Source organism: Accipiter gentilis, chromosome 17 (genome assembly GCF_929443795.1).
Source record: "Accipiter gentilis chromosome 17, bAccGen1.1, whole genome shotgun sequence".
NCBI lineage: Eukaryota > Metazoa > Chordata > Aves > Accipitriformes > Accipitridae > Astur > Astur gentilis.
The window spans coordinates 607139-676843 of NC_064896.1; the positions used below are offsets into that span (position 1 = coordinate 607139).

General features: G+C 53.7%; 1 protein-coding gene across 1 annotated transcript; it reads left to right on the forward strand.

Moving 5' to 3' along the window:
- The first annotated feature begins 2274 nt into the window (after positions 1-2274).
- EPHA10 (EPH receptor A10) lies at positions 2275-44795 on the forward strand. Its single transcript, XM_049821219.1, has 16 exons — positions 2275-2331; positions 3595-4264; positions 21490-21645; positions 22459-22800; positions 29658-29782; positions 32033-32195; positions 33603-33711; positions 33977-34032; positions 35449-35574; positions 37121-37306; positions 38070-38131; positions 38253-38456; positions 40312-40461; positions 40672-40865; positions 40972-41136; positions 41674-44795. Exons 2-16 carry the CDS (start codon positions 3661-3663, stop codon positions 41786-41788), a joined length of 2757 nt encoding a protein of 918 aa, XP_049677176.1. The 5' UTR covers positions 2275-2331; positions 3595-3660; the 3' UTR covers positions 41789-44795.
- Positions 44796-69705: the final 24910 nt, after the last annotated feature.

The following is a 69705-nucleotide window of genomic DNA, read 5'->3' on the forward strand; positions in this document are numbered from 1 at the left end:
GAGACCTGCAACACCTACAATTAGCGATAATCAAACCTCGTTGAGTTCCTCCCCCGGTGCAGGAGGCTGTGGGCCTGGCAGCACGCACCTCGCCTGCAGCAAGCTGGGAATTGCCTCCCCCAGCCCAGCCAACCTCACCGCAGCCTTCCCGTGGTGTGCTTGCCACAGCAGCGCTGCCCTTCATGCAGGTCTGGCAGGACCCACCCTGCCTGGGGCCACCTTTTCCTGGGGTTTCTTTCCGGCCACTCTGACTCTTACTGCAGCCGGTGGGCTTGGAGGACCTTGAGATGAAGCTGGGAATCAAATTTCAACCCCGAAAGGCAGGACAGAGGGCTTGACATAAAACCGGCATTCCTGGCCATCACTTGCAGGCAAGGGCAGTAATGAGACCTGCCCCGCTGCTCTCTTGGGCCCCGTGGTGCAGAAATAAGGCTCTGACTCACCACTGACTGCCTGTTAAAGGCAGCAGGGTGCAAATGTCATCGGGGGACACACACACAGCACTCTTAATTATGGCTGTGACCACTAGGCCACCGCATGTCAGCATCAGCAATAGCTGTCCGTGCCCCAGCAGTCCTTTGGCTTCCATGGGGAGGGCAGATCCTGCCCTCGGCAGCGGTACCGGGCAGCCCAAAGCTCAGCCCCGCTGTGCTCGGCCTGTTACGGCAGGAGCCGGCCCCACAGATCATGCAGCGAGACATAGCTGGTCGAAGACCGTCCCGCAGCTGCCATCAGTAGACTTCAGAGTGAACGGCGCCCCCGTGCCCCGCCCTCGCCCCGCCCCTTCCCGCCGAGCGCCCCGCCGGCCGCCGCCGATTGGCCCTGCCGGCCCGCGGCCACGCCCCCGGCGGCGGCTGGCGGCGGCGGTTGGCGGCGCGGGGCGGGGGCGGGGCGCGGCGGCCGGAGCGCGGCGGCGGCGCGGGGCGCGCGGAGTCGGCGGCGCCATGGCGACAGCGCGCGGCGGCGGCGGCTTCCCCCGGGCGCTGCTGCTGCTGCTGCTGCTGCTGCCCCGCGCCGCCGCCGAGCAGGGTGAGCCGGGGCGGGGACCGGGCGGGCGGAGCGGCGTGGCCGCGGCACACGGCACCCGGCACTCCTGGCCGCGCCGTGTCCCCGGTGCTCCGGCGGCCGCGCCGTGCCCCCACCCCGCCCCGTGCCCGCCGGTCCTCGGCGCTCGGTGCCGCCGCATCGGCCCCGGCGTCGGTCGCCCGCGGTCGAGCGTTGCGGTGCCCGCTGCCGCCCGGGAGAGGCCGGCGCGGCTGGGCGGCAAGGCGGCGGGTCCGCTCCGGTGCCGGAGGGTCGGGTCCGGGCGCGCTTCCCCTTCCTCCCGTCCCCGGTGCCGCCGCCGCCGCCTGCCCCCGCGGGCGCGGCGTCGCTCTCCGGGGCGCGGGAGGAGCGGGACGGGACGGGGTGTCCCGGTCGCCGGAGGTGCCGGGAGGAACGGGCTCCCGCGGCGCCCGCTGCCCGCGCAGCGCTGCCGGTCCCGGGCCGGGCCGCCCGTCCTGACGCGCGGGACCCCGGTCCGGCTGCGGCGGGGGCAGCGCTGACCCCCCGCTGCAGCCTGCGCCCCGCACCCCGCGCGGGCTCGTCGGGCCCGTGGCGTGGGCAGACGGCTCGAGCCCCGAAGGTGCGGGTGCGCTACCGTGGGCAGAGCCGCCGAGCCTCGCGTGGGACGCGCCCTCGGGGCACGGCGTGGTCCGGTGTCTCGAACCTGGGCGGGGGGGGGGGGGGGGGCAGCTCGCCGGCCGGGGGTTGCTTCTGTTCGCGGGCTGCGGACGGTGGTGGGCCTGTGCGCTGGGGGAAGCGCCTCTCGCTGCCAAACGCAGGGTTGGGGGCTCTGTGGAGCAAGGATGCAGCCTCCCAAGGAAATTCGTGTTTCAGAGCAGTACCTTTCGGTTCCAGGAGATAACGCACGCTGCGGGCATGGTACGGCTGCAGCGTTGGCCGGGGGGGGATTGTCCTGCAGAGTCCCTTGGGGAGGAGCGCAGCCTTCCCTGGGACATCACCCTCGTTAGTTTAGGGTGCTGATGGCGTAACCGCGAGGTCTGCTCTGGATGAGCAGCCTAGAGCTCTTGCAGCCCGAGTCCTGCCGGGTGCTCCGTGCTCGGTGCTCACACCGTGGCTGGGGAGCTGCGGCCCCGGGAGCTGCTCCCACCGCTCAGGCGGGCGCACCGCGGCACTGAGCTTCCCAACGGGTGGGCCGGGTGGGCATTTGCTGGTTTTTCCTGGGTCGGTGAGTTTGCTTTCTAACGTGTTGTCTTCCCTGCAGTTGTCCTGTTGGACTCGAAGGAATCGCAAGCGGAGCTGGGCTGGACCTCGCACCCATCAAACGGGGTAAGTGCGGAGGTGGGACTGTCCCTCTGTGCTGCTAGAGAGGGTCTGCCGCTCGGCGCTCAGCACGCCGGTGGAAGGGGCTGGCGGCCACGGGGTCTCCTCGGGCCGGGGGCGGGTGGGCAGCTCGGCACGAGCTGTCCTGTTGGTCAGCACCAGGCACCCCGAGGAGTGAGAAGCGAAGTACTGGTTATGGGAGGGGTACAACCAACGTGGAACAGCTCCTCAAAACGAATTTTACACTCCTGTAATCAGCAAATAGCAGCCAGTTAAGGCTTTGTGTTGTAGTTTGCACACCAGCGCGAGCTCCTGGGGGATCAGCTCAGCGCTTGGAGGAGCGCTGTGGCTGGGGTGGGATCGCCAGGAGCTCTGCCTCACGTAGGGTTTGTTTGATCAGGTCCTTGCTTTGCTGCCGGGGTCAGTCTACAGCTGCTTTCAGGAGAGTGTGTCGGGAAACTCAGAGTTGTGTTCCTTGCTGCTTTGGGTTAATTTTCCAGAGTGGAAACAAACCATTCAGAGGGAGTAGTGATAGATCCTGGAGTCATCTGTGTTGCCCAGCTGTATTTGGCAATCTTGCATAAATTTACCCCCAGAAAGAATTACTTTGGGAAGTTGCCAGGTCATCCTTAAGGCCGTGAGGGTTGAATCATCACTTCACTAATCAGAATCTCTGCTGGTAACTTTGGGGAAATACCGTTTCACTTGAAGTCTGAGGGTTTGTCCCGTTCTGGCTAAAACTTCTCCTGACAGAGAAGCTGCTGCTTGCTGTTCACAAAGATAGTTGCCCTTGTGTGATGGTGTGTCTGGCGTCGCACCTCCTTGGCCATCTTTGACTTCTCTGGGTAGCCCAGCCCCATCTGGCATTACACCCTATGGTAATGCTCTGCAGACGCACCTTCCCAGGGACAGAAAATCCAAGGCGTGTGTGGGAGATAAAAGGCTCTGGCTTCTCAGCAGATGATGTGTCCCGTTTCATATTAGACTTTGTTTTAGAAGGTCTGATGCCAGTGCCCTCTTTCTGGTTGTGTGTCTGCGTTTGCACCTCTGCAAAGGGCTCGGGTGTTAGGTGGTCCAGCAGCACCGCTGTGTTAGTACAGCTTGTGGGTTTGGCGGGCTGAGGACTTTCAGTGCCTATGATATGATGGCCTGTAGGTGGAGAGGCTTGTGGTGGTGATTTCATGCTGATCGGTGTGTTTCTGCCAGGGTGGCTGGTTCTTGCGCACGACAGCGCTCGAGCTGTTACAGTCCTTTGTATTCTTTCCCCAGTGGGAAGAAATCAGTGGCGTGGATGAGAATTACAAGCCGATACGCACGTACCAGGTCTGCAATGTCATGGAGCCAAACCAGAACAACTGGCTGCAGACAGGCTGGATTGCCAGGCGTGATGGCCAGAGGATCTTCATCGAGCTGAAGTTCACCCTGCGGGACTGCAACAGCATCCCTGGCGTGACGGGCACCTGCAAGGAGACTTTCAACCTGTACTATGTCGAGTCTGACTCCGACCTGGGCCGTAGCGTCCATGAGAGCAAGCACACCAAGATTGACACCATTGCTGCTGATGAGAGCTTCACGCAGGGGGACCTGGGTGAACGCAAGATGAAACTGAACACTGAGCTGAGGGAGATTGGGCACCTGAGCAAGAGAGGCTTCCACCTGGGCTTCCAGGACGTGGGAGCCTGCGTGGCGCTGGTCTCTGTGCGCGTCTATTACAAGAAGTGCCTCGCCACTGTGCAGAACCTGGCTGTGTTTCCGGACACGGTGGCGGAGGCGGCCTTTGCAACTTTGGTGGAAGTTAAGGGCACTTGCGTCGCTCACGCTGAAGTGGATGTGGATAATCCCCCCAGGATGCACTGCAGCGCGGAGGGCGAGTGGCTGGTCCCCATAGGGAAATGCACGTGTGGTCCCGGCTTCGAGGAGAAGGACGGGGGATGCAGAGGTAAAAGCGGCCGTCGGCGTCCTTCAGCAGTTTTTGTCTGTGTCAATCTATGTTGCTGCCAGACTGCTCGAATCTGCTTGGTGCCTGAGCGCACCTCAGACAAATGGTATTGCCTTTTGTCAGCAGTATGATTCTTTTAGTTGATTACAGCTCCCCAGCTAACAGCCAGACCTTAATTTGAAGGGTGGCAATTGGGCAAATGGGGCATGTTGCTGGTAGCTGCTCTGCAGCACGGTGTTGGCTGGGCAGATGTGCCAAAGCTCTTGAATACCATCGGGCATTTCCCACAGCTTTATCTGTAACTATAAAATTACTCTAGAACATTAATATCCCCGTTGTCATGCTTTAGACACAACTTAATAATTTGGTGACTTTACAGCTCGCAAGGTTATGTTTAATGACAGCTGTAAAAATGGATATAACCTCTACTTTAATGGGCATCTCTCTCACGAACCTGGTGCTGTGACCACTTCGATCTCGCTCTCAAAGGCAGGTGAGAGCTGGGCGTGGGATCAGCCCTGAGCGTGGGATACCAGCTGCCGTGGTCCTCCTCGGAGTGTGTGAGCCCCTGAAAGGAGAGAGGTGCTGGGCTAATGCCTCCTCCCAGGCACCTTCCCGCTTCGGGCCGTGGTCAGGACCTAGTCCCGGCTCAGCGTGGTCTCGGCGGCTCCTGTGCCGAGTCAGGTGTCAGCAGGAGCCGGCAGCGGTCCCGGCGGAGCGGAGGCTGCTCTGCGTGCGGTGCGGGGCAGCGGGTGTGCATCTCCTACCCCAGGAATGGCTGTTGTCCATCAGCACCTGGGGCTTTTCTTCTTTGAAAGGCGTAATTGGCTATCAGTTATTAACTGGCAGTGTGCGTGGCTGCCCGCTTAGCAAAGCTCCTCTGGGGCAGAGGAGAGGTCAGACCGTCAGCTGGGACGTGTGAGAGGAGGCGTTTTCTTCAGACAGCCTGAAAGACGTGCCTGAAAAGACACTTTGCTGCCTGTGCCTGGTGTCCAGGTAATACCTTGGACCTCTACCTTTTCACCTGGTAGGAAACAGATTGAGAGGAAAGTAGCTAAATAAGTCCCAAGCAGGTACAGTTCCCCCGTGTTTGAGGCGGCGTATGGTAGGAGAGTGAGCTTTTCTTGAGGAATCAGGTTTGCCCTTCAGGAGCTACTTGAGGCTTTTCAGATTTAAATTGTGCCAACGGTGCCGCCTTCCTCCAGGAGGTGGGAAGCCTTTCCAGGTGCTCCAGGTAGTGGCTATTCACTTGGTGCCCTCCATAAGAAGACCTTATTAAAACTATCGAATTGAAATCTCAGGACTGTTCATTGCTTCAGTGGCTGCATGGCAGCTTGCCATGCTTTCCCCATCTGTTTGGAGTGGGAATTTACATAGCGAGTCCCAGAAGGCTTTTACTAATGTCTCAGGTTTCTCTGTGTTGAGTTTAAATAATTCATATTCTCTAAGGAAAAATATTTGAAGTAATTTAATGGACGTAATTAAGTTTTTCCCCCCTCTCACAGAAAGCAGGTCATTAGCCACTCTCCATGGAGCAGCGTCTGATGTCTGGTCAAATATCAGAAAATAGTTTTTAAGGGTTGAAAGTTTTTGGTTCGTTTTAGAGCCCTGCATTAGCATAGTGCTAAGTGCATAACTTTAAAAGATTTCTGATGAAAGCATCCAGGGCTAAGGAAGTTCTTTGACAAGGACAAAAGCCTTCGAGCTGGAAGGCAGGTAAATTTGGTGGGAGTTTGGGGATGTTAAAACAGCCAGGTGATGGCACAGCAAATCTGGCTCTGCTATCATGGTCCCACAGCGGTGGCTTTGGAGGGCTCAGCGAGTGCGAGCTCGCTGGATCCTCCTTGCCCGTGAAACGTACTGGGCACAGTCTCTGTCACGGCTCTTGTGCCCCTGAGAGGTTGGACCCTAAGGGCCGGCCGCTTTGGGGAGTGGGGGCAGCCTGGGGGCTGATGCCTCACCCTGTGCCAGGGGTGGCTGGTGGTTCTCCAGGCTGTCTCGGGTGTTGCTTCGCAGCTCCTGGTCCTCTCCCTCATCCTTCGATCTTCTCCGAGGACTTTCTGGCTGCGCCTGCAATGTGGGACGTGCTGGTGCCTGAAGTCAGTCGCCTGTTGACCCCGCCGACCGCCGGGGTGGCTGCGTGTCCGGTGATCCCGCGGGGCCTGGCCGCCAGCTGGATCCGGGACGGATCTGGGGCGACGCTTAGGGCCAAGTGCGTGGCGCAGCTTCTTGGGTCTAAATCAAAAGGAAATCGGGCGGCAGAAACACAGAAGTTTCCGCAGGCCATCTCGCGCTGGGCGCTGCCCTCCGTCGTTGTGCTCCGAAGCCAGGGCACGTGACGGTGTCCGCCGGGGACCGGCCGGTGCCCCGGGGCTGCGCTCGCCGGGCAGAGGGGCCCGTCGAGGTCTTCGGGTGGTCTGACCCCAGCCCAGCCGGCCGGGGGTGGTGGGGGGCTTCGCGGCTGCTGGCGCCCTTGGCGCGGGGCCGGGGTCGGCGCTCGTGGGCGGCAGCGGGCAGGGCTGCGCCGTGCCTGGTGGGCAGCGCTGGTGGCGGCCGCGGCGCAGGCGCAAGGTGTGGGAGGTGCGGGCTTCTCTGCAGCAAGAACAAGCTTTGTTTCCCGCTGAACTGGCGAAGCTGTTTGAACTAAATCACAAAGCGAGTATCCCTGTAACCATGATTTAAGTGCTGAAATCATCCTGCCGCTGAGAGAACATTTGTATCCTCACACCGAAATTGGGAGAGATGAAAAAAGGCTAATAGGATTTACGGCACTGCTAATTACTGCTGCGAGAAAGCCGAGCCTTTTTGCTGTCCATCTTTCTGTATTGCACCACCTCTCTGAAGAAGCCCCAGTGTACCTGACAGTCTTCCATGGGCTTGCATGTTTCTGATGAATCATTTCAGTGATCGTTGAAATGCAGCCATCTCTAGGGTGGAACTGAGCAGCTTTAGCATCTGTTTAACATCTACTCTCAAATAAGAGGAGAGGTTCTGTCACTGTAAATACATTTAAACTGCTTTTCTTGTCTAATATATATCTCTAGCCAGATGCTGGTCTGTGCTTACTCTGATCTTAAAACCTATTTCCAGCAGATGGACGGCAGGCAAGTGGGAAGTCCTGCTGCACTGGGGATGATCACCTGTACATCCCTATTTTGTTTTTGGTAGGCTTCTCGGCACTGATGTCTCTTTACCCTTAATTTTACCAGGCATGGGCTGTGGCCCCTTCATGCCATTTACTTTGTGGTGCATTGCAATAGCTCTTGTGTAAATGAAACCATGATGTGGAGGATCTGCCTGACATTTGCTGTAAAGTTGTCTCTTTCTGCTTCATCTTTTCCATCCAATCCCTTGTAATATCTGCAAGGAGAATTTCAACAAAGCCCAAGGTTAATATTTACCAGCCAGATTTGCTGCAAATGAGACAACTTCAACCAGACGTTGAATTAATATGATGGAGACCGGTTTCCAGAAATAGCTGTCAGCCACTCTCCTTTGACAGAAACGTAAATTTGTGCTGTAGCAAAGTTTCCTTCTCAATTTGTTTCCCTCCGCTTCTGACAGCATCGGCAGGAGCCGGCTCTGCGCTGCCGTTGCACTGGGGAAGTGCCCTGTGCTCCGCTCTCCTTCGCTGGTATTGCCTGCGCGGGGCAGCCTGGCACCCTGCTCGTTCCGGTGGATGATGGCCTAATTAGCGGGCTGTATCCCTTGCAGTCATTCCCTATGCAGGAATGATGCTACTGAAACCAATTGTAGGGATGAAATAGTTTCTAGTGCTTTGTCAGGATTTTTAAATGACATTTTAAAGTGAATTTGGCGTAGGCAGCTGGACCAGGTGGCCGCAGGGACCGGGTGGCGAGGGAGGGTGATCGGGCCGGTCCCTGGCCAGTGCTGATTCTGTTTCATGGTCCAGCTGAACATGGGCGTGCATTTTTCTTCCCTTGCAGTAAGCAGCGAGTGTTGCTGCTTTCCAGGGAAGGAAAACCTTGCACAAGAAGTCACATCAGCGACTTGCTGTTTGTGGCAGCCCGTGGGCATGAGGAGCAGCCACCGATGTCCACAGTGACAGTTTGAAAAGGGGACTGACTAAAAGAAGTTTCCCCCCTTTTCTGCATTACTGAATGGATTTTTGAGCCGCATGTTGTATTCAACATGCCATGGACAGGACACAAGGAAGATTTACTGTATCTCACTTAGGGAGAAAGCTAGAGAAAATAATAGCCCTTAGATTCATTCTTTTGCACCTTTGCTTATAAAGCATGTTGGTCTTCTGGGCTCTCCTGAAAAGAAACTTCAAGGACAGAGAGGTGAAAGGTGTTGCTGCTGTGGGATTTTCCCTTTTTCCCACCCCTTTCCTGTACGTTTGTGGTAAACCAGCGCGAGTTACCAGGCTCGGCTGGGCAGATTTGCGCGCTTTGTCCCACTGTGCCAGGTATTCCTGTACGTTGCTCTTGCACAGCTAACCTGTCAGCTACTCTGCCTGTTTGCTTCTGTGGAAATGGTACTTTCTGAGGGCTGGAGGCAAGTCTTCCCACGGAGCCTTTCCCGGGAGGGCGCAGGCACGCTCTGGAGAAGGCTCCAGCGTCTCGCGAGGCTCTTGGTGCAAGACCGCATGTCTGTGTCTGGGGTGTTTTCCTCTGGCTGAAGCGGACTGTCTTCAGTCTGTACTGGGTTCACCCCTGGCAATGTCTATGGGAAGCACTTAGGGGGCTTTACAAGGCAAGCTGGCACGCCTGCTGGTCTTCAAACATAGTGATGAGATGAAAGGCACAAGTCAATGCTAATTAAAGGAAAGCAGTCTTTGCTAATGGTAACTGCTAGTGATACAAAATGTAACGCGTGCTTGACACTGTGCAGTAAGCAAGAAACGGCTTCTCTGATCTACTGTGGGATTCATCAGTGGTCTGCTGAAAAATGAAGGACACTGGACTGCAAGTCTGCTCTGCTCATCAGGCTGGGTTGCGTTATTAATGGCTGTAATTGCCTGATGAATCTAACACTGTGTGTAGTATAATTATGCTTTATGGCAGCTTATAATAGTTGCTCTTAATGAGGAGACAAGATTTGTGACAGCACAGTCTGGATTCTGTTGTGGCCCTTCGTTGTCACTGTTTTCCTAATCCGTTTTCAGCCCCCATAGTAATTCCTTACAGAACTGTGCCGGTGCAGAGGCAGCCGGCTGGGCTGCTCCCTTCTCTTCTGCCTGCCGTGGCTGGGGCTCTTGGGTCCTGCAGTTCTCCCTGGGATCGGCTCTGGCGGGTGTTTATCCTCCTCTCAAAGCCTTCCAGAGATGCCTTTGCCGCCTGCCCGGGCAGCCTGTCCTACCACCTTGCTCTCCTCGTGTCTAACGCAAATCACCCTTGCAGTCACTTAAGCTTATAGCTCCTTGTCCTAGCTCCAGTGAGCAGTGAGAACACTTCTCTCGTAGCAGACTGTGCCTCGCTACAGATATCTCAGGAAAGTCAATATTATCTTTCCTGTGCTTGGTTTCTTGAATAGTAAGGGAACAAACGGCTAAGCAAAGCCTTTGAGAAGATCATCCTGCCTGTTGAGAATAGTAGGTTTGTGGACAAAATCACAGCTGTAAATACTGTGAAATAGAGTAGTTTCTTCATTGCTTCCAGCCATTACTTGGACATAAACTTGGTCAACGTTTTGAGAAAATTTAATAGGCAGTTTTTCTGTAAAAAAGAGATTTTTGGATACAGTCCTTGGTTTTTATTTTCCAAGGGGAAGTGCTACAATAAAGAAAGTGCTTGCTTTTTAAAAAAACAGTCTTTCAGTTTGTGTCCTGTTGTACCTCCCCTTTTTAGTGCTTGCCTTTTTGCTGCTGAGCATCACAAGCTGAATGTGGGGAGAGGGATCGCTCTGGTGTCGGACCCGTTCATTTTACGCTCGTCCATTGAGACTGCTACGACAAGTGCCTTTGCCTGGCTACCGGTATCAGACAGCAGCGTCCCTCAGGAGAGGGAAATGCAGTCACTCGGTTCCAGTGTCCGCGGTGGGGAGGCAGGCAGAGACGCAGGTAGAGAGGGGGCTGCGCCAAGGGCAGGAGCCGCAGGCTGTTTTGGCAAAGGAGCGTGTGCCTGTGCCTCCTGGGCTGAGTTTCTGCTCGGGAGCCGGCGATGCGCGGGCTGGGGGTTCTGTGGGGTCATGGGCAGCGGGCAGCTCCTGCCTGGGGAGCAGCAGTGCATGGCAGCACCCTTCTGCCTGCACCACGCTGCCAGGCTGGGCTGGTGCCTCCCGGGGGTGATGGTGCCTTTCCTTCTGCCAGTGAATTGCAGACATCAACTTTAAAAAAATGAAAAAGAAAAAAGAAGTGCCAAAGCAGTGGCCTAGCCCCGGGAGCTCCTGACACCATCTTTCTCCTGATGACAGCAAATGGTGAGCGAGGCTTGCGTCCTTGCGAGTCTCAAGGGCTGCATGGCTGCCTTGCGCATCAGCAGCTCTCTGCTGCGAGGGGCCGGTGGGCAGCGATGCTCCTGCTGCGGCTGGCGGCTCGGCGGGACGTGTAAGAGCAGTCTCTGGGTGCAGGCAAAGGCTGTGCTCCCGGCGGTCTGGGGAGAGCCTCTGGGGTGGAAATGCAAGGCTTTAGACCAACCTGTGTCCCTCCTGTTGTTCTGGGAATTGGCCCCTTCATTTACCTGGTAGCAAAGATGGACGAAGGAAAGCGCCTGGAGACTTCCTGAGCAGGCTACCTCCTTCTGGAAGATGTTTTTGGAAATCGAGCGCACGTGTGCTCTGCTGAGCGAAAATTTGGGGCAGGAGTGGGAAGTGGTATTGGCAAGATGCTTTCCTGTGCGTCGCATGTGTCCCATCAAGGCATCATGTCACTACAGTGTCCTTAGAGGCAAAATAAATAGTTCAGTTGAAAGTTAGAGGAATTTAGAATAATAAATTACACCATTTTGTCATTTAGTGCAAAGACACCTCCTGAAGCCTAAGGTCTGCTTGTCCATTTAAATACAAAAAAGAAGGATCCAAATGTACAGCGCTTGGGGCTTTTGATTTGTTTCATCTTTTATACATCAGCTTGCAAACCTGTATGTGCTTCTGGAGTTTATTTTATCTTCTGACTGATGCTTGAGTATTATGCATAATAAGTTTATTTTCTCTCCTGGGATTCTGTAAGTTGCACAAAGCACCAGGTTTTACTTTCATCACTGATGCAGCCACCGGCATCCTGCAGACAGATACTGCACTCGCAGGGCTGGTGCTGATGTGCAGGTTTAGCAGCCCTTGTCAGGGCTGGAGCCAGGCACACCGTGGCTGCCCTGGGTGGTAGTGGGATGGGAAACAGGGGCTACATATCAAGTGGGGGCTGTGGGAGTAAATCTGTGCCTGTTGCTGAAGGAATAATCACTGAGGATATTTACACTTCAGTTTCCTTTCTGAATTATGGTTTGGCTTTCTCCTCTTGGGTCTTGTGGCTGGAGCACCTTTGTGACCTGGGCAAAGTGACAGTTTGAAGGCATGGAGAACTTTGTACTAAATGAATTTGGAGTATCTACCTCCCTCTGCCCAGTAGCGGTAGCCTCTGCGGTAGCTGTAATGCCTTATGGTAGATACTGCTTTCCATCAGTGATGCATATGAAACGCCCATGTAAAATATGCTTTCTCTTCAGTCTCTTTTTGGAGTAATGATCAAGCTTGGAGATATTTATTATTCGGGATTGCATATTATATTGCTGCTTTACGGTGTGTCTGAAATAATTATGGCTATGGAAATTGTGGCAGAGCCAGACACAAATTACTCTATGACACTCAATTTAAAGCGAACTACTCAGAAAATTACAAGCATCACAATTCGTTTGCAGAATTCTTGTCAGGCTTAAGCTTATAGATACCTGGCTGGTAGATGGACATGCTGGTTATTCTCTTGAAATACAGGGGGAAACATATCTTGCCCATGGCTAAGGGAGGTTGTGTGCGATAAAGCACTTGGCAGGAGTAGGGTGCGTTGGAGGCGCAGGTCAGTCAGTCCTTTGCAGGGAATCATTTGGTAGATACATTAGGGAACCGAAAGAGACAACAGTAAATTGCAGTTGGCTCAGTGGATGTGCCTACTTTAGTGTGTCCTTGAGTAACATTCCTGCATAAATAGCAATGAGGTTCTGTTCGGTACTGCTGTAGCACTGACTTCAAGCAAATGCGTTCTTTTAGCTATTTCAAGACTGTCTTACTAAATATTCTTGGGTATTTAATTTTCTTCTGGACTAAATCACTAAATGTAATTTCAGCTGTTAAGAGCTCATTGTTGGAGATGCACAAAGATCTCCAGCCTCTGGACGTAGGTTTTCATTTCAGTGCTCTTTAATTTTTGCCCTTCTTAAATATTTTGTAGAGTAGCATTGTCCTAAAGGTTTCAGACATGCTGGGAATGTGTTGGACTGTAGGCTGCTGAAAAGTATTACTGAAAACCAGTTATTAAAAAACAAAAAAAAGTTTGCGGAAGACGAGCTGCCTTTGGATTTTCTTGAGTGGTACAGCCTGAAATATTCGTCCTGGCAGGCAGAGCACCTCCAAGAGGAGCTGGAGACCCGATCCAGTGCTCGTATCGATCGCTCTCTCGCACTGACTTTGTCCTTGCGCAGGTATGGAGATTGGACATGATTTCTTCCCCTTCCTCACAGTGGGGCTCTGCAGCGGCATTGCTCTCTGCCTGCAAATATTGATTACAGTTTTTGCAATAAGGCAAGGCAAGATTGCAAACCCAGCATGTAAGGGGAAGACAGGAGCCTCTCTATTACCCGAGGACATTTGTTGACAAGGCTCTTTGACCAGCTCGATACACCACCGAAACTCTGTTCTGTCAGTGTGTTTTGCACAAGGTGCCCTGTCTGGTTTTGGGCAACCTGTCCTTGTCTGCGGGCGCTCGCTGGCAGCCATCCTTCTGGGGTGCCTGCTCCGATGCTGATCTTTCTGTTCCTCCTTGGGGCCTGCTGCCCTGTCCCTCCTGCTGTGCTGGTCTGAAGCACCTCTCAAGTGTTGACGAAGTGTTTGAAACGTAATGAACAGTGACTTCCTTGGCCTGATCATGAAATTAAGGTGGATGGAGGCTGGATGTGCCAGCCTGGTCCGGCGAGGGGTCCGCGGTTAGGAATAGCTCCTGTGAGAGACGCGTTGAGAACGACTTCATGTGTTACGCGATGCGGTGCGTGGCGTGCGCCATTCACTGGCGGCCCGTGTCGTGCATGGGGAGCGGAGGATTTCTTCCCCTCGGTGCTCGAAGGGGCTGGCACGGACCTTTAGTGGGCCTCAAGGTACGTCGGTCCCAGGAGCAGACCCCTCTGTGCTCCTGGGGTAAGCCCTGCGTGCACCAGGCACAGGCCTGCCCTGTCCCGCTGGGGGTGGGGGGCTCTGCGGGGGACTGGCGTGCAATTAACATTTCTCAAGTAAAACTGGACTGCTGCGTCGGAAGGGAGGACCCCGGGAAGAGTGACCCTGGGGCCTGGAGGGAGACTCCAGCGGCAGCCCGGGGAGGTGTGAGTGAGGAGGGGACGGGGAGGGGGATCCCGCCTGCCTGCTCCGGATCCTGCCTGCATTGGGCAGACCTGCCCGCGGGAAGGTCTCAGAGGAGCCGCCCTGACCGGGGAGGGGTGGTTTCCAGTCTGGACACCGACGAATCTGAGACCTTAGTAAGTATGGTGTAGAGTTTTGTCTTGTATTTTTTTTTTTTCCTCATCCTATTTTGATGGTTGCAATTGCAAGTTTGACCATGGCGAGGTGAGGGTTGGATGCAAGTCTAATTGCTCGGGGGGCCCAGTGCTCCGAGTCTGCCCTTCGCCAGGAGGGACTGTCGGTCTGCCGGGGTGCCTCGACCCCTGGGTGCTGTAATGGTTCTCGCTGCGGCACCCCCTCAGTGCCGGCTGCTTGTTTCCCCTAGCTGCTCTCTTTCCTAAATAGCATTTTTATGAATGCCTACTTCAGCAGAGAAAATTAACACACGTTAAAAGCAGATGAACTTTGTCAAATACAATTTCATGACAAAAAATGGAAAGGAATTGATTTTGGAAGACAACCAAGTTGTAGTGTTAATTATAAATGACTGTATAGGCGTTTTGAGTGAAACTGCAGGCGTTATTGATTCATGCGGGCACGCACGCGGCTCTTCCGCTATCTGCAGGAGTTCAGCAACATGAAGAAGTTCAATAGTGCTAACGCAGGCAGTGTCCTTCGTGGTTTTTTTCCTTTCTTCGAAGATATCTGCAAGGTTTGTGGGTCAACAAGCTGACCTGCAACAGTTTGGGGAGGAAAAAAAGAAAGGCAGAACCCATCAAAAGTATTAAGACTAAATGCTGAGGAGGGTGTAAACAAACCAACAAACTCTGATATGAAGAAAATGATACCAGACAGCAAGGAGGGGTAAGCGTGCCTATGACGTGCGTTGCTGGAGCTCGTTGCTGAGACAGCAGATGCCTTCCACAGCCAGCAAGGGGTTTATCCTGCTCATGGCCAGAGGAGCGGACCCAAGGCCGTGGTCTTTGCCAGGCGCTGACGCTAGCGCGGCTGTGCTTGCGCAGAGTTGCGGCTGCGCTGCGTGCCCCTTCCCGTCCCCTTTGCCTGGCAGCGGGGTTGTTGCCGGACCCTTTGACTGCCCCGGGCTGGGTATCGTGCCTCAGCATGGTCGCTCTTAACAGAATCGTTAATAACATTTTCACAAGGAAGCGGCATCTCCGTTGTGTGGTGCGGGTCTGGGGCCTGGGTGCGAGAGCCGTGGTGGTCCGTACCCACATCCAGGTCCAGGAGGGGAAGGGGGTCATGGCCAAAGGCGAGAGAGGAGGCTGTGCTGGTGTCTGTCACTGGTTTTATGCGGGTGGGCTGAGAAGCGCAGACCCAGAGCGGCATCCTGAAATGGTCTTTAAAAGGGTCCTCCTGAACTGCACCCGGGGTGGGATCTTCAGGCGAGTCCTTCTCTGTCTGTGGCATAGCGCGGTGTGACTGGAGAAGCGGAGAAGAGAACATGTGCAAGCACATGGGTTTTTTTTCCGGCTATGGAGACGGGCAGGAAGTACGTTTGATGGGTTTTGTCTCATTTTTGTATTAGCATTAACATGAAGTTGTCTGGGTCAAGTAGCTTTATCCTAAATCCATGATATGAAGCAATTTCAGCCTAGTATTTAATCTTCCATTTGTGCTCATTCTCCTAATATTTTATGCTCAGCTTCAGTATTTACTTAGGTCTCGGCCCCTTCCTCTCTGCAAAATGATGAACACTCTTTAATTAGAAGAGACTTGTAAGCCGCAGGAAATGGATTTTTGGTTTTACTGCACCCTGCGATGCGTCTGGGGTAGTGTTGGTGAATGCTCCTGTACTGATGCTCGCATTTGTCTATTGAAACCCACTGCGCAATTTATGAAACGTTTTGCAGCTGATGCAGCTACGCTGTGCAGAGCAGTCGGGCGCTCGCACAAGCTTGGGGAAGGACAGACGGCTTTAATGCCTCAGCTGGCAGCGGGATCAACACCAGGTACAGGTGCAGGAAAAGTCACATCAGACTCGGCTGAAGGGCCAAGAGTCACGTAGCCAGGACGGAGCTGGAGAGCCTCTGCTCCGGATTCCTTTGTGGAAGTAGAATTTGCTTCTGCAGCGTGTCCATCACAGGCACCGGAGGGATCCTTCCCTTCTTCCCGCTGCTGCTGACACCTGCAGCTTCTCCCCCAAGGGCACAGCCACGGCAACGTGGTCCCCAGCCGCGCAGTCCCCAGGGCGGGTGGCAGAGGGTGAATTTTCTTTAAACTTGCCGAGTTACAGGATTGCACCTTGGCTCACTCACCCAGGCTGTCTGCTCTTTTAAAGAAGATTGTCTTTTCCCTAGGAGGCAAGTTGCTGCCAATGCAATTAGTCAGAGACGTGCTGCTCGGCTCTGCTCTCAATAAGATTGCATGTGGAAGCCGTGGGTCTGTGGGGAGGGGGAGTGCTCTCTGGACAGTAGCTTTGGATTGAGCTTATCTGCTCCGTGGGAGAACGCTAGCAGGAGCAGTGCCTGTCCAAGAGGCTGCTGGAATAGGATTCAGTCTTTGCTCTCATTTGGTTAAAAGCCAGTTTTTTTCTTTGTCTGTGTAAACCAACATGCAGAGCATTTGCGGAGGAAAGCTGTGAATCCTTAAGGGTCAACTTCTGTCTTTAGTTGTGCAGTCAGTGCACTGGTGGGACCTCCAGAGACCCGAGTCCTGTTCTTGGTTCTATTTGTCTTGTATGACTTTGTGCAAATCGTACAGTTGTTCTGTTCCAGTTTCCTGCTTGTCAGTATGGTTAATGTTTCCATACTTAAAAAAGAAAACAGAGGCTAACTTAATTGTTTGAGATACCCATCACTGCAACAGTTGACTATCGTAAGTGCACAACGTAAAAGGCTGCTGACCAGCTAGTAAATACTGCCAGGGTGATTAATACCTTCATTTTACTGCTGCATGCAAAATCTTGGCCATGCTTCACTTTAACAGTGACTACGATCAACCCTGAAGCTTACACAGCCTGTGTCCTGCAGTTGGGTTGTCCTACTTGATGCACTTAGTGAGTCACTTTTAATCACTGTTCATCGATTAACAAGATAAAGCTGCTGAAACTCCGATGCCCTTTTGCAGATTAATCGGGATCTCTTCTGCCATTTTTTAAGCCAAAACTTGAACACGCAGCTAACTGGCTTAGAAAATGTTGAGATTCTTGCTGGTGAAGGAAAAGCTTTGGCATCCTAGAAGCTGTGACTCCGAGTCCCTGGCTGGAGAGGAAGGTTATGCCTAGGAGCCGCTGGCGGAAAAATGTGGTTGGCAGGCTTCATGGTGCTGTGAGATGGAGATGTCTGAACTGCTTGGGAGGGAAAATTAAAGCTGTCCCATGCCAGTTGAGTAGGAAACCATGCATTTTTCAATTCTGCATCCTCAATTGCCCCTGCTCTCCCTATGGCACAGACTGGGCATGAGAGAGGACGTTGCCTTCTCTCGATAGAGCCATCCGCTCTTGTCCGAGGAGCTGTGGCAGATGAGTCGGTAAGAAAAACCCTTCCCGTGGGTGCATCATGCCGGGTAATCTGCCAAGCTGCAGCACAAATCAATGTTGCTTGTTCTGCTACTAGTTTGATCGTGTGTGCGTACAGTGTTATATCAAGGAGGGAACATGTGCTCTCTCTGTCAGTGAAATGAATAAGGCACGCCTCGTGAACAGGGAGTAGCTTGTGTGGGCAGCAATGATGGAGCTGGAGAGAGGCAATTAATCTGTCTGACCCATCCAGCTGCTTCTCTTTGGCTCTAGGAGAATGCATTATTGAATTTTATTGTTTAATAATTAAGTTGAGGTAGTACCAGAGGACAAGGAATAGGATAGAAAATAGGATACAAAAAAGAGAATTTCATCCTATAAATTAATGGCCTGATCTCTTGAGAGCTGTCACATACCCACTGCAAAAATGAGCACTGTGAAATAACAGGGACACCTAAACCAGCTGGGGACCAAGAAAAACACTTGTAGGATGAGGTGGAAGAGGGTGGGAGTTTATCTGAGAAAAGAAACGGAGAGGCACACATGATGCATCACATGTGCTGGGGTGCTTTTGTTCTTCTGAAGTGTAAGATTCAGACAACCAAGAAACAAAATTAAAAAGTAAGCCCATCAGCTGAGCTGTGCCCAGGCTCCTTGCGGGACACACTCACGCAGGGTCATGGTGCCTGTGTTTCTGAGAAATGCAAATTGAGGCATTCTGTACAGTTATTAACTGACATACCTTCTGACAGACACTTGTGTAAACTTACTTCTAGCTATTAAAAACCAGGGAGGATCAGCCTGAATAATGCTTCTAATGGAAAACATTCAGTTTCCTACGAGGAGATGTCAAACTTATGTGACTGTGAGACTCGCCGTTAAATGCGAGGAATGGCGGCAGCATGCTCTGGGTTTAGTGCTCAGGTCCCATCAAGTTTGTGAACAAGATTGATTTTTCTGTTCTGCCTGACAGAGGGTGCGAGCAGGGATCTCGCACCAGCGTTCAGGCTTTGATGGTGTAACGAGATAGGCTTCTCCCCACGGGGAGGGATGAGTTTGAGCTGGTGCCGCAGCAGATGGAGGCTGCAACTGATGGGCAGCACCAAAGCCCACGAGCCCCCGTCCCGTCCCGGCTCTGCTTTCAGGGCACACGTCTCCCCGCGTCCTCCAGCCGCTGGGAGAAGGGCCGGTTCTGTGGCAGCGCGAGTCCCGGCTCTGGGACCGCGCTCGGGTCACCGCTCTGCAGAGCCGGGAGGAGATGCTTGAGTGTTTGGGGAAGCTCAAACCTTGTCCCCAGCGTGCGGGGACTGCGGCATCTGGGGGTCTGCCAATTGTCTGCCTCTTCGGGATGGGCGCAGCACGTGTTCGGCTCGCTCTCGGTGGCTCTTTCAGCAGAGTCCCCCAAGTGCTCGATGCTCGTGCTGGGTTTCTCTGTTGAAATCTGGCTGCTGCCTCTGTTGGGGTAGGATGCGCTCTCGGGCTTCCGCTCTCTGGAAGTGACTGTGCCCTCCGTGTGTGGGGTGTTGGGATCACTAGTGGGCTACTGGTGATATTTCTGCCCTGTGTTGTGGTCAGTGCTGCCTAATTAAAGCAAAAAGCAAACTATGTCTCCATTGTGTGAGTGTAACATTAGTTTTGGTTTGGTTTCTCAGATGTAAGGAGGAAGCTGGAAGTTTTGGGAGTAATTTAAACATTTGCTAGTTTTTCCTGTTTTATCTAGCACCCTAGGTAGGGAGTGACATTTACTATGTATTGTGGCTCACTGTCTTAATCTTACTTCTCTGTTGTGTTTGTCAAGCCCATGCTTTTAAAGGTTAGTTTTATCCGGTATCGGAGGCGTGCAGACTGTGAGATAGGGGAGGTGAATACAGAACCGCAGGCTCTCCAGTCCCATACTGGCAGCAGCTGTTGCCGAGAGCTTGCAAGATCAAGGAGCAAATGTCAATTCTTCTTCCTAGAAACGCATGTTTTCCTAGAAATCCCTCCTCCAGCGCCTCTCGGGAGAGGATGCTCCAGCTGTCCAGCAGGCAGTGACAGCCGGTGAAGGTGTCTGGGCTCCCCTTGCAGCCAGTGAGAGCAACGAGGGCTCCTGGCACGGGATCATCTCACCCAGTGCCAACATCGCAGGCAGGTCAGGCAGACGAGAAATGCCTGCATGTCTCCGGTGACTGCTGCGGGGTCCCGATGTCCAGCTCGGTCATCAGCTCAGCTGGCCAGAGCCCACCGATGAGGCTGCCCTTCGTGTCTGGGTGACCGCAGCGTGCCCTGAAATGCTTTGTCTTGTCCAGTTCAGCCAGGAACCACAGCCAAGAGGAGCCCAGAAATAATCTGCTGGGTTTGGTTCCCTCAGTTTTTAAAAGTTTTGGGTTTTTTTAATTCTCCATTTTAACAATTGAACTCTTGAGTTTTGCTATGGAAATGTAATGTTGAGTCCACATCAGTTGGAAAGTTGCAATTTCCATTCCAGTTACAAGGAAGTCTCTCTTCATTACTTGGGCATGACTGGAATGGGCTTGAGGAGGCCAAATCTGTTGCTTTCTGCAGGCTTTGCTTGTGTTGGGTGGCAAGACAGCACAAGATCTTGTCTGGCAAAGAGCAAGGTTTTTAGGCAGCTCTTGAAAGGCTGTATCTGTTATGTAAGAAAAGCAAAAATCTCATGTGTGATGCTGCTCTCAGCTCTGCCAAGCTGCTGTCTGTCGTGTGCCGGTGGCCAGGGAATGAAGGGACCGCTGGGAGTACAAACCTCAGCCACGCTGCTGTGGTCCCTCCCCGTGTGTGACTGCAGGGCACTGAATTTCTAAAGGCCTTGTGGTAGGTGAAATAACCTCCCCTTAAACGTTCCCCCATTTTCAGCATCCCAGGGAAGGATTCTCCCTGCCCTGTGCTATGTCTAGTGCTTTGTCCTCAGATCACAGCTGTAGCTGCCAGCTTTATATCATGCTAAAAATTAATGAACCAGAGTGCACTGGAATAATCTGCTTTAAAAGGAACAGTCTCAGCAGCCAACTCCTTAAAAATGATAAGAGAGGGGACTGCGTTACTGGAGCTGTTCATCTAGGAACTTTACAAGTGATTAAGTTTAAATATTCAGGGAGCTGATGAAGGGATAGCAGACAGCAGCATCGCATCAAGAAGATGAAGCAGCCAAGCAAAACGTGAGTGCTTCTGTTTGGCTTGAAATCCAGCTGAGACAAACTCCTGCCCCTCGGGCTGGCCTTGCTGGGGGTCACCTCTCAGCGTGGAGGGGACCCCTGTGCCAGCCGGCAGGAGCGTGCACTGGGCACACCTGCCCCATCCCTTACTGCTGGGGACACCCAGCAATGCCAGGCACACATTTGTGTGCAGGCTGCTTCCTTTTCAGATGTTTTAAGGTCAAACTGAGACTGTTGCAAACTGCTTTATGGAGTTTTGCAGCCTTTGTTGTTGTTTTCATGAAGCGATAAGTCTTTCATAGCTTCTGGGTGTCCTTCTAGGAGTATTGCTTGTAGGCTGCGTGCTGCTGGTAGTAAAGATCAAGCAAATCCTTGACCGGTGTGCGAATTACTTGTTTGTGTATCAAAGGTGCTTCTCAAAGTATTAAGGGAAGCCTGTGTATGACTTATAAAAGAAAATTTATACTACTGTTTAACTTCAGCGCATACCTCGCTGTCCACAGTGACTGCTGTATAATCCACAATGATAAAGCTGTAGCTGCCAGTGACATGGCCTTGTGACTTGGGTTTGTGTATGAAGCTCTGGTGACTGATGAGGTCTCCGACTTCCCTGTTTTCAATATTCCTCTCCTTTTGGGGTTGTTGCTGAGTCTTGCTGTGGCTCCCGTGTCATTTCTGCTCTGCTCACCTGACTCTAAACCCTAAGCCATGTGTTTTCCATATCCTGCATCTTTCCGTAGCCACCTTGTCCCCCATGTCCCTTCAGAACCTCCAGCTCCCTTTGCACGTTGCCCCAGCCGTCTGGATGTCTGACCATTCCTCCAGCTCCTCCCCAGCCCCTTGAAAGAGTCCCCCAGCCTGGAGGTCAGTGCAGAGCTACAGCATCTAAATGTCTCTTCTGGGTCAAACCAAAGGCACATCTCCCTTGGTGCCAGGATCATGCAGGTGCTCAGGGAAAGCAGCCTGGAGGCTGAGATCTGCTGGCCAGTGGCAGGCAAAGGATGACCCAAGAAACGGGGAAATGCAGTCATCAAACGTGTCTCCCATTCACCTTGTGGTGTTCCTCCCATAACTGCCTCTCTCTGTCTTTTCAGCTTGCCTTCCTGGATTTTACAAGCTTTCCCTCCGTCTCCCTCTCTGCTCTCCTTGCCCTGAGCACAGCTTCACGCATGAGGAAGCCTCCACGTTCTGTTCGTGCCAGAAGAACTACTCCAGGTCTCCGTCAGACCCACCATCTGCCTCCTGCACACGTACGTCTCACTGAAACGGCAGCTCTTTGTAAAGCGTTGAAACGGGGATCCAGACACTGTGTCCGTCCCGCGGCGCAGAGCCGAGCAGATGCCCGGGAGGCTGTCCGAGCCTGTCCCCCTGCCAGCACGTGCCAGCCTGTGCTGGCCCACGGGAGCTGCTGTCCCTGGGGAGCCCTGTCCACACTGGGGTACTGCTCCGGTTGGGAGGGGATGGAGGGGCTGTCCTGTCCCTACGCCACAAAGCTTGCAGGCTGAGGCTGCAATCTGCTGAGACAGACGCGTGGTCAGGCTTGCAGACTCCCTGGCAAAACTAGGGCACGGTCATCTAGTCAATATAGATCACAGATTTTAATTAAATGGCCTCTAGTTAATTGGATTGGACCCCAGCTACTCCAGTGATGGATGCTGTACACCTGCCCGCGCAGCGATGAGAAACCCTCCCGCTTTGCCCGAAGGCGAGCGTGGCTGGGCCGTGTCTGACCAGCAGTGGGGCTCCTGGGGCCCTTCCAGCCGATCCCCAGGGAGATGCCAGGTCCGGCCAGGCGCTCCTCATGCGATGCGTGAGCTGTTGCTTGCTGTGCATACCCGTCTCTCCGGCAGGGATCTTCCGTCCGGTGTCCCCACCGTGCCGCACGCATCAATGCATCCGCATCCCCTTGTGCTGCCACGTGCAGCGGCTGCCCGGGACCGTGCTCTCTTGCTCTGCCACCGGTGCCTGCACTGCTGCTCCCAGAGGACCCGTAGGTTCTCCCTGCTCCCCAGGCAGCACCTGGCTGTCCCGGTGCCTGTGCACAGACACTCTTCTGCTTCCAGGTCCGCCCTCCGCCCCAAGGAACCTGGTCTACAGCCTGCGGCAGTCGTCGCTGGTCCTGGAGTGGAGCGCCCCGGCTGACGCGGGTGGCCGGAGCGACCTGACCTACAGCCTGTGGTGCGGCCAGTGCCCGGCGGCTCCGCGGGGCCGCTGCGAGCAGTGCGGCAGCAGCGTGGGTTTTGTGCCGCAGCAGACGGGGCTCGTGGACCGGACCGTCACCCTGGTGAACCTGCTGCCTCACGTCAACTACACCATCCGCGTGGCGGCTGTCAACGGCGTCTCGGGCGTCAGCCCGCTGTCAGGGCAGCAGTACGCCGAGGTGAACGTCTCCATCGGCCTCGCAGGTACGGCTGCCGCATAGCGCACCTGACCGCTGAAGGTGAGCGGTGCCTCACCCCCACCGCGCCAAGAAAGCAGTTGCCCGTGCTGTCTTACGCTTGTGCGTCACCTCTGGGGTGTATGGTCTGCTCGGCAGCCGGTTCTGTGGCTTCGTCGCTGGGAGGACGCGGGTCTGGAGGTGGCGCGGGCGCTGTCCTCGGGCTCTGCGTGCCTGACGCTGCCGCGGTGCCCCGGTTCCTCTCAGTTTGCTCTGGTGGCGCAGACGTGGTGCTCAGCGGTGGCAGGCAGTGCAGGCGGGAGGGGGAGATGGAGATGGAGCTGCAACACTCCCGGGGGGGTTTCGGTTGGTGCCACGGGCAGGCGAGGAGCTGGCTGTACTGGAGGAGCCTGTGGCCCCGTTGTCTCCCACTGCAGTGGCTCACAGGTGGGTGGCAGTGAGCGTGGTGACAGCCTGGGCTCCTCCAAAGGGACGAGTCTGCTCTGTGATCCAGCTGCCATTTGAATTTACAAATCAAAATAAAAGCACCTTCAAAGAAGCAACGTTTTCAGCCCATTCACAAAAAACCCCTCCTTAAAATAGATAATTCCAATATTGGCCGTCCTTTGGAAACAAAAAAACTGACTTAATTGCTCTCTTCTATGTCAGTCTGTGGCACAATTTCTTACTGTAAGCGTCCCCTTCCACTTTACGTTTTGCATTTCTGTTCCCTTATGTGAGGCGAAGTGAGCACCCAGCCTGCCTGTGCAGATGGGGCCCCTGGCCGGGTTTGATCCCTCCTCAATTGTTAGCTGTGCCTAAGGAAAATCAGCTCTGGCTTGTTGTGTCCTTGTCTGTTCCTCTGTGGTTACGTTATTAATTTGCATGAAAGCCCTTTGCCAAGCCACAGTTAATGGAGACAGATGATCCTCACATACCTCTTGGCAGGAATTGGCCAACAATTTCATCTGAAGAGATTAAACTTTGATCTTGTTATAAATAATTTTCCCACCACTTGATCAAATGTTTTTGCGTGTGTCGTTGCTTTCTCTTCCCTCATATAATAATTTCTGTGAATCCGTTGGGTGGATGCTGTGCCGCAGACTGCTCTTCAGTGGAGGTGTCATTTCTCATTAGGATCTTTGCTGTTCAAGGATGGATTTAGCTCTGGGAAGATCTGTCTCCTGAGCTCCGGCTACTCCTGAGCCAGCATACAAGCTAGGGAGGGGTGAGCTCAACAAGGTCTAATAACAAGCTGTTCCTCCAGAGGCTTCTGCCTGGTGTTGGGCAGAGGGACCAGTGCTCAGGAGCTGTGTCCTTGCCTGGAGCTTCAGGTCTGAGCTGGGGACAAGAGGCTGGGTAAGGGCAGCAAGTGCCCTGTCCTCTGTAGGGAGTGAAGCCGCAGGACTGTGATACCAACCCATGCCCTAGCCGTTCATCTGTTTAATACAGCTTTTCTTCTGGATAAGTGAGAATCTCAACCCCTTACTCAACACTGCGTACTCCTGAAGGAACTGAAATATGCGTAAAGAATATGGCATAATTAATCTTGTAATCTGTTCAAAATCAATGTCTCTTGTCGAGCTGTCAAGTCTCCGGATGCAGATGGTGGCTCAGAATTAGCTGAGCAGCTGAGGCTTGGGAAGTTTCTTGAAACACTTAAATTTTTTGCTGCCGAAGGTGTCCCCTCCTGGGGCAGTGCCAGGCTGGAGCTGCTCCGTCTGCAGGTGCCCAGGTGGCCCAGTTCCTCTTGATTTGGCACTGTGGGCGAGAAGTGACAGTGTGATTAACCTGCACCGATTGGCAAGGAGGGGGAGAAGGTCATCTCCTGGGGAAGTGGCTTCTTCTCAGTCTAGTTCGCCTGTAACACCCCTCTGGGGCAAGAGCCCCCCTGCTGCGAGGAGGGCTCTGCGTGGGATGGGACCCTGTGTGGGCAGGACGCGGTGCGGGCAGGACGCGGTGCGGGCAGGACACGGTGCCACGGCTGGTTTGTGGAGTGTGCCACCTCCATTGGGTCCTGAGCCCTGGAGCCCCTCGTCATTAAAGCCCATCACAGAAGTGCCGGATGGGGCCAGAGATAAGGAGAAAGGGAGACTTGAGGGATGCCTGGAGCAGCAGCGGCTTCCTTGGCAGCTGCGATGCAATGGTCTCAGGGAAGTGATTTGCAGCAGCAGGGAAGCTCTGGCTGCAGATACGCAAACTCAGAGGAAAAATTAAACAAAGAAACAAGACCCTATTTAGCTGTCAGATCCCTGCTCCTCTAAATATAGCTCTGAGTGCAGCTTTCGCACTGCCCTTCCCCTTCAGCAGTCACAAGAGGGAATTAGCAGTTGTTCATTGTATTTGCAGGGGAAAAGAAAAGATGCTATTTAGTCTGCAGGAGGCAAAATTAATACTGTGTTTTTTCTAATCTGGCCCCAGCATGGGACTAAATAAAAGTGTTTGAGGAGAGAACGGAGCTGTTTACCTGCAGGAGTAGAGCTGCATTAGCTATGTAAATGTACACTCTGGGACGATGTCATTTATATTCCCAGCAGGGATCGGCTCCTATCTTAAAGGGCTTTTAAATCTGTTGCAGATTAATAATGCAGCCAGTGCCGAAATGCATTCTCCTTTCCGAGTCTATAGAGAAGCGGTTTGTGCTGAGTTAGGTCCTCTGAAGTAGACTTCTCTGTGCCCGCTTGTTGCTGGTGCGGCAACACCAGCCCAGCCCCAGCCAGGAGGGGCGGTGGGTCCACAGGGCGAGCCGGCTCCAGGGCCAGGGTCTGCGCTCACGGGGTCTTTGCTCTCCACGCAGTGAGAACCGGACCTGGAAGAGCTCTACGGTAACTGATGAGGCTGCTTCTCTGGTTTGGAAAGAAGGACGCTGGGGCAGGTGTTGCCTCGGACAGTGCCCAGCGCGTGTTCTGCGTCGCAGCGTTAACTGGTGACGGAGGGGAGCGGCTGGCCCTCCCCAGCGCCAGCAGTGCCGTGGTGCAGGGCGGCAGAGGTATTCGGGGGCGATGGGGACTGCTGTCCGTCTGATTGCCGCTCACCCCATGTGGGGAGCACAACAGACGGGTTGTGGTCTGCTCTCGTTTGCTGCGTGTCTGCTCAGCTGCCCCGGCCCCGCAAAGGTGCGGGGGGAGCGTTCCTGGAGGCGCTGGGGCTGGGGCTGGGCACCAAAGAGGCTCTTCCTGCTGCCTGGCCTGCAGGCACTTGGTGCAGCTCCATTTTTAAGTGCTTGCTGTTGTCCCTCTTTAAGGGCCCCCTTCGGGTTTTGGCTGCAGTGGGTCGTTCACTGGAGAGACACTGTGGCCACACCTAGTTTTATGCCTTTTCTGCTGGTATACTGGTTAATTAAGAGGGGTAAACCCACCGCCAGCAACAGAATGGAGTTTATAAAATCAGGCAGAGTGGTGAATAATTTAATGTTTGCTTTTTCAGAATAGAGGCAATGTTAGGCGAGCTTAAAATATTGATGGGAAACACATTTTTTTTCACAGTGTGAAATGCTTTATAGTCTGTGTGATTTTCTTTAATGCCTTTTAAACATGTTTGAGGCTAGTGCCTGCTTTCCTGGCATGTACCGTGGGTTCTGGTCTACAGCCCATCACTAAATGAGTGTGATTTTTCCTGATGACTTTGTTAAGTCAGCACCACTTGTTCAGGTTTCTTCAGTCCATTTGCTAGATTCAGAGATACAGAAGGGCATCTGTGTGATATTTTATTGATGGGAATCATATAAAACAGCAAGGAGCACTTAACTTAGTTTACAGGAGCAAAACTCAAGTTAAGGGTCAGGCTGGCCTCAGCCGCCTGTATCCCTTGTTTTGTAAAACGTGCGGTGACGTGCGCTCATGCAGAGGCCAGAGGCTCGTGGTGGGGATTACCCTGCTGTCCCAGCAATGAAAGCTGTGAGCGTGCCCGTGTGCGTTTCTGTTTGTGCATGTGGGTCAGTGTGTCTTTATGAGACTGATGAAGGAAGTTGAGAATATTTCTCTTTTTTTTCCCCTCATCTTACTGAAACACTTCTTGCATATGAAAATCATTCTCACCACTCCGCCCCAGCAGCAAATGCCATGTTACAGCCTGTGCTAGCCTAAACCTGGCTCTGATGAAATGGGAATACGGAGCAATTTGCTGGGTTTGGAGCAAAAGCGTGCCAAACTGGTGCAAATACCGTCATACTCATTATTGGTGTTTGAAGTAGCACCTCGAGAGGGCACAGGGCTTCCTGACGGTACCAGCAGAGTTGAAGGTCTCTGGCAGAGGAGGGGAACCTTTGCCGCACACGGGTGCTGCTGGCGCTGGCCGTTTCCCATGTGCTGTGGTACAGACTGGTGTGAGGAGGATGGCAGCACCACGTGCGCCGTGGGATTGCCGTGCTGGAGGAGTCTCAGGCCTCCCTTGTGTGAAAAGCCTGGCCAAAAAATGCGGAAGGTCCGAAAGGGGTCCTGTCCCGCTTGGCCTGGTGGGAGCGTTAATAACCTTTCTGCCTTGCTTCGTGCTGCCGGGGTGAGCTTGCTTCCCCTTCTTTACATGTGGACAGTTTGGTATCCCCTTAAAGGTCAGCTCTGGGGCCAGTGTGTTTACTCGGAGAACTACTTTTAAAAACACGAAACGACACTCAGCCAGATTGCGGCAGAGGGAGCTGTGGGCAGGGGCTGTCAGCTCGCTCGAGCGCGGGAGCTCCCGGCTGCCCTTCGGGTCCTCCCGCTCTTTCAGCAGAAGCCGAAGGGACTTGGAATCGATGAGCAGATCATCATGAATAAAACAGCAGAAGGACTTTTTTCTTCAGCAAAGATTAATGAGCTAAGTAATAAATACAAAATTTCACAGATACTTAAGTTTACTTTCCAGGGACTTGTTCCTCTCCACAGGAGTCTCTGTGGGTTAGTCAGGGTCCAGCAAATGTCCTGATTTGATGGAGAAGTGGGACAAGCTAGAAGCAGCCGATTTCCCCATGCAGCTTTCACTGTGCCTGCTGCAGGGCTGCTGGTGTAAACGGGTGAATTGGTCACCGCAGCCCCTTCGCCTTGGTGTGTTCTGGCCCTTGGTGCTTCCCGGGGTGATCCAGGGACCACTCTTCCTTGTGCCGGGACTGTGCCGTCCAGCCGTGGCCAGGCTGATGGCTGCTGAGGGCAGGCTGGGCCACGCAAAGCCACAGTTATGGGAGGCTTTTCTGCTGTTCCCTGTTCTCTCCTCAGCTGGAGAGGGGACTTTCTGCCTCCTGACCAGGACAGCTTGTGGCTCTGCCCCAGGAGAGCTGTGAAGACCTTACTTGGCGTATTCAGCCACTGGTGAGGTCAGTTTTTCTAATCAATCCTAATTTTCTCTCTAATCAATCCAAAGCAGAGCAAGGGGCTGCAATAGAATCTTTTATCAAGGCACCAGGTACAAAGTTTATTTTCCCTACTAAAATATGTAGTGTCTCTCTTGAATAGTACCTTTGCAGCAAAGACACTGATGCCCTAGCAGAGCAGTCCCTTCCTCCCTCCTCCTTGTTGCTGAATGCCCTGGCCACGGGCAGATCACCGCGTCTGAGCCGCTGCTGCCTTGCTCTGGGCAGTCAGGGGATGCCGTGTCCTTGGCTGGCTCCTGAGATGCTGCAGACAGTCCGACAGGTCCAGCTGGCTTTCCACTGCTGCAGGAGGCAGAGGCTTTCGGAGGAGCTGCTGGGATGCTGCCTGCAGGCCGGGAGCCCGGCGCAGACAGTGCTGCTGCCTGTCAGCTGCGGGAGCTGTACGGGCACTGAGCGCAGGTCAGCGGCTTGAAGGCAGGAGAAGGTGGTCGGAGGAGGAGACGGTGCGGAGGAGGCCCTGGGAAAGCAGGGATGAGCACAGCAGGGTAAGGCGGGCAGACCCTTCTCTGCTGCTGCGAACAGCAAAGGTGTCAGGCAGAGAGCCTGCGGATAGCTGGGGACGGCGAGCTGCCTGCTGCGTGCTGGAGAAGCCAGCTCGTCTGGAGCCAAACCAGATTAAAATGGGAATAGTTGGCAAATGCATCTTGCATAGTGGGATGAACTAAACGGGAGCACGCATGCCAGGGAGAAAGATTCAGCATGCAGCATGTGCTAACTAGAAATAAACAGCCAGCTCCTGGGGCGCAGGCTATGTGCTCGGCAGCGGGTAGGGCGGGCAGCTCTCCCATCTTCCCGGCTGTCCGGAGTGGTGTGGGGCAAAGCCTGTGCCAGCGTGGCTGGAGGCGGCTGGAGAAGCCTTGATACGTCCTACAAGCCCTCCTGTTCAAAGACTGTATTTTGTGTTTCCCAGAAATCCTTAGCAGCCGGTTCAGAGTACTGAACGTTAGCTGGTGCTCAGACCCCTCTGCAGCGCCGTGCAATTAGGGTTTTATGCTTGTTTTCAGTCAGAGCGTTACTAGCTGCCCACAGATTACAAAGCCGTTGTCTTTTGCCACCATCTTCTCCCATTGGATGATTACCAGCCTGGAGTTTGCCCTGCTTCAATCCTGATTCAGAGAGAGGGAACTGGTATCTGCAGCAGCAGCAGACTCTTCAGCTGTTTAAATTGTTGAAGCTTTTACTGTGGCATCACAGGGCAGAAGCAGAAATGAAGTTACCACAACTGAACACATTCAGGCTGACGTGTGACTCGCAGCCCAGATGAATAAGAGGATAGAGATAAAGTTCCTTGGAACCTGTGATCTGCTGGTTGCACTTACTTGGCTGTTCAGAACCAAAGCAACCGAAGTGTGGTGGCACGCAGCGTCACAGGCTCTGTCCCCGGGGCTCTGCCCCAGACCTGGCAGGCTGTGCTGGGCTGGTGCAGTGGGATTTGGGTGCTGCTGGCCGCAGGGAGGGTGCAGAGTACGCTGCTGGAGCAGGGGGGATGCTCTGCCCCCGGCAGCACCACCGTCACCTGCTGCTTTCCTCTGATTTTTCAGCGCCGACTCCTGTCACTGACATCCGCACGGATAAAGTTGAGCAGAAGAGCGTCTCCTTGTCGTGGCAGGAGCCGGGCTTCCCGACCGCCAACGGCACCGAGTATGAGGTCAAGTACTACGAGAAGGTAGGCTCTGGGGACCGGCTCTGGCTCTCGGTCGTGCCCCAGCCCCCCCCCCCCCGGCCGAATCCTGGCCATTTCCCTCGCCAGCCGGACCTGCCCCTCGGGAGCGCGGGCTGCTGCGTGTGCCGGGGAGGGTGCTGCATGTGCTGGTGCTGCTGGTCGCAGTCCACCACCCGCCGCGTGAAGATTGAGCGGTGGGAAAGGGAGGGAATGCATGTTTGGGGACGGTGCTGTCGTGAAGGTTTTACTGGCACCTGAAAGTAAGAGGAGTGCTTCAAATGGGGGCCATTAAGGTCTTTTCTTCTCCAACAGCGTTATGCAATCAGCTTATGCAAGTTTTGGGAAATTTGGATTATTTGTAGAGTTTATGTTGATTAGTGGGTTTTTTACCCATCTGCGCAACGAGATTTCATCCAGTCCTAATGTTGACATCTCCCTGGGAGAAACAGTAAAGCTAATAATTTTCATTCATTCTTTGTTTTTGTTTTTTTTTTTTTTTTTAATGCATTGGCTGGCTTTTTTCAAGGACATTAATAATCTGAGGTTTGAGTGCTTGCCATTAGCCAGCTAGACAGGGACTGCTAAACCATACTGGGTTTCTAAATCTTTGACGAGTTAACACCTGTATTCATAGCCTGCTCTCTGGGAAAGTGTTGGGCCCTGTGGTCTTCACTGGTTTAGGACGGAGGGCTGCTGAATCTGTGATTTAAGTGAGCTGTGAGTGGCCTTCCACACAGGAGGGGACACAAACAAACATTTTTCTGACAGTCTCTTAATTTTAAAAATAGCTGTTATTTGACAGGTGTGGTAGGCTGAGAATTTTAGAAGAAATACCGGTGGGCAGAGAGCAGGGACAATGCTCTAAATCAAAATAAATGCAGTTTATGACACAGTTCCGCAAATTACCTTATCTGCGTGTGCTCAGGCTCGTTATGAAACTGATTACACGTCAAGCAAACTGTGCAGGTGACATGTTGGTGTTCTGTATTTAGAAACAAGCTACCTTGAAGCTGATTCATATTAATGTCATTTTCAGTATCTAATAGATTTGAAAGGAGGAATCCGTGGGTGAGGGTGAATGCTGAAGCCCGAGACGGTAAGTCCTGTGCAAATGGGCTGCAGCAACAAGATACTCAGGGCATATGAAATGAGGAAACATCCTGCTTGGGTAGGGAATTCAAACTATAGTTTAGCAGTTATTGACTGAAACGAGGTTCTTGATGCTGACACAAAAATCAACTTAGTTCTTAATCTTTGCTTTTAAAGCCATTCTTTAACTGTGGAGATTCAAGGGGGAAAGCATATCAAATGGAAAATACATTTCACAGCGCTGTCTTGGCCCTGGGAGCGGTGCGGTGAAGGGCTGCTGCCTGCGCCCGTGCCAGGTCGCAGGGCTGGGACACTCATCGGGGCTAGTCTCCGGCATCATGAGGATGCAGCGTGTGCGCATGGGATCCGAGAGAGGCTGAGGCTGTGGAAAGTGCCCTCAGATAACACCAGTCTGGGACTGTGGCAACACCGGCCTCATCTTCTCGCCAGGAAGTTTGTTCGGAAGTACCTGACGTGGCTGAGAAAATGATCTCCGATAGTGGCTGCACAGTGGCACACGAAGCGTTGCGGGAGCTCTAGGGGGTGCTGGGACTTGTTTTGCTATGCAAACCACGGGAACTGGAGGCACAGGGGTCCCACTGGCCGTCCAGCCGGGCAGAGCCCACCCTGCCTTCCCTGTCTCCATCAGCGGCTGCAGGAGGGGGGCTGCCCGTCGCACTCTCCCTTAGTCACAGCGGAAGGATCTGTTGATTGCTGGGCAAGTGAGTAAAATCCCGGGGACCAGGACTGTTGGCAGACCCGCCTGCCAGCTTTGATTACGCAGTGCGTGCTAATACGTGTGTATTTACTGCAGGGCTCAGGCGGCTGTAGCAGGGGGCAGGATGGTACCAGCAGCCGAGCCCCAGCGTGGGGGCAGGCAGGAGGAGAGGAGCCATGCAGGGTGGCACAGCGGCTCCCCACCACCCCATCCTCTGCCTGCCTTCATAGCGCATCACCTGGCTCCATCTGCTATTTCATGTGACCTTTCCATGCAATTTCTATTAATGAGACATCTAGTAAATGTTTCTTTCTGTTGAAGGCTTTATGTTTAGATAGACTGTCCTGATGGGACCCAGAGGCGAGGCAAAGATACAGCTGTGCAGCGCCTGCTCTGTGGCGCAGCTGTCAGTCCAGCTAGATTTCTGGTATCTCATTATTTCACAGGATCAGAGAGATCAAAGCTACTCAACTGTGAAAACCACGTCAACGGCCGTGACGGTCAATAACCTGAAGCCTGGCACCCTCTATATTTTCCAAATCCGGACATCTTCCTCGCCGGACTACGGAAACTACAGCCCTAGTATTGAAGTGGAGACGCTGGCAGAGTGTAAGTGTTGGCAAGGCTCGTCTTCTCTTACGCACGCACCTGCAGACGTGAGGCTCTTTGAGCCGAGCCGTGGGGATGCTGCTGCTCCTGCCCCAGATGCTCCTGGTTTTGTGGAGCAGCATCTGTTCCTCTGGTTCTGCCGCTCCGGGCCTAAGAGCAGGTACTTCCCAGGACTTGCTTTTAATTGCATTTTCCTCTTTGATTTTAACAAAACTGCTGCTGCTGGCCTGCCTGTCCTGGAGGTGTCTGTCCTCACTCTTCTGAGTGCAGCATCAGTGAGGGCAGCCAGTCTCTGGCTCCTCTCTGGTGTAGAGACTGGCGACAGTCTCTGCTCTTCGACTTGGATTGCCCACGAAAGTGCTTAGCAGAGCAAGAGTGACTGAGGGTTGTTTTGACTTGGTGTGATGTTGGTGCCAGAACAGAACTCAGCAGGTCCTTTTTGTGGGGCCACCACCCAGGTGCTGGAAGGGAGTGAGCATCGCTCCCTGCTGATGTAACTGCCAAGGGCACGATCCTGCCCATGTCTGCGAAGCTGTGCAGCCCACAGCGGGCGCTGCTCAGACGGGGTGGCCAGCTGCACCGTCTGCAGCAGAGGAGGCAAGGCCAGCCTTGGATCCAGCTGGCCTTGGATGTGTGCCCCAGATAGGAGATAACTGCTTACCCCCACTGCTGTCCTGGCTCATGAGACACTTGGCTTGTTAGCCGCTTGGCTGAGTAAGGTCAGCCAGCACCAGTGTTATTTGCTGGGGCTTTTCCTTTTCAGTTTCCATTCATAACTATAGTCCAGAAGCATCTTATTTCACTGACTAAAAGAGGACTTGGAGAGATGGTAGGGCTTCAGCTTAATAATCCACCCTGGCTAGAAATGAAAGCCCTGAAATGGCTGGCTCAGTACGACTCCCACAGATTGTGTTTAACAGGGCTTTAAATTGCATCCATTTGCCACACAGAAGACATTTTCAGAATGAATTGAAGCCAATAAAAATTTTATATAGAATTTAGCTTTCTAATACCCCTGTTTGCAAAAGCAGGAAGGAAGGGATTAATGTGATGAAGGAAAACTATTTGTAAGCCATAAATTTTAATATGTCTCTCTGATAAACAGAAACCTTTCCTCGGTGCTGATTAACAAAACCAGGAGCCTGGTGTGGCAGGAGCTGGGGTTGCTCTGCCCGCACCTGCAGTGTAGCCCTGCACGTTGGTCTGATTGCACCAGCTCGAGCTTTTAAAACAACCACAATGTGAATTGCTGTGAGGATGGTGAAGTGTAGCCTGGCGCTGCAGGTGAATTGTCCCACAGCCTTGCTGGAGGACACAGGTCAGCACTGGGAGGAGCAGCCGGGGCTGCCCCATGCCTTGCACCTGCCCCAGGGCACGTTGCCGACCCGCTCTGCTTGCCTCCCTCAGTGACAGTGGCCTCCAGCGAGCAGAACCCCGTCCTCATCATCGCGGTGGTGGCCATCGCAGGGCTGACGGTGCTGGTGTCCATGGTGATTGGCATGATGGTCTGGAGGAGGTGAGCGGAGCCGCGGCTGAGCCGGGGCATGGACCGAGGAGGTTTGGGGCAGGGGAGGAGGAGCGGACCGAAGCGAAGCCCCCGCAGCGGGGGCTCTTGGAGGCACGGGGCAGCGCTGGCTCTCAGCGTGGGAGCTGGGTTAAACTACGTGCTGGCTCCTCGAGCCGTGGGGCTGGACTCTGTGCCTGAGCTGCGACTTGAGGCTTTTATACCTAGCGAGGGGCTGCTGCCCAGATAACGGTGTGCATCTTCGCTCTCATTGCAGACAGTGTGGGTACAGCAAAGCCAGCCAGGACGGGGATGAGGAGCTGTACTTCCATTGTAAGTGAAGCCTGGCCACCGTGGCCAGTACAACTGTGTGGCGACCCCTGTATTTATTGCTATTAATAACCCAGCTCCTGACAAAGCAGCCCTGAGTCCTTCCTTTTGAAGTGTTGTCATCCTGCATTATCCCAGAGCAGGGTCTCAGCACAGTGAGGCTCTCTGGGGACTGTGGGCTTGACAGCTTCATAAGCCAGTGTCCGTCCTTCCTGCACACAGGTCACTGCCGTGCCAAAGGCAATGGGGATGTTTTCAGCTTTCCACGGGGTGTATGAATTATTCCATCAGCTTTTCACAAACGGCTACACGAAAATACAGCTTTGTTTTCTGGGGCTACTCTTGATTATTGAGCAGCAATAATTTTACAGACAACAGTTGTCAAAGGAAATTCAGATGTCAGGATTGATGAGTTTATTTGATTCCTGGCATATGCCCGTGAAGTGCACACGTGCTCTTCTGCTCCCCAAAGCATTTCAGAAGCAGCAGAGCCTGCATGCTTCTCGGATGCAGCCTGGCCATTTCACCTGGCTTTGAAGGGCCTCATGCTGCTGAACTGGAAGGTTTTTTATGCAGGGCAAGGGGAGTGCAGCAGCCGTCTGTTCTTGGGGAGACGAATGGAGCCAAAGTGGAAGGGAAGCCTTGTGTGGTGCGACCCCTTCCCAGAGCAATCTGGCTGTTTGCCTGTGTGCTGGTCCTGGACGGGCCAAGCAGCTTGTGCAAAACGTCCGTTGTCCTCCTTGCCTTGCCCAGGGAGAGGAGGAGACGTGGCAGTGCTCTAGCAGGGGCCTGGCGAGCGGCGGAGCTGATGTGCTTCGGCCGTTGTTTTGGCCGTTTGTTTTCAGGAAATGTGAATTAGGGTTTTGCGGAAGCCCCACCAAGCGGGTGGCTGTTTCTCCTGTGGAGCTTTGCAAGGGCTCCTGTAAGCGGGTCAGCCTCGTTCCGTGCAGTTCTCCTGGACGTGCTCCCGGGCAGGGTCGCTCGCCATGCAGCAGATGGTAGGCGCCTGCGGGAGGTATTTTGCTGCCCATGCTGCTAGTTGAGGGGACCTGGAACGTGGCTGTTGTTCATTGTTAAAATTACCTCTCCTAGAGGTCTTGGGAACAGAGATGATTTGGATACTCGAGGATTAGCACGGGTGGCAGATAGGCTCAGTCTAGGAGGAGGCTGCGCTAGAGTGAAGGAGCTACTCTCCTTTAACCCAGGGGTTGTGGCAGTGGAGCAGAGCGATTAGGTTCATTTAATCCCGCGAGAAATCTAGCAACCTTAAAGCCAAATCTTTTGCTTTGCTTATAAAAAGGTGGGAAGTTAGACCTGCCAGCAGACCTGCAGATGGATAACTGCGAGGGTGTTTCCTGGGACGGGTGGGCGGGAGCTCTGCCAAGCCTTTCTCATGCGCTCTTTCTGCCTTTCCTGCAGTTAAAATACCAACCAGGAGGACGTACATCGACCCTGACACTTGTGAAGACCCCTTGCAGGCCGTGCACCTCTTTGCCAAAGAGCTGGATAACGCTAGTATTAAAATTGAGAGGATCATCGGGACAGGCAAGTTCCTCCTTGCTGGCCCCTTTGTGCCGGCGGCTGTGCCGTGGGCTGCGCGTGTGCCCAGCCGGAGCGCTCCCCTCTCGCCCCGGCACGCAGGGCCACGGCAGCGCCATGACGTTGCTGCTGCGGTCCTGCCCGAGCCGCGGTGCCGTGGGCGCGTGCCGGCGCTCCCGCTGCTGCCCGCAGGCTCTGCCCACCTTGCCGGCAGCTCCCAGGGCAGCTCCTCGTCCTCTGGCACCATCAGCGGTGTGGACTTTTGCTCTTGTCTCAGGGAGGGTACCTGCTTGCAGTGGGGAGATGGGAGGGGGGCTGGTGAGTATTTTGTTCAGGAGCTTGATTTTGCATTCCCGTTTATTTTTCTGAGGCACTAAGTACAGCCAACTGAGTGAGGCACAGACCAGAAAGCATCAGCAATTATCTGCATCTGGGCAGTTTGACAGCAGCATGAAAACTATTTATAAATATGTGAACCTAATGATTTATTGATTTTCATCAACTTCACTGCCTAAAACTTAAAAGCAAATTAAAATCCCCTCACTGGGGCCGAGAGCCTTAATTGCTAATGTGTGCCAGAACATGGGAAACACGATGATTCTTTGTCGTTTCTTTTCCTAAAGATAAATTCAGCTGCAGAAAAAGAAGAGGTGGAGGAAGGGAAGAGGGGAGGGCTTGTCCACCAGCTTAAAGGACAGTGTTGAAGGGAAGAGGACACTGAGGAGAAGAGGAGGTTATCTTTGTAGCTGCTGAGTGGAGCAGCTGAGACTAATCCCGCACACCTTTCGGAAGCAAATTGGTCAGGAACACATTTAAATACAAGGAATTTGGGAGTACATTTGTCTTACTGCTGACCTAACAAGTACCTGGCTTTGAAATCAATAAAGCTTTTCATAGCTACACATTTTTTGCTGTAAAGCCAATATTAGCCTTTTATGTTATGAATTTGGTAGCTCCTGTTGTGTCAAGCATGTGGCTGTGCAGAGTGGGATACTCTGCCTCAAAGACTGCAGAAACCCTCCTGGCCCTGCCGTGCTCTGTTCCATGAGAAGCAGATCCTGTGTGTGCCGAGCCGGGAAGCAGAACGAGCCAGGCCCAGGGACCATGAACTTGGTGGCTGGGGGTTAATCTTCTTTTCATGGGAAAAAGCGCAATGTGCACTTGAGCAGAGCATGGAGAGAATGGCTTAGAGATGTAGGAAGAGGAAGAAGAAATTGTGTTGCATTATCACACGTTTTTAGTATCACATGCTGATGCTAAACTGGTGTGAAGCGTTGTGTGTTCAGCAAAGGTGGGGGAAGATCGTAAAACAGACTCTGTGGGGGAAACCTGCAGCCACGCAGGGCTCCGTGTGTTTCTGACTTTATGGATTGGCAAATCCTCTGATTAACGATGGGAAAATCTTGCTTGTCTACACAGCAAGACACATCACTTGTGCTACAGGAATGCACTTTGTGGTCCCAAGGCAAAGAAAATATCCCCTAGAGGGAAGCTGTGAGGGACGTCCTGCCGTGGCCACGGATGCTGTTTAACTCATCTCTCTGCTACGCAGGAGAGTTTGGAGAAATCTGCCGGGGATGCCTGAAGCTGCCCAGCAAGCGGGAGCTGCCGGTGGCGATCCAGACCCTGCGGGCAGGGTGCTCGGAGAAGCAGCAGCGCTCCTTCCTGGCGGAGGCAAGCACCATGGGCCAGTTCGATCACTCCAATGTCATCCGCCTGGAGGGGGTCATCACCAGAGGTAAGGGGGGTCCCAGGCTGTACGGCATGGGGGCGCAGCCTGAGCCACACGCAGTGGAGGAGGGCTGCTGTGCAGGCAATGTGCTAAAGCTGTTGTTTTGGAGTGATGACCTGGTGCTGAAGGTGCAATACTGTTGCTCTCTGGAAATTGGGCATTTCCTCATGTATTAGCTATTTTAGCATTCTGATGATTAATAAAATGCTTACAGCTAGGTGAATAAATCCAGGTAGTAGCTTAGCAGCAAAACTGTGTACTCTTAATAAAAGCAAATTGAAGTGAGGTTCTGTCAGTAAAACAGATGACTCTGCTCCCGGCTCTCGTGGGAGTGTGTGCTCTGAACTAGTCTGCAGATGCTGTAGTTAAATAGATATTCATATAATCCACAGAAACATGAGCATGTGTGCTGATTTTAACTAGCCTTTTTATTAGGTAAGGAAGTATTTCTGTCCTGAGTCTTGGGCTGAGCTGGTTGCTTTTGCATTCATTGGGTAGTGCCATCCTCCTTTGTGATGTGGTTCAGTGTCCTGATAAAAGGAGCATCTGACACCGGGATCCAGCGTGATCCCAGCTGGGAACGACATGAAAGCCTCGGACGTACTGCTCATTGCAAACTGTCTGAGATAAAGTCCTTGTCTCCCTTAATAGCCAGGCAGTGCAGGCTGACCATGCTGGAGGTTAGCACCCGGATTTCTAACACCTGCAGTGTTAGAACTGCCTGAGCAATGGGCAGGACTCACGCAGTGCTCCTTGTCTGTCCGTGCAGGGAGTACCATGATGATAGTGATGGAGTACATGGGGAATGGTGTGCTGGACTCTTTTCTCAGGGTAAGTGCTGTGGGAGCCGGTGGTAACTGCAGGGGTCTGCCACCCGCTTGGGCTCTGCTGGCGGTGCCCCCTTGAACTGGGCATTACTTACCTTTGGCTTTGCCACCTCTTTTTTTTACAGAAGCACGAGGGACAGTTCACGGCCACCCAGCTCGTTTGCATGTTGCAGGGGATTGCCTCTGGCATGAAGTACCTGGCAGAGATGGGTTACATACATAAAAGCCTTGCTGCCCACAAAGTCCTTGTGAACAGCAGCCTGGCTTGCAAAATAACTGGTTTCAGACGGCCGCAAGAAGATAAGATGGAGACCATCTTCTCCACCACGGTAAGCTGCATTTCCAAATTCTATTGTCAACATTCCCTGAAAGCAAAATGCTGACAGAACGGCTACAAAACCTCTGCAGAGGTGGATCTCCCTGGCTGCATTGCACAGCCATGGCTGGGAGTGCTTGGACTGGGGCCTGGCATCACTAGAGAGGTTTGCAGCCTGCTCTGAATGCCGAATAAGGATCAAATCCAAAGCCAGCTAGCTTCCACAGGTGGAGTTAATAAGACATACAGCAATTCTACTCCAGAACCAGTATTTTTCCTAGGCTCCTGTTTCGTTCCTCATGTATGAATGTGGGCTCTGCATCTTAACAGCTTCTTTCTCAGCTAGCAGTCAAACGCGTTTAGCCAGGGAACTGCACAGGAGCCGTCCGGCACCGTTCTTCCTCTGGCCACAGCCCTGCACGCATCTGCAGAAACTGGCAGAGAGGCAGCGGGTGGCTGGAGGCAGCCCTGGCAGCCTCAGGGTTCCTTATGTCTGTTTTATCACTTGTCATGAAATTCATGGTTTTCAATTAAGAACGTAAGTCCTGCTTGATTCACACTCACGCCTCGTCAGTTCTGCTAGCCAGCGTGTCTCCCAAGTGCCTGCATGCACTTGGAGAAGCTGCCCGGCAGCCCTTGGGTGCGGAGCCGTGGGGCCGTCCCTGCCCGCCGGGCTGGGCAGGCGCCCTGTGGGCCCCCGAGACCCCCACAGCCCCTCGCCGGAGCCGGCTCTCTCTCCCCTCTTCTTTCACACGCTGCTTTGGTGCGTTTCACATGAGGGTGCCTCAACGCATTTTTAACTGCAGAACAATAAGTTGTATGTCTTTTGGTACCCTGCATCTGCCGGTATCAGCCAGGGCTGTTAGCGCATCACATTAACTGGGCATTAATATTTTAAAGAGCTTTGATTCCTCAACCAAATGAGCACTTAATGTTTGCAGGGAGCATTGGGCAGTGCCAAGGAGGCAGCAGCTGATGTGTGCTGCCTGCGGGGACGCGGTGCCTGTGTCCCGGTGCAGGGTATGGGCGTCCCAGGGGGAAGAGCCTGTTTGCAGGGTTTGGCCCGTGCTCTGCCAGGAGCTGCAGTCATTTGCCAACTCTGAGCAGACCGGTGGCAGAAAGAGTCTTGGAAAACTTTTTCGGCCGTTACCACTAGCTGCAGGGAGGGACGCTCAGTGCGCTCCATAGGGAGAGCACTAGTGTCCTGAAGAGTCCCTGGCAAAGCGTGACTCCCCCTCACTGGACATGGTGAGCGTTGCCTGCAGAGCCGTAGCTCAGCCGTGGCTGTCGTGCCGCAAAGCGCTCGAGCAGAATTGCCCTGGCGCTGGCATGCCGCTGGGTACGGAGCAGCCCGCTGAGCGAGGGGGATGGGGAGCCCAGCAGGAGCCCTGGCTTCTCCCACTGCGGTGCAGCAGGGCTGTGGCTTTGGGGTCAAGGTCTCCCCACTGTTAATTACAATTAGCTGTGGTGTCTGTCACCTGCTTCCCCTACTGCATCCAGAGGGCTCTGCAGATGCCGAGGTGTGGATTGCTAATTACAGGAGAGCAAGCCAGGGTGAAAGGACTGTGTGTTTGTGCAGCTCTGAAACGGTCTTCATTAAATATTAATGTATAAAATGCCATCAGCTCTTCCCAGAGACATTCTCCTCTCCCATTAATATTTCAAGACTCACACTCCCATGTAGCGTACAGTTGCATAGCCATTTTAAAACAAACTGAGGCAAAAGTTTTCTCTTCGTACTAAACCTGCCTGTGGCATGAGGGCTTGCTCGTGCCGGGCAGGGCACGATGAACGGCCGCCCGGGAATCGCGTGCATCGGCTATGTCCCGCTGTGCGAGCACGTAATTTCTCCCCTTCTGCCTGTCCAGCGTGGGAAGAGCCTGGTGCTGTGGTCAGCCCCCGAAGCCATCCAGTATCACCACTTCAGTCCGGCCAGCGACGTGTGGAGCTTCGGCATCGTCATGTGGGAAGTCATGTCCTATGGCGAGAGACCCTACTGGGACATGTCCAACCAGGACGTGAGTCCCCGGCGGCCGCGCGGTAGATGACAACGTTGCCGTTGCTAATGGTGTGCAAGTGGCTCCGCGGTGCACGGCGGAGCTGGAGGAGCTGCTGCTGCTCCCCAGGCGGGGTGTGAGGAGGGAGGTTTGCCCCAGGGGTTTGCCTGCGATCTGCATCGCAGCGCCTGGCCCCGTCTCCTCACCTCCTCCACCCTCCTGCCACTGCAGGTGATGAAGGCTGTGGAGGACGGGTTCCGCCTGCCCGCCCCGGTGAACTGCCAGCCACCCCTTCACCAGCTCATGCTCGACTGCTGGCAGAAGGACCGCAGCCAGAGACCCAAATTCTCGCACATCCACAACATCCTGAGCAAGTTGGTGCAGAGCCCGGAGCCCCCAAAGTGCCCCAACTCCACATGCACCAGGTGACCACCCTCTTGCCTTGCTGCCTGTTGTTCTGCTTTGCCTGCCGGTTCCCACCTCAGGTGTGCCGTGCCCCGCGCCCTTCTCACCGCCCCGTTTTGTTGGCAGGTCCCACAGCACGTCCATCCCCCTCACTGAGCGTACCTTCTCAGCCTTCCCGTCTTTCAGCTCCGTAGGCGAGTGGCTGGAAGCGATAGACATGGGCAGGTACAAAGACAACTTCACCGCTGCGGGCTACTGCTACCTGGAATCGGTGGCCCGGATGACAGCCCAGTAAGTGAACTGGTTTCCTGGCTATAACCGCGTGTTGCTGGGTGCACTGTGAGCGAGCTCTGCTTTGCAGTTACAGTCAGGTGTCACTAAACAAGAGGACGGATATTCCAAAACACGTCTGTAAGAGCTCGCTGGTGTGGGTTGGCCTGCATGTGTTGTGCATCTCAGTTGCTGACTTTTTAAGCTGAGATTTAAACCTGGAGTTTGAGACTTTAACCTCTCATTTCTGACAACAGTAGTGTTGCCTGTCCCTTCCAGAAAGCAGAGTCAAATCTAATGCAATTCACTGATAACCTGTTACGCAGGCAGCACAGGGTGGCGGGATCAGGAGCCGTCACACGCCTGGCGTGCTGCAGGCTCGTGTTACCCCTGGATTCCCAGTCAGGGTCCGTACTGCTTTGGCTGGGACAACAGGTTGGGGATTTCTTACTCTGGCAGGTCTGAAAGCTGTGCTGCCCTTGCCTTGGAGCAGTTGGTGTCGGGGCACTTTACAGTTAGGGCTTGTTTTTCATGGCTGATGCGGGGCTCGTTTTGCAGGGATGTTCTCAGCCTGGGGATCACGCTGGCGGAGCACCAGAAGACCATCCTGAGTGGGATCCAGACTCTCCGGGCCCAGGTGATACAAATGCATGGCCGAGGCGTGCAGGTGTGAAGCAGTCCCCGCAGAGGTGCAGAGCACTGACCCGGCGCTCCCGGGGAGGAGACAGCCAGCCGGCCCCGAACCGGACCAAATCTCTGAAACCTCGTGGTTTCGGGTGGGATGTAGGAATCACTGGGCTGCTGCCAAGCAAAGTCATTCCATGTGGCAAGAGAGCAGGGCTTCCTGTCCCCTGTGCCGGGGAAGCCAAGGATTCCTGGGACACACGCGGTGTGCCTAGGTGGATGTGGCTCTCCCTAGCACTGTTTTGTAAGATGAGTCAAACTGTAATGATGCCATTTCATATGGTAATTAGGTTAACAGGGTGGATGGACGTTTGTGCACTGTCTTAATCCAGAGCTGACAGCATTTTCCTATCTATCATCCTACTAGCAAAATCCATGGGTGTTTTTATACAAGCTGACATGTTCTAGCAACCCCACAAGGAGCTTTTATTGCTTTTATTTTTAGAGACCAGAGCACAGCTCACACCCAGCGCCCAACTTCTGGAAGGTGACTTTCCCCATCTGCTATGTTGAAGGAAACTGTTTCCCAGCCATGTCCCTTCTGCTCTAAGAGTTACTTCACTGAGTCTTGACAGCACAGTTGGTGAACAAAAACAAATATTCTCCACTAAAGCGCAGAGCAAGTGGTGCTGAGTGTTTCTAAGGCTCTCTTGGCAAGACAATTTCAGGGGAAGAAATGAAAAGCTTTGAAGAGAGCCGTAGCCAATAGGTCAAGCAGTGGAGTCCTTGGGCTGCCCCGCTGATGCTCTCAGCCTTCGCTGCCTTTTGTGCAGGTCCTGGTCCCCCGTTTTACTGCTGCAGCCCAGCGGTGAGGCGAGAACGTACAGACTAGAGCAACAACAGGCAGTACGCTGCTGCCCACATGCAGATTGAGCCCACAGGCAGAGAGACCTGCTGCCGGTGCAGGACTGATGCTAAAGCATCTGTTGCTACTTTAGCCTCTCTTCCCTGCTTCCCGCCTTGCAGTTTTGTGGGCAGAGCATCCCGCATCTTGCCTTCGCTGGCTTCGTGGGCAGCTGTGATGGGCTCTGGCTGCTGTCCCTAGGCTGCGGAGCAAAGCAGGCAGAGCGTCGCTGCGTGCCCACAGCTGTGGGCTGACGCCAGAGCCTGGGGACTCCCTGCTGTCAGCTGAGCTGGAGCATCCTGCTCAGAGGTGTCCGCTCTGCCTCACAGCAGTAGATGGACACGTGCTCTTCCCTCTCTAGGTCTGGAAGCTTTTGCAAGGGAAAAGGTTTTATGAGCAGCACTAATTCAACCCACAGTGGCAGAAAGGAGCCTCCCAGTTCAGCCAGAAATGGGATGAAAACCTGGGAACTGGTTTGGGATCAGAGAGACAGCGGGCATGGCTGTGCTTTCAGGGGATGCTTCCCGTGTCCGCTCTGGCAGTGTGCCCCTGGCCACTGAAGGAAGGACCACCTCGGCTGTGGTCAGTGCTTTTCCCCTCCTCCTCCGGCTGCCCCGTGCCTCGTCTGGAGCAGGGAAGGGAAGGGCAGCAGTCTGCCTGGAGTGTCCCGCTCTGCTGTACCAGGGCAGCAGTTTTCCACTGCAGGTTGATGGCTGTGCGGAGGTCCGTGCCAGAGGGCTGCGGTGCCAGCGTGCCCCACAGCACCCACAGCCTCTGCAGTGGGTGCACCCCGGGTCTGGGCGTTTGAGGTGGCTGCGCGGGCTGCGCTGAAGGGACCGCACACCCTAGCCGGACCTTGGGCAGAACTGACCATTACATCCGTGGGATCCCTGAAATCCTGCTGTGCAATCTGGGCAAACCAGGGCACATCAGCACTTTATTTTCTTGCAGACGGTAGCGCGGTACTGCCTGCCTTGCACGCTGGCAGTTCCTACTGATGCAGGCCTGATCCCTGATGGAAGACATAAATAGCATCTGCTTAATAATACAAGTTTCCTTGAAGTTAGTTAATTAAATGGGTCTTTGCAGCCTTGTACAGAGTTTTGTAGGCCTTTTATTATCATCTGTAAGTATTGCAAGTGAATTATTAATGATAAAAGGCAAAGATTTACAAAGGGAACAAATGCTGTGGGAGATGTTCACAGGGCGGCTGGAAATCTGTTTGAGTCAGATCCTCCTATTAGCCTGCTCTGAGAGGGTGAGGATCTAAATGACGATTGAGCGAAGGGCCCCAAGGCAGCCTCTCGCGGGGCCGGCATGGCACCTGCCCTGCCCACGCATCTTCCTTCTCTCCCGGTGGCGTGGTCAGGCAGAGCGGCGTGACTATAGGTGCTGGTGGCTGTCCGGGGCCCGCTGGCCTTTGCAGAACGTGTTACCGTAGGGATCCGGCTTCTGCTTAGTAAAGCCTCATTAGTGGTGGTTTCCTTTTCACCGGCCCTTGGGCTCTTCTGGCTCAGGTGTGTGGCCAGGCTGGGTCCAGGAGTGCTCAAGACTGACAAGATTTCACTTTCTTCAGATATTTTAGCTTGATTGCATTAGAGATCAGAACTCTCTGCCTGAACTTCACCAACCAGTGGTCTCAAGAAGGTGCCAGCTGATGTTGGTTGATCGATTTTCTGCCTTGTGCCGGTGTTCCCAGGCAATGCCGTGGTGAGCACCACACACTCCCGGCGGCTCCCTGGTCCCGCAGCCCCGGCGGTGCAGGCTGGCGGAGAGAAGGGCACCTTCCCCTACGCAGGGTTTGAGCTCCCGGTAACAAACACGAATGGGAGTGCGAGTCAGCACAGACACGCGTGCGCAGAGCTTGAGGCAGGAACGCTGGCCCTGCGGGACCCGGAGCTGTCCCGGCAGCGTGCCTGGCGGTGGGCGAGTGCCGGGCGCGCTCTGGGGAGTTTGCTGCTCTCCGGGGTAAACAAGCTCTCTCATTCCTGCCACCTCTGCAGTTTAAACAACATTCCCCGATATCACTTGGTTAGTTTTCTAACACAAATAATTTGTCTTTAAGTTTGGCCCTTGTCCGGTCTGGTTGGTCACTCACAATCCTGCTGTTTCACACCAAGAAGAGTAATAATGGTGAACAGAAACCTTCATTGGGTAGAAATGCCAGATCCCAAGGATCAAGTGCAATTTGTATGCTCTTTATGTTTACATTTTATCTATAGAGAAAGTATATTATCGTTCTTCAGGCAGGGAGTTGAACCAACTTGATTCCTGATCCTCTCCCCCATCTCCCTGCTCTTGTCCTGTCCACCGGGATTTCCAGCAGCCTCTGCATCGGGATGCAGGGAGCTGCGCTGGGGTGTCACTGCTGGACGGGCTGGCTCCAGGTTGGTGCAGCTGCTTTCAAGTTGGTCTGGGGAAATCCAGGGCTTGGTGATGAGGTGACAGAGTGCTTCGGAGTCCGGGAAACAGACCTGGCCGTCAGCAGGCAGCAACGTGTTCCTCTTGGACCCCCCAGAACAGACCCTGTCTCCAAAGTTACAGCTGTGAGGAGGGGCTGGCTCTGCGCTAGCTGGAGAGAGGGAAACTCAGCACAGCTTATCTAGAGTCATGGTAGTTTCTCTGGGCTGCGGTGACCGGTGGCTTGTCGGGAGCCGTGGGTCCCTTGGGAAGCTGTGTGGGGGTCCCTGCCCTCCCACAGCAATTGAGCTCTGTAGGGGGCTGGCAGCCCTGCAGCCTCCCGCGCCATTTACTTGTGTAATCGTGTGATGCTCGCTCTGTGCTAGAGTACTCAAGTGAAAATGAGACCATCTTTCAATCATTCCTTTAGTGTTTCCCCCACTGAATTAGGCTCCCATACTACATTCTCTAGCACAATCAGAATTGAAGGTGTAATTTCTTTGTCTGAGTCTCTCTAGGTATTCCCCAAAGAAATTCAGTGTTTAATTACTTTTCTGACTTTGGTGAGCGACTTGGATGTGGTGTTTCAGAAAGCTGTTTCTTTTAGACAGCATGGCTCTGTGGAAGGGACCATGCTCTAACTCAGCAGAAGCAAGAGGTATTTGCTTTCCTGGCCTCTCCTTCAAGAAAGAAAAGAAAAAGCACATAATGGAAGTATGCTTTCTAGCCTAGCTTGTTGCAACGATAAACACTTTTAATTGAGCTCCTTATCAACACTGAAGATAATAAAATGAGCAGATTAAGCTATAGATTGTTGTTATGATTTTAAAATTAACTTGCATTCTCTCAGCACCTCTTTGGGGAAGTATTCAATGCCTTATAATTGAATTAATTAGCAATGCTGTTTTGAAGCTGCTCAACCAAGGGAAATGCCTGAAAAATTGCAGTCTCTCTGCCCCTCCAGCCTCTGACGCAGTGCAAGGCTTCTTCCTCCTCCCCTGGCTGTGGGGAAGCCCTGATCACATCGGAGCTAACGAGGGCTCAGGACTGCCCGAGCACACTCACCTTCTCTGCAGCAGCGGTAGCGTTAATTGGCTTGTTCAGAGAAGAAAAAAGAACGAATGTTTTGTAATCTGTGGGCTTTGCTGGAGCTAATAGATACAGTTATGAGAGGATTAGATTTTAGATGCTCAGGCAGAGTGGAGGCCAGTTACGAACTGGAGGAGCAGAGTGAGCGTGTGTGTCTAAGCTCATGTGCGGACAGGACCGTCGGGTGTTCTTGCGTGGAGGGGAAGCACCTGGAAAGCAACCCTGATCCCTCAGCGTGTCCCGTCGGCTGTCGGTGCCTGGCACTGTAAAGCAGTATGCTGTTCCCATCGCGTCTCCTCCGGAAGAGCAGCGCGGCGGCTGTGCCTGTCAGCAGCCAAGGGCTGGGTGCTTTTGGGAGGGCAGCGACACGGACCCGGTGTCCAGCGTTTGGGAGGCTGGATGGGGCACTTTGCTGCCCTGATACAGTAGCAGGAAACCTGTTTCTGGGCTTTGCTTGGTATTCCTCGTGGGAACATCTCAGCTAGATGTTCCTCTCCGCTGGTGAGAAAAGGCCCGGCACAGCTTCTCCTGGGGTGGCTGGAGAGCAATTCCTGCTGCTCGCTGCGGCTCCGCTCCGCAGGTGAGGCTCTTGCAGGAGAAGCCCTTTCCCCTGAGCTCCCTCGGCTGCGGTCCCCCAGTCTCCCCTCCCGTGTTGCGCCTTGTTTTCCGTGAGGTCAGAAGGACGGCTTCTAACTGGACAGCCGGTCCGTGCGCTGCGTCCTGTGCAGCGAGGCACAGCGCCTGCAGGATCAGACCCCGTGGGGCTATAGGGGTGCGTGAGCGAGGGGGGACAAGGGATGTGCCTCCCATCCCTAGGGATGACTGAAGGCCTGAGGCAGTACCAGGGTAGGAATGATGTGCTGGAGCCAGAATTGGGGAAGCGCCAGCCGCAGCTCGACGTGGCGCTGCTCGCTGCAAGCAGGACACGCGGCTTTGCCATCGCCGGCACCCTGCAACACCCCCCCCATGCATGAAACCAAAACTGGAATCAAGTTGGTTCATCTCCAGATGCTTTTTGATATTCATTAACTGTGTGTTATATACTGTAAATACATACTTGAGAAGTCAATATATATTTTTATAAGCTTGAAACAAATGTAATATAATATCATAAAGGACACTGTGTACATTTCATGTTTGAACTATAGTCAGACATCTCCAGGGAATCACAGCTGGTTTGGAATAATTAATAATAATAATAATAAATGGTAATAAAGATCTATTGACATTTTTGTTAATTTTGTATTTATTGAACTATGTTTGAAGATTGCAATAATGAGAGATCTAAATACTGAAGTAAAAACAACCACTAATTCTGCCCTGGCTTGTCTTTGTGGGTCATTTCAGGCGTCGTGATGAGAAGTGCTACTTTAGCAAGGGTAGCAGGTGTCAGGTAAGGAATAGTTTTAGTAGCAGCAAGGTGTGAAATGATGCATTGTTTTATTTAAGAGCATGGTGCTAAAATGAAAGCCTTTGCTTCTACTACAGAGGTGGCAGCAACAGTGGAACTCAGGATGGTGGTTTCTTGTTATTGACACTTTGTTAGGGGGGAAAAAAACCATTACTCAACTAATACAGCATGTGTGTTTTGTGGATAGAAAAGTCCATCGGTTGGCCTGTCAGGCCAAATGCCATTCGGGCAGGCAGGAATCCCTCTTGTCACCCAGAGGACCAGATAACCTTGGAAGTGCTCACAGTGCGGAGCTGTCAATACAAGTGCAATTGTCAGTCCAATATACGTGTTGCTGTGAAGTGTGCGGATGCTGCTGAGCAGAGGGAAAACACTGCAGAGTTACTGTGCTCAAGGCATGTAATTAATTGTTTAATTGAGTAAATGAAAGCAGTGTATGGCCAGCATCTAAAATGCAGACACTGCACAAACACTAATATTTAGAAATAATTTGATGCAACTCTCACTAGTTCACATTTCTTCTTTTTTTTAGGCTGCTTAATGCCAAAGAACATGTACAAAAGCCTCATTTCGGTATGCTGACAACAGCGACAGCTGCTAGGAAGAAGGAACGGAATGGGTGCTTAAAATGGGTGAAGTCTATTTGCCTTCTGTCGATCAATTAATTCAGCCAGTCTTCGCTAGGAGCCTGGTCAGGGCTATATTGGCACTATAAAGAAATAATTAGAGCTCTGAAGCAGGGTTATGAATAGTGGATTGCAAGTCACAGCCAAGCGGATGTATTTTTTGCCCAGTTATCTGCACTCATGCCTCCTGTGGGTGATGGTTTTACCTCTCTTCTGTGACCTTCCTGGCACGGTCGCGGCTGGGGGCCGTGGGACACCTCCCCTCCTGGCTGCGGCAGGGGGGCTGGTGACCCCCAGCACAGACAACGAGGGGGGTCCAGTGGAGGGCACGGGCGATGCTGGGGGTGGTGGGGGTCTCCAGCTGCAGACATCACCCTCCCTGGGGGCCGGCGGGCAGGCAGGAGCGATGGCAAAGGCGCTGTGCGTTCGGCCCCGCGGCGTTCCTGTGGTGCGTGGGCAGGGGCGGCTCCCCCGGGGAACGTGCCAGGCGAAGGCTGCGGTGTGCCACGTAAGTCAAGCCATTAATAATTGAGATCATGTCACACGGAAACGAGTCTGCCATAGGCTGCGTGTGGCGGCTCGCAGAGATAGCCAAGAAATCATTAGCAGCTGCCTCCCTGTGCGCTGGGAAAGGTCAGTGTGAAAGGCAGCCGGAGCGGAGCGAGCATCGGCCACGGCTGCCTACGTGCGAGCCACCAGCTCCGGGTCCCCTCCCAGCTCTAAGCCTCAGTCCCCGCTTTCAGACTCAGGAGCCCTTCTCCTGTTTGCCCTGGCAGGTTTGAACTCATCTCACTTGATGCCTTGTGTGAAGAGTGAAAAAAAAAATAAAAATAAGGAAGGTAATTGCCCAGAAATGAGCTGTTGCCCACCTGTATATAATTAGCTGGTATTAATGGCACAAAAGGGGCTCCTTCCCCTCTGCCACCCAAGGAGCAGACTTGCCCGGCTGTCCCACGGCAGGTCCACACTTCAAGCAGTTCACTGCATTGCCTACCATGGAGGCAGATTTTCTGGCTTATTGGGTCAAGCTGCTGCACTGAGTGGTGTCTCCCTGCCCTGTTTGAGCTGGAAGCTTTGTCTTTATAACTTAGTGCTCACAGTTTTACGACTGCCCTGTTGCAGTGATGGATTGCACGGGCTGACATTGAAGCCGCTGTTCCTTCTTCCCCCACCTTCTGCTGATGCAGCTGACCAGACTGCGAATATTTTCTGCACAACAGACCAGAGAAAACCTCTGTCCATCTAATTCTACTTCCCCAGTCTGGAGGTTTGAGGGGAAAATTACAGCCTGGTTTGCAACTGTGCATGTGTCTTGTATATCCAGCAATGGACTTACCAGCTTTTGACACATGCAGTGTCTTTGAGGAAGAAAACCAGCTCTGGAAAATGTCTGGAAAATCATAGCAAACAGCACGGCTATCGGACCGTGCATGGCTGGCCCATGCCTGAGCGGTGCTGGTGTCAGCTCCTGCGCCCCGGAGAGCTTCCCACTGCCAGCCCTGCTCCCCTGTGTGCCCAGCCCAGGCCCGTGCCCCCGGCTCACCCCAGGCGCGGATGGAGAGCACGCTGTAGTGGAGGACGTCGCTCTCTGGTGACAAAGGAGGGATCAATAAGCTGTTATGGCTGAGACACAGTAGAACGCAAGATGCAGCAGCGATCAGTCAGGGAAGGGCTCAGCACTTGGCAGGTGCCGCCTCATACAGGGGGGATTTTTTAAAGAAAACATTTCGTGCATGGTGCTTATGAGAGCGGGTCTCCTCCTCTTGCCCCTCGCTCCCACTTAGCGGCCTCAGACATGAAATCCATCACCTGCCCCCCTTCCTCTTTTGGATGTTCACTGCGGAAAGGCTGCATGGCCCCGTCTCTGCTGTGACGGCTGACGAGGCCGGGATGAGCCACCGCTGCCATGACAGCGGTGTGGTGGAGTCAGGCAAACCTGGCCCCGCTGGCGTGCGTCCCCCATCCTCCCCACGCGGGAAGGAGACAGGCAGGAGGAAAGCGATGCCCAGGGAATGTTAAAAAGAGCCTGGCTCTGGAGGAACAGCGACGTTTAAATATGAACAACTGCTAATTATCAGGAAGAGCAGTGCCATCTATCATCGTAATCAGTGATCTGTCAGTTCAAGTGTCACCGGGACAGATGCATCTTTCCTCCTCGTATTAATCTCCCAGCGTCTCGGTGTGCGAGAAGAGCGCTGCACATGCTGGGGCACGGCCAAAACCCTGCAGCTCCTCCTGTCCCTCCGCGGAGCCCACCTCCTCACCAGGACTTTGCCGCAAAGGACAGGCGCTCTCCCAGCCGCCGCGCCGGGCTGCCGGTGGTGCCACGCTGCCCGCCTTGGCTGGACGAAGGGACGGCCATCCCGCAGGCACGGCCATGCGGCGGCAGCAGCGGAACTGCGCTGCCGAGACCCAGCGTCCTGCAGAGCAAGGGGCGAGCTGTCCACCCCGTGTGCTTTCGGAGCCGTGCCTTGGTGCGCTTAATGGCTCTGCTTGCTAACCGTCAGCGGGAGCTGGGATTCCGGGGAAGGCTAAAACCCCACATGGGGCTCGTCAGCCTTTTCCTTAGCAAAATGACTGACGAGCGTGTAAAGCAGCGCTGTGGGTGATGGACATACCGACAGTGGAGCAGTATCCTGGGAAGCGCAGCCAGCTGTCAGCTCCGGAGGGAGCGCGGGGGCATAGCAGCAGCCAAACATGTCAGTTGGGAAAAACAGAGGCAGCACCGCTGAGGGGACTGCGCCCCACAGCTCTCGGGCTCTCCTTGAGAAGAGTGCCTGTGCTCCCCTGGCTGGGTGGCAGGCAGCAGAGCCGGGTCTCCCTGCACCGGCCTGCGTCCTGCAGCATTGCCAGCTCCCGCGCTCCCTTTTGCTAATTGCAAAAGCCGAAAAATGCGCTGAAGGTAATGTATTAACTTCACGGTCATCGAAGGCGCGATAAGCAAGTTTCAGAGACGGCGCTGTTGGGGATGGGTTCAGCTACTCAGGACTTTGCCTGCCTCACATCGGCTCTGGCCGCCTCCCTTGCTTTGGCCCAACACCATCCCCTTAAACCAATTCTAATTAAAGCAGAGGCTGCAAGCTCAGTTTCAGCCACCCAGCGCAGAGACGAGGCTGCAGGGACCTGCTCCTTCTGCCCCTCATCCCTTGCTGGGGCCAGACGCAGCCACCGTGCAGCTCTGCCGCTGGTCACGCCGGCACGGACAGCGGTGCCTGTCCCACGCTCGTCCGGCGGGAGCAGCCACAGAGCTCTGGCTTGGCTGAGCCCGCTGCAGAGCGGGGACCGGCACCGAGGGGTGCCCAGGCTGCAGCCGGTGCTGGGGTTCGTGGCACATCCCGGTCCAGGTGGCCTTGGCGCAGGGCTGGGTGCCCACCGGCGCAGCCCCCCATGGGTAACCTTAGCTGCCTTTGCACTTACCATTGCTGGCTGACAATAGAGCCATCTGCCCAGCAGCAAGAGACGCCTGGAAGGCACAGGAGCTGTTTAATTACACAATTATAAATATCTTTGGCCTTTTTATCTTGTGGAGGCTGACAAGCACCTTCAGCATCAGACAAAGAGAAGCCGTTATCGCTCCGTGCAGCGGCTGCCTTCCTGGGCAGCAGCCGCTGCTGGAGGGGCACAAACAAAAGCGGAGGAAAGAGGAACAGTGTTGAGTCAGCAGGTCCGGATCAGTCCCTGAGCCACCGCCTTGGCACAGGCTCTGTCACACGGCCACATCTCGGGGAGCTTGAGCTGGCCATTTTCCTGCCTTGCTTTTTTGCATTCCAACAACCTGCCACGTCTGGAGCCCCAACAGCAAGAGCCCCTGGGCTGACAGGGGCTGTGCTCCCCCTGCCCCTTTTTAGCTTTGGCTGCACACCTGGGGGGCATGGCACGGCTGGCTGGGACGTGTCCTTACCCAGCTGCTTGCTGCAAGCTGGTGGCATGTCTATGGTGGGAAAGAAGAGGGACGGGAAGTTGTTTAGAGGGTTTCTGCTGTTTCTGTTATAATGAAGAGCCCTTGTAAGGTGTTCTCCCCAGGCACCTGCCCCCTCCACCCCTCTTTTTAGGGTGGCATCTGACTTTTACTTAGAGGAGATAAGTAATTAAAGGCCATTTTAATGAGTCCTGGTTTATTAGCAGACCAGACTTTCAGGAACCAGTTGTGCCAGGTGGAGTGTTGCACAACTGTTCACAAAGCTCACTGCAAACGGGCACTTCTGAAGTGAGCTGGTGGGCTGCTAGAGCGGGCGAGCGGCCTTGGCACCGCTCAGGAGAAGCAGATGCCCTCGGTGCTGAGTGACCAGCTGGCATCCTGAGACCACACAGGGCATCGCGACCGCCGCCAGTGCCAGCACCTCTCCCCGCCGTGGCTGCGGCAGTGGCCCCTGGAGGCTCCTGTGCCCAGCGGGGCACCCTGAGCTGCAAAAGCCAGCGAGCCTGACTGGAGTGATGCAGAGGCTGCGTGCATTGGTCTGTATCACACCTAATAAAACTCATTAGATGAAAGAAACTCCATGAAGTGCTGGGAATTGGCAGCAGCTGAGCAAACGCATTCATTAGAGATGCAGCCGCATCAGGCTCGGGGGTGCCGCCGCGCATAGATGTTCACTGAGTCACATTTATAAATGGGCGATGAAATAGTTATCCACAAACATTTAGCACAGATGAGCAGGGTGGTGCTGCCCGTCTGTAAGTGCCATCTCCACCGCGGCGGCAGTGGGGTCGGGGACGTCTTCCTGCCTGCTCTGCCGCGCACGAAGTCCCCTGCTCCGGAGAGCAGCCGTGGGCTGTTTGCGGAGGGGCAGGAGGCAGGGGCACCCCGGGCAGGGGCGCCCCGGGTGTTGCAGGCCAGGCGCTGCGATGAACCCCCAGACACCTGCAGCGTGTGGAGGGCTGGTCTCGCTCTCTGCACAGCGCCACGGGAGCACAGCTCGCTGCTTTATGTACAGTCATAAACATCTCCATTAACTTGCACAGTATTTAAATTCCATAATGGACCTGAAATAAAGCAGCAGCATCTTGTCCCTGCTGGAGCCCTAGATCATCTGTTACAAAGAGGCACTTTGGGGAAACGTTGCATATTTGAATAAGAACTTAGAACTGGACAATTCAGGTTTTTCTTGCAAGTCGCTTCTCTTCAGTAAAGCCTGTTCTCGCTGACACTTTCCCAGGGGAATACTGTGTCTCTGTTAGGTGGATGCTTAATAGAGTGCTCAGGCATGATGGGGCAGTGGTGGGGCTGTTGCATTTTCTGACAAGAGAAGCAAAGGGCCAAACGTGTGCCAGGGGAAGGCCATCGCAAAACCAGCCCAACGCAGCTGTGCGGGGCAAGGTGCTCGTGTGACGTGCACTCCACTGTGCCTTCCTCACGCCTACGGTGGGCGCGCTGGCCTTGTCACAGCTGTGCAGGGTGGGCAGAGGCAGCAGGGACGCCCCAGAGGACCACAGACCTGGACGGGTCTTCTGCTTTTTCTTCTGCAAAAGCATGAAGCCAGGAGGAGTCAGGGCAGAGGCAGGCGTGTTCACACGCTGAGGCACAGCAGCACGGGTCCTGCTGCAGTCTGTGTTTATTAGCAATGAATAAACCACACCACAACGTTTAGGTAGCTCGGCTTGTTTCCTACAACTGGCCGTGTCTCACCATGTCATGAGTGCCACGATGCGCCGGGGCAGCAGCTCGCAGGCAGTTATCTCCCGCCGATCCCTCCTGCAGCTCATTTTGGGCTGTGCCAAGGTGCTGGCAGTGCCTCTCCCCATCCTGCTCAGGTGCTGCCTTCTTTGGGCAAACCGCGAGAATGTCAGTGTTCCGTCTGATCCCAAGGCTCCCGTCTCGATGCAGCTTGGAAGCCGAAAGCCGTTGGCCCGATCCTCATGCCAGGGCCCAGCCTCGGTGCAATCACCGTGTCTGATGGACAGATGGACCCTGCAGGGAGGCTGGTACCCGGCGCATCCCTGCCAGTGTTGCTGCTGGTGCTGCTGCCGCTGCTGCCCAGGGGCTGTCTGGCCACAGCTCTGGGGCTGGGGAGCTCTGGCAGCCCATGCTCGCTCATAAAACCCCCACGGCTGCAGGACCAGGGTCGAGCACACAGCGGAGCAAGGCACTCCCAGTGTCCCGAGCACGGAGGTGGTGGGGCAACCTCTCCAGGCAGGCATAGGGATGGCACTCGGCCATGGGGGTTTTAGGCTGTTAAATATTTTGAAGTGAATTCTATTAAACGCCAGGAGTTGAAGAGATTAATAGGGCAATGAAAATGCTTTTTGTGAGATTTAGGTGCTGTGGGGTGATGGCAATTGGTGCACTGGATAAATAGTGGTTTGTGACTGTAAATACAAGCTCCCAGGGTAAGGGGTATGTAAATTGGTGATGCTGTATGTCTCTGGGGTAAAACAGGCTCAGGGACCCAGACTGCTTTCACTGTGGCTGTTTTGGGGCAAAGTTAAATTAAATGAAGATATGATGCAGCTTTGAAGGAGAAGCAGAATTCATTGCAGCGATTCATGTGAGGAACAGCAACAGTCATTCCCTCTCCACCATTTCATCACCAGGGCTCCCAAAGGACCTACTTTATCCTCATGCTGTCTGTACAGATGTGTGTGTATGACCCAAGGGGTTTTCACGTGTGGGTCGCGTTGCACGCTGTCACACTCCTGCTGTGAGGTGGCTGCTCCTGCACAGCCAGCCTTGAGCCCAGCCAGCAGCTGCGGGTCAGGCTCACACATTTCCTTGCAAGTCTCCTCCTTCTGTGTTTGCTTGTTCCTGCCCATAAAAAGGGTCTCTTGTGTTAGTAAAGATGCTGCCAAATCCTTGCTGGCTGAAGATTAAAAGCATCGCACCAAACACCAATTTAGCAGACACCCCCACCCACGTTCGCAGCAGGTTGGGGTCAGGCAGTGGTTTTGAGGAGCCCCTGCACGCTCGGGTGCGGTGGGTGCCCAGACAGGAGTTGAACTAGCAGGAGGCGTGACAGAGGCGCCTGTCTCGGTCATCTCACAGATATGCCCGAGTCCCTTCCACCTAAAGCACTGGCAATCAAAGTGCTTGTGTTAGTGGGGCAGCTGGTTGTGCTGAGCTGGGCAGAAAGGCACTTGCAGTCAGCTCTGCACTGTCTTTGATTTCCTAATCATGATTAAGTGCATAGTAGGGTCTACAGTGCCTGCAGCTGGGGCACGTTTTGGTTTCCACTTAAATAATTTTATAAGGAAGCTCTATTATGACTGTTACATTTGCCCACAAAAGGATAAGAGTTTCCCTGAGTCTGTTAAAATTATTGTTAACAGAGTATTGTCTTGCCTTAATAAGAGCAGGGTGGCTCTCAGAAGCCAGCGTGCTGTCTCACAGCACAAAGCAGAGCAATATATAAATCTCTGCTTTGACTTGCCGGGAAATGCAATGTGTCAGCTATCACATCACACTGCATCAAAATGTGATGTGGCATAATGAATCAAACTTCCAAAAATAAAACTTTCTTCTAGAAATAAACTTGTCACTGTCGATTTAAACTCTTGCCAAAGAATCGTGATTTGATGCGAGTTACTTTTGCCAGCAATTTACAAAAGTGGGTGGTTTTAATTACTATTTATAACACGAGTAAGAGTCTAAAGAGAGAAGGGAAGGTGTCTCTATCCAAATATGCATTAGCTTTACAACAGAAAACCCAGATACTAAATGTAGCTCCAATATAGCAGAGCTTGAGAGAGCGAGAGCGCGACACAATCCACTTGGAGCAATCAAGGAACAGGAACATTTCCTCTATTCCTACTTACCCAAATGCCCATGGAGGTGACAGCGGGAGGCTCTGACCGGGTCTCCTGCCTGCACCTGGCCGGACCATCGTCCCCTGCCCAGGGTGGGCTCCCTGGCTACACAACGGGGACACAGCATGGCCACGTGTCCCTGCAGCGAGTGGTGCAGGAGCTGGGGAGGCACCGGGTGCCCCGCGGCAGGAGAGTGCCTGGGAGCGGGCAGGGAGCCGGATGGTGGGATTAAGAGGTGGGAGCAGGTGACCCTTCCCATCCCAGCTCCTGCGGGTGCTGCCTCATGCTGGGAACCAGCCCAGCCCGGGGAGCCGGAGGTGCCTGTTGGCGGCGGCAGCACCCAAGGACCAGCCCCGGGAGCCAGCCCTTCCACGAAAACAGGCTGGGGGTCCGTGCAGATGGAGGGGTGCAGGCAGGGATGGCCCTGCCTGGTCACGGGCAGCCCCAGGCTGCAGGGAGGGGGCCCTGCTGCCAGCAGCCTGCCCACGGGCAGGCTATGCAGCTCACCTGGGTGAATTGAAACGTGATTTTTTATTTTGCAAGAAGCGTGTTGGTCTAGAGCTTTGAATTATTCAGCTGTTTACACTGGTCACACTGCAATGGGAAGATGCATTTCCTCAGATTACAGCTCTCTTTTACACAGCCTTGATCGGGGATAAGTGCGGAGAGGCTCGGCCACGCGCTGCCGTTCCCACACCGTGCTCCATGGGAAAACCAGTGGGCAGGCGAGGGAATGGGCCTGACACCCGCTGCTCGTGCAGGGATGAGTGTACCCTGATGTGTAGGGCTGCAGTGGCTCTGTGCTGCCTTTTAAACCAGCATCAAGAGATGAAAAAAGATAGTGAGATATATGGGCTCAGATCAAAATTTCATCAGACTTCCTGTGTCACTGAGGAGCTGGGAATAAAAGGAAATCTGTCTGAGAACCTAAAGTACAAGACACAGCAAGGAGCCGTGGTTATTGATGATGAAATCTCTGAAATTTGGCTCCTATGCATCAATGTCTAACTGCACTGAAAGATTCTGTGTGTTCCTCTGATTTAGTCTTTAAAGAAGAAAAGAGCTGATTAAAATTCAGCAGCCTGAGGTATTTTAAGTGGTTACTGACAGACAAAAACTTACAAAATTCTGCAAGGAGGGAAGGGATCATGTCTTGTCACCAGACTGCGAGAAAGATTTCAGTGTCCCAGCCTTGGAAAGGGCGTTTGGGAAAAGCCCCAATCTGTTGGTGATGCTGATTAGTACGGGTGCTAATCACGGTGGCTCCCTCATTTGTACATGCAGCCCTGTAATCACCGGGAAATGAGCCGGTGAGCTCTCCTGGACTATTTCGCTTTTGTTTTGAACAAAACTCTTGCCATGCCCACGGTGTTGCGCAGGCAGGAGTGCGATCAGCCCCTGCCCACGTAACCATGTGTGGGTAAGTGCTTGCACCAGCTCACGGCTGGCAGCGCCCACCGAGCCACCGAGCCTGGCTTTAAATTTGCCAGCACGACCCACCGAGCCTGAGCCCCCAGCCCCTGACCCAACCCCTGCCCTCTGACCGAAGCAAACAGACCCCGAGCAAAGCTGCTCCCTGTGTTGGTGCAGGTGAGAAAGGAGCGAGGTGGCAGCCGCCGACGGCTGGAGGGAGTGGCGGCGGCTTGGACTCCATTATTGATTTGAGGAATGTTTCAAACAGATCATTTATTTTCATTAGACTTCTGCCGATGTCTTCATATCAGTGTCCCCTACATAGGTCGACATCTGTCCTCAGGAATGCTTTAATTGCATTTTCTTCGCTTTACGCAGCTCTTAGCTAATGCATTCTGGCTTCATTAGATTAGACACCTATTGTCCTGAGGATGTTGTCATGTTTTCAAATGGCTTCAATCAGCACCTCCCAGGCACCGGCTATTTCGGGATATAATAAAACCGAAACCTCATTCAGGCTGGGTGAGTAATGGAGGTGCATTTCCCACCCCTATCCAGCCTGGCTTTAAATTTGACTCGCTGACATCCCCCTGGATGCTGGCAGAACACAATTAAGCCTCTTGTCTTGCAGGCATCATCCGTGTGGTTACACACTGCTCGGGAGGAAGAGTTCTGCAACAGGAACTGGGTTTCTAATGATCTTGTCATTGTGAACAGCACAGAGAGATTAAATGAAAGACTGAGGGAACAGTCAAGATCAAAACTCAGATTTCCAGATGTCTGGAGCACGGCAGGTTGCAGGCTCACGGTGCTCTGTCTCCTTGGACCCAAGCTGGCACAGCAGCTCGGGGTACGTGTACATGTGCACGTGCCCTCTTAATGAAAGAGAATGAAATATGGAGTGACCAAACCAGAGCCCACCTGTCACCAGCAGCGCTGGGCTTTTCTTCCTTGGCAGATCCAGGCAAAGGCCGTTCTTAGACCTTGTTCTGCAGAAGCTCTTTCCCCCTCCGGGATCCTTTACCAGCGCTGACAGCACCTCGTGTCCCCACTGCACCGCTGCAAAACAGTCACAGGTTCAGGAAATAAACTGAGGTAGGAAGGGACTGGCCGGACCCTGGGCTGGGGGCAGAGACACGCGGGGACAGCAGGAGCGCCGTGCTCCGGTCCCCTGGCAAGGGCTGACAGCTCCGGGACGGTCCCTGCGCTGTGGGATCAGCTCAGCACACAGGTCCCCAGACAAGGACTCTCCTTGTCCTCCTTCCCCGAACGCTCTCCTCCAGCAGAAGGATTGCCTCAGCCCTGTCTTCTTATCACGAGCTACCACAATATCCGCATCTATCCTTTTCACCCCACAGGCAGTATTTTGAGTTCTGGAATTCATCTTACCTAGCAAGAGACTCTAAATATATCCCAGACAATTTCCTCTCCTCATTTTTAATAATCTCTTTCAGCCTTAAATTAGTTTTTGAAAATATGTATTGGGATAGTAGGCTTTTTATCACAGCTGATAGACAATATACATCGCACCCGTGTCCTAATCCTCACAACACATGCACATTCATTACAGTAGCCCTGCATCAATTTTAACAGCACTTAATTCATTACAACTCCATTACTGCCTGTGCATGCTCCCCACAACAACTTTACCGGCAATTTGTCATCCGTGTCCCTGCGGGCGGCTCTGGTTCCCACCCCACGGAGCCGCGGTCACTCCTCGAGCTGTGGGACAGGATGGAACGGCCCCATTCAGAGCGCAGCGGGCGGAGGATGCTGCCCTGTCCCCCGCACACAAGCAGGGCTCGTTCTGGAAACCTCGGGGAGGTGACAAGTGGAAGCAAAAAAGCCCTTTTCCTGCCCAGGATCCCTTTCTCCGCTTGCTGGGCTGTGAGCGAGGCGGGTGGCCGCAGCCCCCGTGGACACAGCGAGGCCGAGGCGATGCGCTGGGGCTGCGCAGGCGCGTCCTCCCGCCCCTGAGCCCTGGTGAGACCAAACTGGGAGCAACAGAGACAGCCCAGCACAGGAGACTGATGGTGCCTCTCTGTGCCCGTAGCTTGGTGAGGGACTCCAGGTCCCAGGGGGAAGAACCTGCTGGCAGAGCCTATTGCAGCAGTGGCTCCTCTAGGAAGAACTCATCTCGCAAAATCCTGGTTTTGCAAGAAACCTCTCTGTAAGCAGAGACCTAAATATCAGGACAGATGAGGAGCCGTGATGCTCGCTTTGGGCCAGAGCTGAGAGCAAAAAGAGGAAGCGACATGATCTGGAGACTGGTGACAAAAGAGGGAAATCACTGAAGCCTGAGAAGCTCAGCAAGTTGCATTACAACGACTGTTGCAGAGATGGTGAAGCTGCAACATCTGTCGTGTCCTGGGAGCGCAGAACTGCCTACTCGGCAAAAAATAAATCTCATCGGGCTAGCTGTGCGAGACCAAGGACACGACACCCCGGGCCCTGTGTCAGCTCGTCTCATTCTGCACCGTGCCCCTGCCATTAGCCAGCATGTAGAAGAGTAAGCGCAAGATTTACACTCCTCAGCCCACGTGCCGGGAGGTTTATGGCACCGTAAAATGGCTGGGCTCTGAACAAACACAGCTGAGCAATTCTGCACGGCCCTCTGGCTTCCAAAGCTGCTTTATGGCTCCCCTTTAACGTGACTGATTCCCTTTTACTGCACTGGCTGATTAAAAGTATCGCTGGGATGGTGACAGTTCCCTCTTGCTTGGGGTACAGCAGTGCCGAGGCTCCCACCCGGACCAGGGGAGCTGGGATGAGGAGAAGGGTCTCTCACGCTCCCCCTTTATGCCATGGGCAGCCAGACTGGGAGCGCTCTCCTCCTGCCACTCTCACTGGCAGGAATTAACTCAGAATCGATTAGACCCACTCCGCCAGGAAAGGAAATACCCTGCAATGCTGCTGATACCGCACATGTGGCCAGAAAAGCGTTGCCATTGAATACCCGCAGAGAAAGATTCATCAGTAATCTTTGGAGCCAAAAGGCAATTATGACTGTAGCAAATTATTTCAGCCTCCAAACAGGACGAGAATATTTTCGGCACAGAGTGATCTTGGGAAGCAGGAAAAGCAACATGGTGGGTCTGTATTTAAAATAGTATTTCTACTTCTAACCAAAAGCAAATTTTTGTTTTTAAGGACAATAGTAGACACAAAGAGCAGGAACGGTCTGACTGCAGCATTAGGATGTAGCCAGAAAAAGGAGTGAGATGGTAACGCCAGGTCATCCGCAGATGTAGATTGAGAAGGAAAGCTTAACAGAGACCTTCCTTGCAGCCTGAGGGCCCCTACCTGGATCAGTTAGTTAACGAGTCCTCAGCCCATCCCGGTCATGGCCTGTACAGTGCTGCCGAGTCCCTGCCTGCACAGCACCAGACTGGAGGAGCACATCCCTTGGCTGTGGGGTGAATTTTTGGAGCTGCCGGGTCCCACTGGTGCTGCTCTCATCTGGCAGCACTGGCACAGCCACAGTCCCCACCCTGGTGCATCCCCTCTGGACCAGGCAGATGCGCTCTGGACCACCCACACTGGCGGAGGCTTCAGGCTCCCCGATGTGCACTCATCCTGCATCCCGGGCCCTTCTCCCTCATGGAGGGGTGGCTGCCCTTGGCTGGGTCACTCACAGTCAGCGGGGCAGGAGCAGGGGTCTCCAGCGGAGACAGTAACAGCTTCATTAGGATGGGGACTGTGCAGGGTGTTTTGACATAATTAATTGGTAGGGGGTGCAGGAGGTGTCTGCAGAGATGCTCTGCCCGGGGTGCGAGGGACCACCGCGAGCACCTAACCTCCAAAATGTTCATGCTCCCTTGCAGCAGCAGGCAGAGCCCTTCCTGGGGCTCCAGTGCTCTGCACGGAGAAACTTCCTTACAGCAAACCTTAGCTAAGGCAGGCAGTGTTGTGGGGAACAGATGGCAAGTGCCAGATGGGTAAGGTGTCTGAGGAGGGAGATGTTATTACGTGGAGTGAGCCACAGGCTCCAATGATCTCGCTCCAAACAATCGGCAATTAACTTAGGCTATTAGCATCAAACTTTGTCTCCAAAGTTTCCTCCCTCCTCTCTTTGCCATTGGGCCTCCTCATTTCTAGGTGAGCTAGATATTTGATGAGAAAATGAACCTGTAATTCATTCACAGCAAGATGCCTTGTTCCTCAAACAAGCAAAAAACCACCAGAGGGGTTATTTGCCAAAAAATGATGGGATTACTATCGGTCGGCACTCTCCCAAAGGGAAAGGGAAATTCGTTCTCTCTTGCAAGGGCTTTTATTTATAGTGAGCAGGTGGAGCCTTCTCACTGTTTTGTCTTGTACTGGCACAGGCTTGGGCTCTGTCCTTCCAGAGGACACCTGCAGCAGCACCCTGGATGCTCCCCACTTCTGTGGAGGTGAGCTGGTGCCTCCTCAGCGCAGAGCAGCGGCCTTGGCCCCGTCCCTGCCACAGGCTGGGGCCCCCGGCTCAAACCTGCCCTACGGGAGCTTTTTTTTTGGTGCTTGGAGGGAGCATCTCCAGCCCTACGTCTCCTCCTCCCTTGGGCCACCTGCTCTTAAATCCGCCTTCACTGGGGTGCTGCCGGATCCTCTGCCAAGCTGGCATGTCGGTGCGCAGTGGGGCATTACACCAATGCCAGAGGGGTCCCTCGCAGCCCCTGGCTGCTGCCCCACCGTGCATGCCCAACGCAGGGCTCAGGCACCCGCTAACAGGGCACTCGCACAGGAACTATTTGGGTGCTTACGTCTGAACTAGCTGGGCATTCATGTATGAACTAATTGGGCACTCATGCGTGAATTAATCTGGTGCTCATGCATGAGTGCTGCAGACCTTGTAATTTATGCTCAGCACCACTCGACTTCCCCTCCGTTGTCTGTGCTGCCTTGGAGGGCTGAGCCGTGCTGGCGGCAAGGGAGGGGACGCGCTCCTGTCATCCTGGAGGTTTACATTCTGTCAAGGCTTTGCTGCTATATAGTGTAGAGAAAGGCCTTGCTGCTGCCCCAGTCCCTCGGGATGCCTCTGATGCCTGGCAGCTCCAGCGCAGCCGGTGAGCAGCTCTGCTCCCTGCGTGCCTGCACCGTGCTCTCACCGCTGCAAGGGTGACTTCGATCTGCACTGTTTGCTGGAAAGTGCAAAGCTATTGCATTTCAGATCTCTGCCCCTTTCTGTCTGGCGGGATAACAGCATCTCTTTTTTTTAACCTGCAGGAGCTGCTTGGGGCTGGCAGCACTCGGAGCTGGCAGCTCTTGGCAAGCGGTTTCTTTGTCCGGCCGGTTCCTATGGAGCTGCATCTCCCGTCATCTTTGCCTGCAATAACTGAGCAACAGAAAGAGAAAACGAGAGCATTTGTGAGCGTGCACGAGCCGAGTGCTCAGCACTGCCCTGGCCAAGCTTCCCTCCCAGGCCGCACGCTCCGGTCAGAAGGCATTTTCAATTGCACTTTCCATCTGGCATTGATTACTGTACCTTCATTTGCAGTCAGCAGAGGCGGGCTGACTGACATTGAGGGAGAACAACTCCTCTGATCCCATCAATCAAGTGCCATCAGGATCCAGCTTCCCAGGCCACAAGGTCACCCTCGGTGGGAAATCAGCTTTCCATCTGAAGCAGAGCCCTCCTCGTGCCCCTCTCCCACCGCAGCCCTGGCTCTGCCGCACAGCGGGCAGGGAGGGAGACTGACCTGCAAGCTGCCATTACTCACTGTCCCCCTCCACCCTGCCTCTGGACTCTCAGACCATTTTGGGGATAAGTAGGAAGAAAAATCACAACTGTTTTTCAGGAAATAGTGAGACAACACACAGGAACATCTGACAGCACCAGATGCAGGGCTTTCCCCAGGGCACTGTGTTCGGACCCCCACTCCTCAGAGGTGCATCAGCCGGTGCGGGGGGCACCTCTCCCTGGGTGTCCCAGGGCAGGGGGGCCAGGCCCTCTCCCCGGCAGTGCCAGGCGGGCACACACATCCCCGGTGTCGCCCTGCAAGGGGCAGGGTGCCCGTCGGGCTCAGTGAAAGCTGTCAGCCCTGCGCACGGCAGGGAGATGTGCAGTGAGCGCTCAAGGGACGATGCTGGCCTGGCACCGAGCGGGGAGCGTAAGCTTTCCCCGCGGACTCCTGGCACTCGGCCATTTGGCAGCAGCTTTTCCTTAGGGAAAGCCAGAAGTGCCAAGGTTCAAGGAAGGGGTTGCTCTGCTCAGAGGCTCTGTGCTGACTCAGCCTCTTGATGGAGGGCTTTCTACCACTGCAGCTGAACGGGGACAACAGCTGGAGTTGCCACCCCTGCTGCCGAGGTATGAACTCAGCCCACTGCTTGGTTAGCTGGGATTTAAAGTCTGACTGTTCCCTGCTGCATGAATTGCTGCCCATGGGGGGGTACATCGAGCTCCCATGCCTCCCAGGCATTGAGGAGCCAAACCCCTGCCAGTGCTGGGAGCAGGAGCTGGGGGTCTGTCCAGCTCCAGCTGCTGAGCTTCGCTCACCTTGCTCCTCCAGAGAAAACCACCTTTGCTTACTACAGCCCTTCCTGCAAATCGAGTGGCTGCTCAGAGCCCTGGCACCTGGGAAACATGAACCCAGCCAGTGATCTGGATCCAGCCTTTGCTGTTTGTGTGGATGAGCCAAAGCCACACGACAGTGGTGAGAGCCACAAACAGGGTCACCCAAGCCAGCTCTTCCCTCCTCATTTGCACACTCAGTACAGCTGAACTGAGCGAGAAACGCCCCCATCCCTAATGCATGCTGCAGCAATGGAAAAAAATTCACTTACTGCTCACAGAAGGTATCATTTGCAGATGCTCATCACACCAAATTACTCTGCAATTAGCGTTCTTCATGAAGGTGAACTGAGGCCCTTTGCAGAAGGGAAGGTTTGGAAAAAGAGCGCAACAGCCGTTTCCTAAAGGAAACCAAAGAATCTCCCGAGCTGGCTTTAACTGCCGTAACGCACAGATGGGCAGACAGCCTCCGCTGTCACCGCTCGCTGGGAGCCGGCCCCACCGCAGGGACCAGCCCTGGCTAAGCACCGCGCAAGCCGGGTGTCGGGGTGAGCACGGGCCAGGATGACAGCAGGACGGGGGGTACAAGAGGCGCGCTGGGCTCTGGCGATGCAAGTGGAGACAAGCAGAAGGACAGACGTCCAGCTTGTGCTGCCCGCCTGCTTGCAGGAACCACCGAGCCAGCGGCCGGGCTCTGCCCTGCCTGCTCTGCAACGTGCTCCTGCCTCTCGCCCTTCCACCAGTGTCTGCCTGCCTGCCTGCCCTCCTCCCCGGACAAGCAGAGCTTAGGGGGGGCTGGCTCTTAAACCCAGCTCCTGTCCCAGGAGCTCCCCGCCTGCCTCAGCCCTAGAGCTGAGCTGCCAGATGCTGCCTGTAATCTGTGAAGTTGGCCGGGAGAGGCTGCAATTAGTGCTCAACCCCCCAGTGCTATTTTTATGAGGGATGCAGGACAAGGATAAATTGTCCTTTTCCACTGGCTTTGTGCTTCGACACTACGGATCAGCAGTCGCTTCCCCCACCCCATCCCCTCAATCTGGGGGCTGTAGCCAAGTCCTGGCATCACTCAGGGCTCCTGAGCTCGTTCCCCAGGGAGGGGATTGCAACAGCAGCTGAGACCTTATTAACATTTCCAGCTCCTATCTCAGAGCAAATGAATTAATTTCAAATTGTGTATGAAACATGTTGGCTTCCCTGCTCAGTGTAGCCCCAAACTGTGCAAAATCAACATGGTTTGTACTTTATAAGGAAGCTTGACCCATAACTAGTAACTATTGATTTTTCCCTTGAAAGCTGCTCTCAGGCAGTTGCTCCAGGGCTGTGCAGAACAGAAGACAACAGACATTGGATTGCAAGAGTGTATTTTCTCTTAATGAAAATAATCGTGGCTGCAGGTCAAGGTGCTGTCTCAGGGAGCACTTTGGCAGCAATGGAGGTGCTGGGGAGCAAGGCCCACATGCTTTCCATGCCTTAAACACCTCACACCCTCCTGTTCCCCCAAGTACCCTTTTCCGCAGACGTGCACGAGCGTAACTGCACCCATAGCGACTGCGTGAGCACATCCAGGGCTGCGTTCCCTCGCCAGGACCCCCGGACAGGAGAAGGCCAATGGCACCCTCCCAAGGGAGCGGGTGTTGAACAGGGGGAATTACTCCCTTCCCTTTGCCCTCTCCCAGCATGACTTCTGGCTCCAGAGAGGGTTTTGCTGGTTCCTGCGGAGGGACAGGCAGCTCCTCGTGGGCAGGACCTGGCATTGGGGTGAGGGGCTGTGCCAGGGGCACAGGCGCTGCCCTAGCTGCGCTCCTCAGCATGGCCAGGCTTAGGGATGGCAACAGAATTTGACGACGTGACTTTCCTATTAACTGTTTCACCCTTCTTAAGGGAAATTAGATTAATTACATTGTAGCAGGCAATAAATCTTTCCCTGGAGAGACAGGGAGGGTGCCTGGGATTTTGGTCTCCATGTGCAATGTTAAAATTAGTGATTCTGTCTAATCCCATTTTTCAGTGTAATAATGCTTCTGGGCAAGAGGAGTGTAAAGCTCTGTGGCTCATGGGCACTAATTTTCTGAGATAAATAGAGAATTTCTTCCCTGCTCTCATCAGAGCTAAGGATGAAATTGCTCTTAAGTCCACACCCTGTAAGCTCTGTTTCCCACTGCTGTATTTTAAGAGGACATTTATGCTTTCTCCAGCTCCGATGTGACAGCTGAGCAGTGGCACCCTGCAATCCCACAGCGAGGTCCAGTCACATCAGTTTTCATATTATCTTGCTGTAAATGAGATTCACTGGACAACATGGATCTGATTTGCAGCACAGCTGTGAAAGAAATCCTGCCTTTAAGAAAGCTACCATCTATGAATAAATTGGATATACTTATTTTGGTCTCCTGACAGGCTCCAACTTTCAGTTGTCAGGCTGTGAAAGCCAAGACCCAGCCTGCCTCGTGGGCACCTCTCACAGAAGGAAATACTTGATGTACACCTCAGGAAAGGTCTCACGTTGCTGGAGGCTGCTTGGCACACCCGGCTTTCTCACCCTGCAGGGATGGCACTGTGGCCGGAGGGGAGCCAGACTCACAGTTCCCTTTCCAGATGATTGGGCCATTTGGGTAATCGGCTTCCCCCTCTATCCTCAGAGGCATCAGACCCTCAGATCCAGGCAGCAAAGGCTGGTGCTGCCACAGGGAGGGCAAAACCCTCCTCATTTTGCCAGTCGGCTGCTGGCAGGACCTGGAGGGATGGGCTGTCACCCAGTGCCATCCTCCTTACAGCCGTGCTCACAGCCATGCAGGAGTAACAGTGGTGGACTGGAGGACAGCAGATACCGCACATGGGACAACCTCTTCTCCTAAGGACCTCACCACAGAGCAGCGCACCTTCCCAGGGACTCGTCTGATCATCAACAAATTTCTTACCCAGAAGCTAAGCTACAGCCCCTCTGGCTCCTTATACAACTTCCCCAAGAGTGAATATTGCCAATGAGCGTATCCCTCCCTGCTAAGCCATCGGGTACTTGCCAACAGACCACCTGTCCTGCCTCTGAGCACGCATGCACGTGGGAAGACAAGCAAGCATCGCAGCAAGGCTCTTCTCCCACTGCACACCTCCAGGATTCACCCGGAGTCCTGCAGCACAATCAATTAGAGGAACACAAGCCGCAGCTAAATCCATGGCAAACAAGTGTTTGATTTGTTTCCTGGAACCCCCATCACACACAGTGACACGCGATACAGGATCAGCTGAAGGGCTGTAAGGTCCCACAGGGAACATCGTGTTACAGCAGATGGCGATGGGGAGAGCCTGTCTGTCCGAAGCAGCGCAGACATCGTTAAACACTGCACAGCACGGCTTCCCTGCGGCGAGACACCAGCCTGGAAAACCCACCACCACTCACGTCTTCTAATTAATACATTATACCTAATTGAGTGCCCAACTGCTAAATGATGTCAGTCAGGTTAATTAAATGTTAAATCTTCGTCAGTTAGCAAAAAAAACCAAAAAAACCCCCACCAAAAAAAAGCCCACAAAGAAAGAAGGGAATAAAAGGCAAAGTTAAAGAAGCTTAAACAGCATTGGCAGGCTGCGCCCCCAGCTGATGAAGGGTAATTCAAGCCTTGTAACTCTGCTCTTAGAGCATCCATTCCATCAGCAATCACAGAGGGAGAGGTTTGATGACCCACAGGAGGCAGCCACAGAGCTGAATCCCTGTGTTCACCTCTGCGCCATCTGTTACTTCTCTTTCCACGGGTAGACTCGCAGTTCTTCAGTGCGGAGACCACTTACTTTTGCGTGACGGGAGTTCGACGCTGTGCCAAGGAACACCACCGGCTGGGCCACCTCATTGCCGTGTTGCAATCTCCCAACAGCCGTCAGCGTCACTGACTGCGGCTCCAAACAGCCCATTCCCCTTCAGCAGAAGCAGTGTAAGGAGCAAGGTGAGGAACGAGCTGGCCACGTCTTGCGATTTGTGGACCAGGCAGGAACGCAGCTGGCAGCAGACCTGGGATCCATAGACTCATCTTCCTGATGGAGATTATCTTTTCACCTCATTAAAAACTGCACATTGCTCAGCTGTGAACTGCTGGAAGGAAGATTCAAGTTAGAACAGAGCCAGTGTAACATCCCAGCTGCAATCAGGTGGCTTGCAAACGCATGCTGGGATGGGAGTTAAGAGAGCACCCGTCCTCACCAAGAAAGGCCACTGGAAGCCGAGTCCTTATCGAAGGGAATAGTATCATGCATCACAGACTTGACACTAGGAGCTTGAACTTCTCACTGGTCCCCAGACAGCCCTCTCTGATTCACTGAGATGTGGGAACTCATATTGAAAAGTCAGTTTGTGCACACACTGACTAGGACAATTTGTCCTATTGATTAAGCAAAAGATGTCTTTTCTTGTTATTTCCCTGACCCCTGAGACTTATTTGTGGTTTCAAAATGACTCAGATTCCACAAATGGATGAATTTTTGGTGTGCAGAATATCTTTACTGCTAGCTGCAGACACTGCAGTTGAACATAAAATTTGGAGATGCAGCCTGCTCAACTAAACTCACCAAAGTGGCAGGGGTTTCCAGATATACATCTCACCTTTGAATTTGCAGTTCTCCCAATCCCTTATTTAGAGAAGAGAAATGACTTATGAACTCTTCCATGCCTCTTTCAGTGATGCTAAGGAATATTTCCCCTTCTTATGCCTTCAGCTGACCTAGGAAACATGGATTTCCGGTGGAATTATACAGCTCAGCTGGAGGAGTTGCATGTGCCGTCCTGCACCTTCAAATCAAAAACTTGTGCATGAAAAAATTGCCTAGAGACAGCTCTAATTTGTTCTAAACTATCATCCCTTCTATCAGCAAGCAGCGAATTGTTATCTATTTATTTCTTACAATGTCACTGAATCAGTGACCACCTGCAAGGTGTCCATGATGATAAACGCTTGCTTTGTATATGGAGCTATTTCTGACAATGCTTGATAGTGCACATCTATCAAATTGCCTGGAAGAGCCACCTATTAGGATCATTATCTAACACAGTCCCTTTGTGGGAGTTCAATGTCAGCACATCCTGGGGAAGGTACATCACTGGGTACCTATTCTGCTCAGCATTTCTCTAGATCATTAGTTTCACATTTCCATTATGAATTTGGGCTGAACTTTGGAGTTCTCACACCCAGAGCAAAGCTGTAGCACAAGCACCGAGACTCTCAAGCATCCTCTGAGCGCACAGTGTACTGCTGCACCCGCTTGGTGTGAGTGGGAACTCCTGTCTGGAAGGTTGGCTGGTTGAGCTCCATGCCAGCCAGCCAGGGGAAGGCAGGAATGCTTTTTTTCCTGCAAGACTGTAGCTATCCAGCACTATAAAACCCTGGTGAAACACAGACACACCCTGCGGGTCTGTGCTCCTGAAAGTACCAGCAGCTCTCCTTCTGCAGCTCGCGCTGTCCCAAGGGAAACTTATTTTGGAAGAGCTCTGGTTCAGGTCAGGAGTTTTGATCTTAAAAAGCCAGTGCTCAACAATCTTTTAGCAAACCATGGCCATTACTCCCCAAACCACCCTTCCTACAAGAAAGCCACAGCTCTCAGCCCTGGGCAGTATTCATCATGACTGAAATGACAACCAGGAAAACCACTTTTTCCTCACGGAAGGAGCTGCAAAACATGGGGGCCTTTAATTGCTTCTGCAGAGCCTCACCTATTAATGCAAAACACAGGCCCTTGGAGGTCACATAGTTCAGTTCTTGGGAAGAACATATGCAAAAGCGATATTCTGAGACAGCACCTCAATGTCCTCTGGTCTTTACCCTCAAGACCGGCTCTGCTCAGAGGGCAGTCCCTGAAGCCATGTCCGCAGCAGCTCAGACGACACAAGCTAATGTCAGTCTCTTTCTGTAGG

Excerpts from the sequence above, each read along its gene's own strand:
- EPHA10 (XM_049821219.1), top strand. The coding sequence starts at position 3,661 with ATGGAGCCAAACCAGAACAACTGGCTGCAGACAGGCTGGATTGCCAGG. Across the intron at positions 21,646-22,458 it reads ACCATCTGCCTCCTGCACAC|GTCCGCCCTCCGCCCCAAGG; the intron begins GTACGTCTCACT and ends TTCTGCTTCCAG. Across the intron at positions 34,033-35,448 it reads TGAGGAGCTGTACTTCCATT|TTAAAATACCAACCAGGAGG; the intron begins GTAAGTGAAGCC and ends CCTTTCCTGCAG.